Raw genomic sequence first — 72089 nt, forward strand, 5'->3', positions numbered from 1 at the left:
CAATTCTGTTTCTATGAAAATGTGAAATGAAAACTTTTATAAAGAAGAAAACTGTCAAATAAAAAAAATTATAAAGGATATTTTTCATTTCAAATTTTCATAGAAGAAGAATCCAGCCCCAGCTTTACTGGCATGAAAAATCGAGTGCCAGTGGTGTCGACAATTCAAAAAATATAATTGGTGTAGTAAAAAATTGTGTATGTATTGAATTTTTCGAACTGTCACTGGTATGTGTAAACGCTGGGTAAAACGCAAAATTTTAAATGAAAAGTTAAAATAAAAGGTGACAACCATGGTGCAAGAAAGAAGGTGGTACAATAATAATGCCAACTGATGTCTTCATTTGCTGTCAAAACAAATGTAGTAATCTTTGCAAATAAAAATCAAATGTCGTTCGTTGGTAATGGTATCAGTTGAGAACAGCTGGACCGATTTGGATAATTCTTTTTGTGAAATGTTCGCCATAGCCCGAATTAGGTTTCTATGCAAAATCGCCTTGGGTAGAACTTTACGATTACTTTTTATTCGCCGCTGACTTACAGAAAAACATTGTTAATTACCGAAATTTTATTTTACCGTTTTATGTCGATAATCGCACTACTATCTCTAACTCATTTTTTGAGTAACCGACAAATGTCGGTAAAACAAGTAAAAAGTCGTTAAGTTCGGCCGGGCCGAACTTTTTATACCCTCCACCATAAAATAGTCTTAATTAAAATGGAATAATTAGGGTCCTTTTACAATTTTAGGTGGAACAACTTTTCGACACTGGTTAGACTCCTGCTGCCTCCCACTATTGCTTAAATTACACTGTGAACACAAATGTTGGGGCAGAGATAATTCCTTTTGGAGATGAAAGCCCTATGTGTGTGTATATTAAAAACCCCGAAGGACAGATGCGCCGTGAGTCGAACTTCCGCGTTATGGCGTGATGAAGTTTTTGCAAGAGACCCTGTAAGCCATCATGAATTAGCATTATATCTTTGTTTGTTGTTTTTGTAGAGCACTTAAGCAACAGTGAACAAAGATAAAACGCTAATTCCTGATGGCCCACAGGGTCTATAACAAAAAATTCATCACGCCATAACGCGGAAGTTCTACTCACGGCGGATCTGTCCTTCGGGGTTCATAATATACTCACCAAGGCCTTTCTTCTCCAAGAGGAATTTTCCGTGCCCCAGACTTTCACCTCCATTTTGTTGAACAGTGTTATCTAATCTAATCTAAAAAAATGTGTTCAGCTAGGTGAAAGGTACCACCTACAGGGCTATATCAAAGAGTCAACATATCTTTAAATTTTTTGGCGGAAAAGTTTTATAGCTGCAGGTAACTAAAGATTCAAATTTAGGGTAGTTTCATCAAAACAATGTACACCCTCAAAAATGGACCCATGTTGACGAATTTTAGTGAAGAAATTTCGTGACCACTGAAAATTCCCGAAAATCGGGAGGTACTGTTATATGGCGGGATATACCAAAACATGGACCTATATTGACGATTATTTTTGAATAGACAAAATTGTAGCTAAAATTCTCAAAATACCGATCATTACTGTTAGTTCGGTTAAAAATTGCAGCTAAAATTCTCAAAATACCGAAAATCGGGACATACCGTTATATGGGGGCTATACCAAAACATGGAACTATGTTGACGATGTTTCGTTGGAGATGATTTATGACCACTGAAAACTTTAAATGTCAAATTACAGCTATTTCGGTTAAAAACTGTAGCTAAAATTCTCAAAATACCGAAATTTGGGAGGTACCGTTATATGGGGGCTATACCAAAACATGGACCTATGTTGACGATGTTTGGTGGGGATGTTTCATGACCACTGAGAACCTCAAATGGCAAATTACAGCTAGTTCGGTTAAAAATTGTAACTAAAATGCTCAAAATACCGAAAATCGGGAGGTACCATTACATGGGGGCTACACCAAAGCATGGACCTATGTTGACGATGTTTGGTGGAGATATTTCATGACCACTGAGAACCTCAAATGTCAAATTACAGCTAGTTCGGTTAAAAATTGTAGCTAAAATTCTCAAAATACCGAACATCGGGAGGTACCGTTATATGGGGGCTATACCAAAACATGGACCTATGTTGACGATGTTTCGTGGAGTTGTTTCATTACCACTGAGAACCTCAAATGTCAAATTGCAGATAGTTCGGTTAAAAATTGTGGCTAAAATTCTCAAAATTCCGAAAATCGGGAAGTACCGTTATATGGGGACTATACCAAAACATGGACCTATGCCCATATTCTTTGGGATATAAGTTTGTTGATCACTAGGAACCCTAAGTGCCAAATCATAGCTAATTCGGTCTGCAAATGTGGCGAAGAACGTCAAAATACCTCAAATCCGGAGGTACCGTTATATGGGGGCTATACTAAAAAGTGGACCGATATAGCCCATCTTCGAACTTGACCTGCCTATGGAAAAAAGACGCTCTGGTGCAAAATTTCAGCACTCTATCTCAATTATTGCGGACGCTAGAGTGATTACAACAGACGGACAGACAGGCGGACAGACGGACAGACGGACATGGCTAGATCGTCTTAGAATTTTATCCTGATCAAGAATATATATACTTTATAGGGTCGCAAATGATTAGTTCGATGTGTTACAAACAGAATGACAAACTTAATATACCCTCCATACTATGGTGGAGGGTATAATAAAAATGCTTATAATCTCGGTAATTAACGATGTTTTTCGGTAAATTAGCGATGAATAAAAACCAGTCGTAATAATTGGTATGTTCCACTACAAGAATTTTTACTATTTTCTCCGATAACATAAAGGAAAAAATGTTATCGTAGTAAAAAATAGTAGCTTCTTGCAGGTTCTGGAACAGAGCAAATATATTACATGCTACCTGTAACTACGGCATTGACATGATAGGCAGGGAAGCCCATTTCCAGTGACAAAATCAGGCCATAGGCTATTTTGTGTGCCATTTTTGGGTGTAAAGTAACTACGATCAATGAGTAACTAGTTAAATAACTATGTCAAAGTAGACTATTGCTATTTATTGAACAACTGGGTACAAGTTCACACACACTACTTGGTCTGTTCCAGAACTTGAAGAATCTACTAATTTTTACTTTTTTTCCGATAACATAAAGCAAAAAATGTTATCGTAGTAAAAAATAGTAGCTTCTTACAGGTTCTGGAACAGAGCAACTATTACCAATATTGACAAACCAATTTGATAGTGAGTGTCCTGCTTAATGATCGCCACTCGAAACCTCGTTCAATTTTTTGTTAGCGCGAAACCTATAGCTCTGCGTGTTGCGTGTGCGTTCAAAAATACAAAAACAAAATACATGTATTTGTTGTTGTTTTCAATTTGAAATACATGTACTTTGTTTTTGTATTTTTGAACGCACACGCAACACGCAGAGCTATAGGTTTCGCCCATGGCACAATTACCCAGGTAGTGGTATCACACCAGCTGATCGAACATGAAAAGTCAAATCCCTTTATTAAAAAAAATTTTTGTTGTAATTTCCCCAACAACATAAAGAAAGTTTTGACATAACATATTCAAAATTTTACAATGCCACTACCTGGTTAATTGTGCCATGGTTTCGCCTTTAAAAAGATAAAATAAAATATTCACTTCAAAAATTATAAACGAGTATATCCCATTAAAGACAGAAATGTGTAATTTGTTTGGCCCCGCAATCCATCTCATTTATATCGCGTTGGCTTTATCAATAGCAACTCGTAAGATGTGCAACGTATCCTTTTGCAATCACGAAGGACAATGTTTCGAAGAGAACGGCAGAAAAACATGTCAATGTGTGGGTAACAAATATTTTCAAGGACTTCGCTGTACAGAAATGAGTAACAACTGCCTCGAAGAGCCATGTCAAAATAATGGCCAATGTCAAAATTTGGTTGGTCAATTCATATGCCAAAATTGTGATAATGGCTATGGCGGTCTGTGGTGCGACATCAAAATTTCAAATGTATTTCAAAATATGATTTTATATTTCAATCATTACGGATACTATTCCGAAGAACACAACTTTCTACTGATTATGGAACATCTTGGATATGTAAACTTCTCGGTGGAGTTGATGTCCAATAATTATGTAATCGATAGTTTTGAAACTACTTCGATGGACTCAACGCTAAAATGGAAATATTCGTCTAATTTGGAATCTATTATAAAACAGCATGCCATACGTTACTACAATGATCTGAAATTTCAGAAGGGTTACTATCGTCTAGCCAAAGAAGTCTTCTGGCATTTAGATAACCTGAAGTTGTCCTTGCGCTCTTATGATACCGAAACTGCCGGTAGTTTATTTTACTATAACGAATTTGATATATTAATATTAACACAGCAGAGTGTTCAATGTGTGCCCCAATTAATATTTTTGCATGGCATTGATCCCCTGGAACCATTGATGTTGGACATTGCTCGTTTCAATACTTTTGAAGCAGTGATACAACGACGATGTCTTTCAGATTCAAACCTTGTCTTTAATTGGCGTATTTTTAATACTATTGGCGACAAAATGTTGCATGAATTTGGAAATACCGTTGTGCCTATGTTAAAAGTCCCGCCATATAAATTGTGGTTCAGCTATCACGGTGAAGTTATGTCGTCATATTCATTGGTCATTAGAATGGTCGAAAGAGGAAACAAGAATATTGAAAGTATCACTGAGGCTAGGGTACGTAATTATTTCAATAAGGCTGTCTAAATAAGAACGTGTTTCTAATTAGACGTTGTTTTAAGTGTTTCCTTCTATTGTTACCCAAACCTGTAAAAGCTACAATAGTTGGAGGTCTTTGGCGACAAATTGGTATAACGCAAAATCTGTTATTAGATGGATCGAGAAGTCGTGACTTTGCCTTGGCTCCAGATTCTCTACAAGACTTAGTCTACAACTGGGACTGCGTTTCCATGAATAATCCGCACAAAGATGTCTGCAATCCAAAAATGGGTGCAGGTAAGTCCTAATGTGTTTTCTATTATCATAGGACCACTATAGTTGGTTTATTTTTGTTATTGGTTGGATGTCCTGATAATATTTTTAGCCTTTTGATTTTCATAAACTTAAAAGTTGAGAAAAATTTAATTAATCACATTTAGGCTTACCAATTGTTGTTGCCTTTTCAAATTGCTTGCAGGGAATAAATTGACTCTGGCGAAAGGCCACATCGAGGTAAATCACTCCTACACATTTACTCTAACGGTGTCATCGAAGGTAAATCTCTTCAGCCACGATAGAACACAACAAGAAGTCCACGTTGTATCTGATCCCCAACTACAAGTAGACATTAAATGTAGACGCAATTGTTTGCGCGATTATTATGCTGCAGGACACATAATTCATATTGAAGGTATTTGTTCGGAATGCTCTTCGAGTGCCCTATTTTATTGGTCAGTCAATGGCATCACTCAAAAAGAGAATCGTCATTTGATATTTTATCCGAAGCATGGAAAATCGATGCAATTAGTCAATCTGGAAGTTCATGACCGTGGAATAATGGGAGTCTCCACAATCGAACTAAAATTAAATACTCCTCCGACTGGAGGACATTGTTCGATAGAACCCACTACCGGAATAGCATTTGAAACGGAATTTTACATCGAATGTGAGAACTATCAAGATAAAGATATACCCTTACAATATCGGCATTTTTCCGACAACTTTCCCTTGAAGCAGATCAATGATCCGAATGTATATCTTAGATTGCCAAAAAGTAAACTCTTAACTGTTGTGATATGTGATCAATGGAATGCTTGCAATGAAACTACATTGAGCGTGGACATAACAACACATCCACAACCCAACAATTTGAAAGAGTTTCTTATGGCCAACGGAACAAATGTTGCAGTTCTAATTGAAAACTCTCAGCGACAGACGGCTATTATTCTCATTAAAACTCTTGTAGACTTCATAAAGGACAAAGATGGAGCCGATCTGCTAATGGGTAAACTGCATAATTTCAAGCTGCAAACGTTGCTGGAGGTTGAACAATGGCTAGCAATTTGCCATGATTTAATTGGGAATATTGAACCCTTAGATTTTCGTAAAGCTGGGTCCATCACTCAATATATTCGTAAATTAACACAGGGACTTCAACTCACTCTCAGAGATAAAGAAATTGAAACCTTCGATATCGCCTCATATAAAATAGCATTACGTCAATTGGTTGATATAATAAAAGAGCTAGGAAAACGCTGGGAACACTTTATGGATGTACAGACCACCGCATTTCCTGAAATGATAATGGCAAATGATCCATTAGCCGAACACTACGCGGAGTTATCCGATTTCGATATTGTAATCACAGAGAAGCTAACTAATTGGCTGGAAACTTCTAGGGAATTGGACAAAAGTTTAAATTCATTGAGTTTTCAGGCGATCAATATCTATCTACCGGGGGAACCCAACTTTCACATTGAGGATGATCTTACCGAAATGCGTATGTTAGCAGTTGATAATGACGAAAATCAAATCTTTTTCATGAAAAATTTTTCCATTGAGTTGAATCTGGCCAGTCAGACAGTTCGAGATGTACAGAGACAACGGGGGAGTAATGAAATTGTTCTTCAAATGGGTTCCATCGAACGTAATAGATTTTGGTGGTATCCAAATGAGCAATCAGTATCTTCAAATTTGTTATATTTGTCCATACCGGATCTCCAGTCACCTTTACCGCTCCGACATCCCATTTATGTAAAATATCAGCTGAAGACATCTTCCATGGATCACGAATTTGAGGTACAAATCAAGGGTCACCGACATATGCCACTTTTCATTGTAGAGATGCCTCCAAATTCATTACTGGTTTTGAAAGTACAAAACCACAGTTATAGCATTTTACTGAATATTGGATTGACAGGAAAACCAAGCGGCTTTCAAATGTTATTTAAAGGCGAACGGCATTTAAATCAAACGAGTTTGGCCTTTAATAACAACAACAAATCCATCAATGCATTCATAGCTTTTCTCGCAGCCAAAGAAGTGAACATGTTTCCCTTTTCCTTCAAATATTCCCTAGATATTTATCAATGTCTTTACTGGGAATGGAATGTGGAAGACCCTCAATGGACGACCAGCGGTTGCAAACCCAAATACGAGTCAACCAATTCGCAACAAATTGAATGCGAATGCCAGCACTTTTCTAATTTTGCAACAAGGACATACAAACCTACAGTGAAAGAAGAACTCAAGGAACACTGGTTACTGGACCAACTCTCAATCAATTGGCATGTTGTGACATTTTATATTATCTTCCTGTTGTTGGCATGCCTAGCAACACTGCTCATTAACTTCCATCGAATTAAGAATAACATTCCTATTCTTATCTCGGATGCCGTGGAACGCTCTGATATAGAAATTCTTGTTTATACGGGCTCACATTGGAACTCATCATCAACAGCGAACATTAAATTTATTTTTGTTTCGGAAAACGGGCCCTACTCTGTCAGGGTTTTTCAAAATCCCTCGAAACCACAACTTTTGAGAAATTCCATTTCTAAATTTCTACTTGATAGTCAAAATGTAAAAATACCCTCAAAATTAATCATTTCTAACGATCAATCTGGACGTTATCCTTCCTGGTATTGCCACAAAATTGTTATTACCAATATTACCACCAAAGAAAGACAAATTGTTGTAGTTAACAATTGGATATCTAAACATGCCTTGGAATTCATGCCATCTTTCAAAGAAGAAACACCCAAAGAATGTTTCTACAAACACCTCCTGAATTTCTACAATAATTGGTTTCAATTTCAACCCCTATGGGGTCCAACAAAATTTGCCGATTTTTGTTCTTTTCAACGTTCGTGTATTTGGGCATCACAAACAATTGTCTCCATTTGTATTGTCTTCTGTTATTATGGTCCTACTTCTATGGATTCCTACGAAAAAGAAAGGGAGATTTACTTCTATTTAAAATTTAATACCGCTGAATTATTTCTAATTTCGTTAATTTGTTTTCTTTCCAGTGTTTTGATTAAAATGCTCTTTAAAATAATAAATAAGTCGTAGAAATAAGTAAAAAAGTATCAGCCGGCTTTGCCGACAGAGATATACCCTCAACCTATGTGAATTGAAAGTTTCATCTATGGACAATTTAGAATCGAATACCTGCTACGTCTTCAAAATCCCTTTCCCCAATAACCATGTATTTATATGGATTTTAGATTTTGTGGCCCTTTTTAGACGTATGAACTTGCCGACAAAAAATATATATTTGGACTAAAGCTCAAAGAAGGAGGTACTTGAAAGAATGAATGCATCTACATAGTCCATTTTGAAAATGGATCTTATTTTGGGAGTCAGTTCTTTTTGATACATTGCGCGCCATTCAGTCATTTCAGTTCGTCACCGTATAACTTAGAGGTTTTTTTACCACTATGGCAGGAAGTATGGACGTGACCACGAAAGAGAAAAAAGTACAATTTTCCAAAGGATCTTCGAACAGATCCTAAACTGCATTAAACAAACATTTTGAACTTTTGTGGGTAAGGTACTCGAGACCGAGATGAAGACGGGAATAAACGCAATAAACTTTTGTCTTATTTGCAAAACATCAATACGAAAAACAACATAAACTCATTCTGACCAAAATCAGGCAACATAAAAACACGACAACAATGTTTATCAACAGTTACATATCGAATCGCAAACATAAAGAAATAAGGTCGAAAAAGGTACATAACAGAAACATCGAGAAACCCCACCAATAATATTTTTCGCCACTATCGTAAAAACTATCGTCAATTAATTTGGTAATAATATTATCGAAATCGAAGGACGAATGAATCGTTTTCAATTTATTATCGTGCGTGGTTCTCGAATAGAATATCCGCAAAACGATCGTATGGAGGGAAAGTGTTTCTGTCTTTCACGTGTGTAGAACTTTTAAATTCCTTCATATATTTTCTATGCGTACACAAAAGTAGACCAAATGTTTGCCTACAAACTTAATTTACAGATCAAACTACTTACCCATTATTATGGCACAAAATTCCTTTGCCAAATAATGGGTTGATATCCTGATCTAATTTCAGATCATCTAGAAAGCCCAGCTGAATACTTCCTTAGGTGTCAAATCAAAGGGATATTTTTGAATTTGTAACAAAAACGACCGATGTTTTATTTTTGTAATTAATTTTGACAATTAAGGAAATAAGTGAAGGTATTTCTGGCATTTTACGAAGGGCCACACATGATGTAATAACAAGGTGACGCTGTAAGTCCAGCTGAAGTCTTCTCTTGCTGTCAAAATACATTATTCAATTGTTGTCTTATTTGGACGAAGGTCATTTATTTGTGAGAGTTTTTATTTAAATGAGTTTGAAAAAGTGATATCTAGCGAAGTCCACACACATCCAACCAATATGCTACGATCTTCACTGGATAAGAAGGGATTTAAGACATTTGCACGAAAGATCAAAAGGGTCTTTTCTCATATAAGACAAAGCTTTCTTCTTATAGATGACAAACCTATTTTCTTTTTTCATAAAAGATCAGTAGTGCGATTCTCTAACACATTTTTTGAGTTACCGACAAATATCGGTAACTTTAAAACTCAAAATTATGAATGAAACGTTCAAATAAAAGTTGAGAACACTGTTGCTATCGGTAGAACTTTACGACTACTTATTATTGGTCGTTAATTTACCGAATAATATCGTTAATTACCGAAATTAAAACCATTTTAGTTTTAACGATTTTTGTCGGTAACTCCAAAAATGTATTAGAGAATCGCACTACAGGTGGTCTTTTCATAGAAGATTAAGTAATATTTTCTAGGAGATCATTTGGTGGGCCCAAGGATTCTATGAAGACCACACACACTAGGCTGACTTGATAGTAAAAAGGCTTCAACAATACTTCACAACTGCAAATTTGCAATAAGTTTAGTATATATACATACAAGTTTTCAAACTCAGCCTTTGTTTAGCACCACATCTAAATATGCCTGATGAGCTGAACTAAACCACCAGCGAAACGATCGTAGCACATTGGTTGGATTGTGTGGACTTCGCTAGATATCACTTTTTCAATACAAAGCTCCTTAGGTCATGAAAGCTCAATTAATTCAATTAAATAAAATACATTTTTGTTTTAAAAAATAACAAATATTTCAGTCTAACCAAAAGTATACTTCTACAACTTCTTTATCTGAATTGTTCGTAGTTATTTCGTAGTTTTATTCGTTTTTGTGCATTCCTCGCTACAAAACTATTGACATCAAGAGAACACTAAAGGGAAGTACACACCATCATTCAAAACTGACAGTCAAACTACTTTTAAGAAATTTTTCTGGCAAATAAAAACTTTTGTTTAGCTAAAAATGTTTGAAATACAATATGTAAAGTAACATTTAGACAGTGTTTGAATTTGCTGCTAGTTTTTCACAGCACAGCACAAGGTCTATGCTGGCGCTGTGAAAGTGACGCAGCATAGCACATAGTCACAGCATCAAAAATAAAGACGAGTGCTATTACTATGCTGTGCTGTTTTCAAAAACAAAATCGAAAACTGTTGCTGTGCTATGCTGCGAACATAAACGTAGCATAGCACAAGGTCTATGCTGTGCTTCTGAAATCTTCACAGCTCATAGCATAGCATAGTCATCAAAATCAAAAACGAATGCTGTTGCTATGCTGTGCTGCGAACATAAAAGTAGCATAGCACATGGTCTATGCTGTGCTTCTGAAATCTTCACAGCACATAGCATAGCATAGTCATCAAAATCAAAAACGAATGCTATTGCTATGCTGTGCTGTTTTTAAAAACAAAAACGAAAACTGTTGCTGTGCTATGCTACGAACATAAAAGTAGCATAGCACATAGCATAGTCATGAAATCGAAAAACGATTGCTGTGCTCTGCTGTGCTGTAAACATTTCTACATAGCATAGCATAATTAATGTTAACCCAGCAAACTCACTAACCCCCATTATTATAAATAAGCTTTCTTTTGTTATAGTTTGGATTTTTCGATCAGATTTTTTAGCGTTCCGGTTAAAATAATATTAAAATGTGAAAATTATATTTTTAATGTCTTCAAATTCGTTTATTTTGCGTTTTCAAATACATCCAATAGTAAAAGAAAACTTATAATAATGGTCCTATGAGTTGTTCAGTGCTGTTTATTGCTTACAAGGTACATACATGGTACTTTTTTGATCGATTGGATAATAAATGTGGTCTATAGAGTGATTTTCTGAAAATTCGCCTTTGGCCCTATAAAATGGGGACCAATTTTAATTTTAATTTGTATTGGCGAATTTTCACTTTACAGATCACATTTATTGTCCAATCGATGAAAACAGTTTACAAGTTGCTAAACAAGTAATCCCACAAAAATTTTTGAAAATCGGGTCAGATTTTAATTTTGGCTATATAAAGGGCCCATGGAAACTTTGAGGCACCAGTGGCACGTGTTAACATACTCCGATTGAGCTCAAACTCTGTCAATCTTAATTTTTAACAAAACTAAACGTTTTAGGAGGGTGCCGCATAAAAATTGGACATCGATTTTTAAAACCACTCTAGTACATATATTAAAACAGGTACAAGTGGCAATAACATGCATTTAGAAACTCGAAGTTCGCTTCCATAAGCCATAGACGCCAATAGCGAGAATTTTATTAAATTTCATTAAATTAGGCGTTCTTAGATCGAATTCTCCACTACATCAATTTCAGGATTTTACTCTACTGTTAAACTTGATCTAGAAACACAAAATGTTATTAAGTTGTTTAATGAAATTCATGCTAGTGTGGTTACCGACTAAATAAATTAGTTTCAAGAAACTATTGTTACTATATTTATACCCCCAGCGTTTAGGCTAAAGAGGGTATTTACACTTTGATACGACCAAAATGTGCCTCATCGAAATAATGGTTTTAGACCCCAAGTACGTTTCAGACAATTTTGAGTAGATCTAGCAATGTCCGTCCGTCTGTCTGTCTGTCTGTCGGTCTGTCTGGCTGGCTGGTGCGCACGATAAGTCTCGAACGGATCAATCGATTCGGTTTAAATTTTGGGTATCGAAATATTTTGTCCAGATTTGATTTAAGTTCGAAGATGAGCCATATAGGTCCACTCCTTCAGGTACCTCCCCCACAAATGTTCAAAAATTGTCGCAAAATTTGTGCGCACGATAACTCTCGAAGGGAGTAACCGAATTGAACCAAATTTTGCATATGGTAATACTACCTCTAGGCATACATCAGGTTCGAATATGGATTATATCGGGCCACTCCTTCAGGTACCTCCCACAGAAAAATTTGAAATAAGTGCAGTTTAGTGACACCTCACGAATCGTTATGAAATTTTTTGTAACAGGATGTTCGTGCGGCCTCTTTTACGTCATTGTAATTTTTTTCGAGGGCAAGTCCATAGTTCCCGAGATAATGGCGCATAACCTCAAAAAACGCTGCACTATGTCGCGAGTTCGAATAAACGGTGGCCAAATATAAAAGGAGTTGGCGTTGTCAGATGAATTTTGGCATAAATACTTATAGTTCACTGACAATGTTGAGACTCAATCGGTCCACTCCTTCGGGTACTTCCCACACAAAATTTCGGTAAAGTTCAGTTTAGGGCCTGTTCAAGAATCGCTTTGATTTTTGTTGTAGCAACTTGCATCCACTGCCCCTCATATAACGGTATAATCTTCATCAGGGCCAAGTCCATACTTCCTGAGAAAAGTCCACAATTTGGTCTTTGTAATATTTTGTGCAAACTTAGTTTAAGTTCGAAGATAAGTCATATCGTTTCACTCCTTCATGTACCTCCCCCACAAAATTTAAAAAAATGTTCGGAAAAATTGTGCACACGATAACTCTTGATGGGAGTGACCGATTTGGTTCATACTTTACACATCCTAAAATATCTACCAGATATAGATCAGGTTCGAATATGTACTATATTTGTCCACCCATTCGTGTACCTCCCACACAAAATTTTGGATAAATTCACTTTAAGACCTGCTCTCGAATCACTTTGATTTTTAATTAAAAGACAATAAAAAGACAATAATAAATAAACACCTTGATTTTTGTTGAAACAACTTGCATTAGCTGTTTCAATAACGACAGTAAAAGTTTTTTCAGGGGCAAGTCCATACTTCTTGAGAAAAGAGCCCGTAAGTTGTAAAAAACCTCTATGCCACCATATGTAGTGCCTGGAAGGCTCGAACCGAATATATTACCGAATATAGCTATATTATGTTTTTCGCAGGCTAGTGTGATAATCCTATCCATACTTTTGTCGGTGCATACGGCCATAAGTTTTTTTTTTTTTTGGGGGGGGAAAAAAAGTATTTCTATCCATACAGGATGAGGGTATATCTCTGTCGGCAAGGCCGACTGATACTTTTTTACTTGTTTTATAATATTTTGTGTCAAATTTGTTATATTTTAGCGGTCTATCGAAATGTTTTTATATTTGTCCTAAGAATAGTTTTAGAACGATCAATTATTCAATATTTTCTTTGAAATTTTGTTATCTATAACAACAATTATTTAGTTGCAGAACATACAGGAATGTTTGGGCTTTTTACAGTAGACCAATAATAATAATCAGCAAATAGTCATGGGGTTTCTTTCCTTATTTCTCAAATTTTTCATTCAGGTAAAGAGATTCGTAACAATTTGACATAAGAGATTTTTTGGTACTTTAAAAAATTATATATTACTGTTTTGTCAATTAACAGACATAGTAGTGTGTTAAAAATATCGAAATATGCATTTAGTCATGGTTTCACAGGTCAATAGCAAATTCTGTTACATTTAAAATACATACATACTTATTTGCCATCAAACATTTTTCTGGGTTATGTTTGATGCTATGCTGTTGACTTTGTTCATAGCACCGTACAGCAATAGTTCTCGTTTTTGTTTTCTTGACTGCGGCTGTTTACTATGCTGTTAAAATGTCTGCAGCACAGCATAGCAACAGCATTCGTTTTTGATTTTGATGACTATGCTATGCTATGTGCTGTGAAGATTTCAGAAGCACAGCATAGACCATGTGCTGTGCTACTTTTATGTTCGCAGCGCAGCATAGCAACAGCATTCGTTTTTGATTTTGATGACTATGCTATGCTATGTGCTGTGAAAATTTCAGAAGCACAGCATAGACCATGTGCTGTGCTACTTTTATGTTCGCAGCGCAGCATAGCAACAGCATTCGTTTTTGATTTTGATGACTATGATATGCTATGTGCTGTGAAGATTTCAGAAGCGCAGCATAGACCATGTGCTGTGCTACTTTTATGTTCGCAGCATAGCACAGCAACAGTTTTCGATTTTGTTTTTGAAAACAGCACAGCATAACAATAGCATATTTTTAGTGATTTCAGTGCTGTGCTGGTAGCAAATTCAAACACTGCATTTAGAGATTAGAACAAGTAAGAAAAGCGTTAAGTTCGGTCGGGCCGAACTTTTTATACCCTCCACCACAAATTTCAGCCATTTCGGTGGATTAATGTGGCCACAACATTCAAAATACCGAAATTCGGAAGGTACCGTTCTATGGGGGCTATATGATGGCGTGGACCTATACCTACAAATTTCTGGGGGAAAGTTTTATACGCCTAAAGAAGACTAAATACCAAATTTCAGCCATCTCGGTGTGATAATGAGGCTAAAACGTTCAAAATATCGAAAATCGGGAGATATTGTATTATGGGGGCTATATCAACACGTGGACCTATATAAACATTTTATGGTAGAAATGTTTCTTAGCCTCTAGAAACACAAAATACAAAGTTACAACCGATTCTTTGGTTAAGTGGGTCTAATACATTCAAAATATATTAAAATGACGCGTACTTTATAAGGGGCCTTATGTGGGGGCTATACCAAAACGTAGACCTATATAACCCACCTATGGTAGGAATGTTTTCTGGCCTCTGAAGATACAAAATACCAAATTACAACCAATTCGGTGGTAAAATGGGCCAAATATCTTAAAAATTCCTTAAAACGACGACGCGTCACGCGTCATTTTGTATGGGGGCTATACGAAAGCGTGGACCTACATAGCCCACTTTCAATACCAAAAGTCCTACGTAAATATAACATATTTTCCCAAAATTTCATCAACCTACGTCAATCCGTTCGGACGCTAGAGTGATTTCCACAGACGGACAGACGGACAGACGGACAGACGGACAGACGGACGGACATGGCTATATCGATGTAGAATTGCACGCTGATCAAGAATATATATACTTTGTGGGGTCTACAATGATTATTTCGAGTAGTTACAAACGTAGTGACAAACTTAATATACCCCCATCCTATGGTGGAGGGTATAAAAATAGTTATTCAGCTAGACTTTGATATTAACGAAATAGACCTCGATGACAGTCAGTTTTGTTGGTCAGTGTGTACTATGCTTAAGGCCTGAATTTGCTTTCTGGATAACCTTACTAAATGAAACTTGCGCGGGCCCATGGATAAAAAATAGCCAAAAAATATATACATTAGGGTTACGACTTTTTACAACCTTACATCCCTGTATCATATTTTGATGAGCTTTTACCAAAGAATAGATGAAATCTTAATAATAAGGCTATTCGATAAAAAGAAACCTTTCACACAAAATCATTTAATTTTTTTTATTTATGAGCAATTTTGAAAATAATTGAAAACAAGCTTTATAGTACGTTTATATATAACCGGATTTAACAAACCCACCGGGTTTCAAATGTCAATTCCTTTGCGTATACGTCAAATAAATCCTTATTAAGAAGGTTAACCCTGCAAAAGGCTATAATATAAACGTGGCTTTAGAGCAGGGACGCGCATCTTTGCAAAGACAGTATAGTGAGGGCGCCCACTGAGTTGTTTTTGCATTTGCTTGTCTGTCTCACGCACAGTGTACGTGTACATAAAAAAACGATGAACATCATGTGGTTGTTGTTTTTTTCACCCATGCGTACACATACGCTTTACTATTGATGGGCGACGCTGCCTTAGAGCCACACGACATTGTCAAAATTACATAACCTTTTGTTTCTGACTAATTTTATCAGCATATTATTTCATATATGTCATTTTATATCATATAACATTATTGCATATATCATATGAATTAAAAGTGTTTAGTTCGTGACCTTTTTCAATATTTAAATGGAAAAAAAGTTACTTTAGTCTTTAATAGGCAAAAGGTTGTTAATTCGTGCAGCTGGATTTTTTTATACCCTCCACCATAGTATGGAGGGTATATTAAGTTTGTTTTTCTGCTTGTAACACATCGAACTAATTATTTGCAGTCATATGAAGTATATATATTCTTGTCCGTATGTTGTAATCACTCTAGCGTTCGCAATAATTGAGCTAGAGCGCTATATTTTTGCACCCAAGTTTCCTTTTTCATAGGCAGGTCAAGTTCGAAGATGGGCTATATCGCCCTACTTTTTGATATAGCCCCTTATAACGGTACCTCCCGATTTTCGGTATTTTGAGGATATTAGCTACATTTTTGACCGAGGATCCCAGAGGTCACAAAACATCTCCGCCGAAAACTGTCAACATAGGTTCACGTTTTGGTACAGCCCCCATATAACGGTACCTCCCCATTTTAGCTACAATTTTTGATCCAAGTATCTGCAATTCGACATTTGAGTTTGCCAGTGGTCACAAAACTTCTCCACCAACATAGGTCCATACTTTAGTTTTAGCCCCATATAAGGTTTCCGACCGATTGAATACATTTTTTATGATTTTTTACCTTATTTAGGTATAAGGGGTCACGGAATATCTCCTCCTAAAATTGAGGACAGGAAAGAAAATAATTATTCCGTTTTACTACAGAATATTTTATGGTGGAGGGTATAAAAAGTTCGGCCCGGCCGAACTTAACACGTTTTACTTGGTATTTATTTACGCGGTCATAACTTCCGCCAAATTAACTTTCTTAGTCACATTTTTGAGCTGTCATGGCATTCTGCAATATTTTGCGTATTATAATAGTGCAAACCTTGGCTTCATCAATATTTAATTTGTTTGACCTTTCGTCATATATCGTTGTGAAAATCACACCACTCACGTACAATCATGTAGTCTGTTTTATTCCGTTAAAATCTATAGGCGTTGGTATTGATCTAATTATGCTGGTTTACATCCATAACACCACTTTACGTTTAAGACCTCAACAGATCCTAAACATTTGGCTACATGTGCAGTGTGTAACTGTTGCGTTATGAGGTCTATCTTCCATGTTATGTTTCAATGGCAGTTTTGATTCTAGGTAAACGCCTAAGTACTTGGCGTGGTCTGATAGGGGTATTTCTTGACCTCCTAATCGTTGTAGATTAGGGGTTGCATATTTAGTTTTTTTGTGAATAGAACCCTCTCAGTTTCCCTAAATTCAACACTAGACCATTGTTTGTGGCCTAAGTATCCAATGATTTCAATCTCCGTTCATAATGTCACTCAGCACGGACAGAAACAAACTAGAGACAAGTATGATGTATCACCACATTGTTCCTCCATGTGGTCATGTTTGCTTAAGTTTTCGTTAAACTCATTCAATTGATTTATTCAAAAATGAAAATAAGCACTTTATTGAACTCATCGTCTTTATTGAAATAAAAATTATTTAAAATATATATTTTGGCACATATTTGAGAAGTAATAAAGATAAAAATGATAAAGATAGTTTCGTTCACACACATCAACTATTTATGCAAACAGAAGTATTCGCTGAAATATTTGAACGGCGTGAACAAAGTATAAGACTTGCATTTTTCACCAGACGTTCCACGTGTGGCATATATTCGGAAATATGACTTAGTTTAGCACAATGCCACCAATTATGTAATCCATGGAAAATGCAAGCGAAAACGCTTACAATAATTGGTTTCAAACGAACGAACGGTTAAAATCAATTATTCCAAACATATTCGATCGGATAGCTTAGAAAAGTATAAAAATTGAATGTAGTAAAAGTAAGATACATACAGACATATCTAAAACCATAATACAATAAATGCTCTGTTCCAGAACCTGCAAGAAACTACAACTTTTTACTACGATAACCATTTTTCTTTTTTGTTATCGAAACAAATAGTAAAAATTTGTAGGTTCTTGCAGGTCTGGAACACACCAAAAAGGAGCAACATCAAGTAAAGGTACGGTCACATTGGGCAAATATTTGTCAAAAAAAGTCAAATATTTCTTTGTCACAAAGTGTGCTGGTCACCTTGTATTATTCAAAGCGAAGAAGAAAACGGCAGATTTTGGGAAAACAAAAATATATGCTCTGTTCCAGAACCTGAAAGAAGCTACAATTTTTTTTACTACTATAACATTTTTTCCTTCATGCTATCGAGAAAAAAATAGTAGATTCTTACAGTATTGGAACAGACCAATATGCAAACATTTGGCCAATGTGCATTCACCATGAATTTAATGTGAACACAAAATCAACTCTGAATGAAATTCACACTTGTTTGGGCAAATATGGGAAAACAAATTTGCATCAAATATTTGCCAAATGTGACCTTGCCTTAAAAAATTAATCTCATTAATTTTCGCAAAACTATTTCTAAATAAAAAGTCGCATGTTTGTTCAAAATGTCTTCGAAATCTAAAAGTTCTAATCAATATAGGGGTTTTTGAATTTCAAATGCCAATTATTCGGCCACTAATCTGTCACCACTTTCTCAACATTTCTCTTGTATTATGGTTTAAAACTACAGTCGAAAAGAAGAAAAAAAATAAGGTAAAGTTAAAAATATCAGGGATTATGACCAAAATATTGGTTTTTCATCCTCAGCATCAAACCCATCACAGAGTCCTAAATCGTTCGGCCTTAATTCGTTGGGCATCGGTCTTTATCGGTTATTTGTTCTCGTTTAGTTTGTTGATTTAATTCAAAGGACACACATCCTTCCATATCTCACCATAGATGAGATTCGATGTTATTCTTACTGGACGCTTATTCACGTGTACGTTGCGTATGCAACCCTTGAATGTCTTACGGGTCTTCAAGCCTGGAGCCTTGTTGAAGGCTTGATGGCCACCCATAAACAGAGGACGATTCGTTTTGGTCATTGTAGAGCCCTCTTGACCTACACCAGGCTTAGCAGATATCCAATCCACCGATATGGTTATGACGAATTTCGATTTCACAGCCTGCACATTACGCCACTTTCCATCACAGAAACTGCCATCATCGGGCAGGGTGTAGCTGGTAGTGACGATATTCTTCGCATCAGATTTCACCGTAAACCACAAGGTATTGTCTACTAATTCCAAAATCAAATACGAGCTCTTGCCGTGTACGGAGAACAACAAACCGTCTGGTTCGCGGGGACGGAAATCGAAACTCAAGCTAAAGTCAGTTCCGACAGTGAAACGTTCAAAGAGTTTAACAAAACCTGTCGGTTTGTTAAAGAATAGACCCTCTTCCACTTTGTCCGAACAGGGCACCACCAAGACGGGTTGCGGCTCCTGTTCCAATGGCATGCCATTAAATTTGAGATCCCTTAGGCAACCGTTGAAGAATTTAGGCACATCAGCATAGTCGGTGTTATTGTGGACCATTTCTTCGATATGTTTGGGTACACCACCCACGTACAGAGGGAAGACGATATTGATGACATGTATGTTGCGTTCTTCCAAATCGAAAGAGGGCAACTGCTCTTCGTCGTCAACCAATAAGCTGACACGGCGCTGTGTGCGAATAAACTGCACGGTGTGCCATTCGCCGTCATTGTATTCGGCTGTGCTATTGACAATGATCTTCTCCGTTCCCAAACGTACCGCGTGGAAAACTCTGCCTTCATTTAGGTAAACGGCAACAAAATCACTTTGATGTTTATCAGCAGCATAGAACAGAATACCGTAGTTCTCTACTGTACGGAAGGTCAATGTAATGTCGTAGTGTTTGCGCAACTTTGTATTTAGGCTGGGAATTTCTAAGCGCTGTTCTCGCAATGAGAAGAAGCGATAACCGGCTTCTGAGAAATCGACATCGTAGTTGGGATTTGTGGGCAATTTGCATCGTGGATCTTCCGGTTGATTGAGGGGACGTACAATATCCGGTTTGCGTACCAGAGGTGTATCATCCTCATCAATATCAGATCCGGAGAATATGTCCGGTTGAATAATCGGTTTTTCTGTCGTTGTTGTAGTAGTGGTAGTTGTCGATGTTGTTGTTGTTGTCGTCGTTGTAGTGGTACTGGTTGTAGTTGACGGTGTTGTGGTAGTTATTAATCTCGTAGTTGTAGTAGTTTCTGGAGCCATTGTAGGTGGTGGTAGTGTTGTCAGTACAGTTGGCACATCTATCGTTGCAGGCGGTTTATTCAATTCATTGGCAGCATTAGGATAATATATCGGTACTTCACTTATGTCATAAGCTGCAAATAAAAATAATCTTAGTAAGGAATTCTGGGCTGCCTATATTAAGTTAACATACCCAGGATATCGCTTGGACAGCCATTTATGTTGCCATTCTTCTTCTCCACACTGTCGGCAAAGTTGATAATCTGGCCATTGACTGTAACGTCACTAATACATCCCACGAAGTAGGCTTGGTTCGAGAGACCATTGCGTACCGGCACATAGTCTTCTGGTAAACCTCCAAAGAAGATGGAACCCGCCATCATTTTCAAAGGTTGTGGTGCATAAGTTAAACTAAAAAAACAAACAACAGTAAATTGTTAACTTTCACCTTCCACTTACAGCAGACTTAGACTTACCGTTTGTCTTCCACGTCGTCTATGGACAACCTCAGCTGGCTGTCGTCGTGCAGTATAGTCACCACGTGCTCTTCTCCGTCGTTAAGACGGTGCATGTCCGAAACCAATTCACTACCCATGCTGCGCAGTACCAGGAAACCATCATCCACTGTCAGGCTAATTGTAGAGCTTTGATCGTGATTGGTACCGTACAGGAGGACGCCATCCTTCTGACGAGTTTTGAATTTTAGGTTTATATTCAAATTGTTTTCGGAGCTGATGTTGTTGGCCTTCAAATAACCATGCTCATGTGGAGAATAGGCCAATACAGTGGAGAATTTGTTAGGACATCCAGGCTTAACACCGACAGCGTTAATATGCTGACCCAAGTCCACTTTAATACCGGAAATCGTGACGTCATCTATGCAACCATCAAAGTTTTGTTCTACAATCAGAGTGTTGTTGCGTTTGCCGGGGAATCCACCGAAGAACATGCGTTTCAGCGGTGGCAAAGTATCGTCGATATGAGCCGGCACTTCTTCCTGGATCATAAGTTGGTCATCGACCTTAAGCAGACCGCGTCGCCCGTCTCTTTCTGCCACAACATGATGGAACTTATTGTCATTGTATTTGTCACTGCTGCCGGTTGATACGACATGGTCACCCAACTTATAGCGGAAGAATATGGCACCGTTAGACATCTCCACAGACATAAACTGATTGTTGCGTCCATAGAAGAACAATAGACCGTCCTTGGTATCCTTGGACGCCTTGAAATTGAATGTGATGCTGGATCGTTGCTTGAAATTAAACGGTGTAGCCTTTAGCGCAACATAGCCATTGCCGTTGAAGCGATATCCTGTTGGTGGCACTTCCTCGGTAATCAATTTGTCGCGTGGGAATGCTCCCTGGTTATTTGATTCGCCGTTGACAAAGTTCCACAGGCCCACGTGTTCATCACCGATACGCAAATCTTCCATGTCACCGACAAAGGAACTCGTGTGAATATCTTCAGGCGGTGTGAAATCGGCCGGGGGAGGTAAACCACCCACAAACAGGCGGCTATTGCGATCAACATTGAACACGTTGTTAGCTCCGAGTAGAACTTCCTGGGTTTCATGTTCCTTCACTTCCGTGTTGTTCAACTCCTCGCGTATGGTCAACTTGACATTGGGACCCGTACGATCGACAATCACTTGATACCATTCATTGTCAGCCACATATTTGGGACTGGTAATACGTTCCGGTCCATTGCCCAAATCAATAGTGAGTATGGGATAACCGTTGACTATTTCCAAGGCCATGAAGTCATTGTTCTTAGAGGCAGACGGAGCAGAGGTGGCAGTCTTGTTGTCATTGCCCAGGTACAGAAGGAAACCATTGTTGTTGTTGGTCTTGAAATATGTGGAGACTTTGGTGTGGGTAGCCAATAAGGGCAGAGTTTCGGGGGCCTTTAATTCCAACACGGTGCTGGGGCCAAACTTGACGCCGACCTTAATGTCATTGGCAATTTGACGGGCTGTTTCAATTTGACGCTTCAGGTTTTCGATTTCTTCTCCCACATTCTGGGCAGCTTTCTCAACTTCGGCCTGCTGTTGCTCAACTCCATCAGCCGAATCCAACAAAGAGGAAATCGATTCTTCCACTCCGTCCAATAGATTTTGGACATGGCTAATATCCTTGTTGGTCGAGTCGATATCTTTGGAAATGTTTCGGGCCTTCTCCAGCTCCTTCGGGGTCTGCTTAACAACAGGGTCCAAAATAGTCAACACTTCGGTCATGATTTCTAATGCATCGGTTGCATTCTGATTCGAGTTCTTCCACAAATCTCTTTGAGAATCAGCAGGCGAAGCTTTCATAAGGGTATTGATTTCGGCCAACCTCTTCTCGGTATTTTCATTCATCTTAGAAATGGCCTCTACCTTGGAGGCAGATGCATTGAGGCGTGGTTCCAACTCGCTCTGAACCTTGTGCAACGAATCTCTTGCCACCTGGAGTAGTTCGGCGGAATCTTTGTCAGCAAGTCCTGCACGACCCTCGATTCCCTCAGTCATTTCGGTGGCATTACCAGCAGCGTATTTGGCTTCCTTGGTGAATTGTTGGGCAGAAACAACAGCGTCAACTATTCCACTGTAGGCTGTGGCAGCCTTGATGGCAGGCTCCGAGGAGGCAGTAAGTTCGGCATACTGTTCCGAGAGATCTTGAGCTCTCTTTGACAATTCCAATGCTCTGAATTCAGCAGCAGCTGTCAAGTTGCTAGCCTCGAGGTGTTGTTCCTCTAGACTGGGCAAAGCGACATCGATTTGCTTATTTAGATCGCGCAGACTATTAAGTACGTATCCCAAGTCGCCAATTTTCTCTTCGATATTGGTTAAACCGAACATTCCGTTAATGCGAAGATCAGCCGCATCCTTAATATGTTTCTCGGCTTCCTTCTGTTGATCGCTAACAGCATCGAATTTAGAATTCTCAAACTGTTGCTTATTCAGATTGTTCAGAAGTTCTACCTCGGCAGCCTTATTTGATGCCTCTTCGCTCCAGTTGTACAGATCTTCCAGTTTGTCACTGAATTCACCGATGTCATTCTTCAGCGAAGTCAGTGATTTGTTCTGATTGTTTATTGGTGTAATGACCAAACTTATTTCCTTCAGCAATTCGGTGGCTCTCTTCAGAACCAAATCGTTACGTTCCAAATCAATAGAGGTTTCATTAATAGACTGCAGTAATCCTTGGGCATCCCTGAGAGCCGAATCAATTTTTGTGCTGGCTGCTGTTTCCAGGTTACGCGACAATGCATCAACGGCACCAATAGCGTCTGCAGCTTCATTGACGCTCGTCGACACCAAATCACTGATGCTGGTTACATTCTGCAAGAGTCCGCTAGCTCGTTTGCGGCTCTCTTCAGCGTTTTCCAAAGTCAAATTTACTTGTTTGGTATACTGCTTAGCTTCGTTTTCCACTTCCGAAACACTAATTCTTGACGGTTCCAGATTCACACTCTTTGGATCTAAGTTCTGCACTTCGGGGGCTATGGCATCTGTCAAATTTTCGAAGTAACTCAACTTCTGGCTGGTAAAGAAGGCTAAGGCAACCGATTGGAATTCATTAACCAAGGGATCGATTTGATAACGCATGCGATCGGTGACATCCAGTAGGGCGTGATGGCAATTGTCGCATTCGAAACAACCCTCGTCCTTCTTCAAGACCCACCTGTGTGGGCAATTATCGCAACGATCACCAATTACGCCAGGCAAACATTCGCATTGGCCTGTGAAGGGATTGCATCCAAAGCCTCGAGAATATCCCTGATTGCAGTTACAAGGGGTGCAGCCATCTTTGGAGTAATTCCAGTGGTCAGTAGCGCAGCGATCACACTGTCTACCAGTGACACCTGTTTTGCAAGCACATTTGCCTGTGTGTTCATCACACTGTGTAGAATTCGAGGCAATGCCACAGTCACACGACCGGCAACCCACGCCGGAGTCATAGCCGTAATGATCAGGTTTACACCTGTCACAGCGTTCGCCAATCACATTTTCGTGACATTTGCAGCTACCTTCGAAGGGATCACACTCCAAAGTACCCAACTCCTCACAGTCGCAGCTCTGACAATTCTTCAGCTTAATGGCATCACCATAGAAACCAGGAGCGCAGAGGTTACATGCCGCGCCAAAAGTATTATTCAAGCAACGTAAGCATTCGCCAGTAATTGTGTCGCAGGAACCAGGCTCGGAGAGATTAATATTTCCCGAACAGTCACAAGGTTTACAATAATCACCAGGAATCTGGGGATTGCCATAATAGCCATTGGAGCAGTACTCGCACTTGGCACCAGTGTAGCCAGGTTTGCACTCACAGTGTATTTTGTCTCCGAGATCTGAAATTTCGCAACTTGTAGCGAAGTTGTTACTGGGAATGGGAAGTGGGCACGCACAAATCATGCAATCATGTGGTGAGCCATATGTGGCGTTGCCATAGTAACCCTCAATGCACATCTCGCAGTGATCTCCGGTTGTAGAGTGTTGGCAATTTTGACAGATTCCAGTAGCACAGTCGCATGTTTCGGCATGGCCATTGCACTCGCAAGGGATACAATATCCACCGTAGGGACCCGAGTTATCCCTGTAATAACCAGGAGCACAGTCTTCACAAGACAGGCCACTGTAGCCAGGGGGACACTGACATTTCTCCACAGCCAAAAACGAATAACCATCCATGTTATCGTCCTCAGCCTCGTCGGCCAGTGTCAAATATACATCGGACAACTGTGACAGCAACGTCTGCTCCCAGTAGTTGGCCCGTATGTAGATCATGTGTAGATTCCTCAAGGTCATCATGAAGTCGGCACGGCTCACGGGTTTGCCATCCTGGGTCATAAAGTTATCCTCCACCATTTCCACGCGATTTTTGAACATCTGATTACTTGAAGGCTGCTCATAGCTCTGATGTACCAAGACGTGGTCTTTGCTGAACAATATGACATCGGGCGCTGTTATTGGTTTGCCGGACAGGCCAGTGGTATAGTACAATGAGTATCCCAATTCCCCACCGTAAGCTGAGATGTGACTATTTTGGTTCATCAAGTAGTCCAAAACTCCGAAGTAAACAGTGGAGTCGTCATCGATTTCGTTAAGAGAGAAATCGGCCTGTAGCATTGTTTCGTTGATCAGCAAATCTTCGGGTGGAATTTCCCAAATAGCAAAGTCAATGGAGTTGGGTGTAAACTGGGCTGTGTTGAGCGAGACCTTCTTCAATAGACTGACATTGTAAACCTTAAGGTATGCACTTTCGCAGCGTGATGTTTTGCCGAAACAGAAACATGGCGTGCAACCATCTGGATTAGATTCACGCAGGTTGTATGTACCTTCGACACACTGATCGCAGTCCCGACCGACAGCATTCTTCTTGCAGAAGCAAGTGCCATCGACCTTATCGCAAATCTCCAACTCAGTTCCTGCAACATTGCACGAACACTGTTCACACTGGGGGAAATCAAAGAATCCATTTTTGCATTCGTCGCAGGCTCGTCCCTCGATATTTTCACGACACTCACAGCTGCCGTTGAAGGCATCGCACTGAGTTTTGCCATCGGCAATACCCAAGTAATTGCATTCGCAAGGCTCGCAACCGATAATTTGATGGAAACCATAGGTGTTGGGAGCACACTTATCGCACAGCTCACCGATAACATTTGGTGGACAGACGCATTCTCCTGTATGTGGTTCACACATGGCAGTGCTGGGACAATCGCAAGGTTTGCAGTCGGGGAAGCCGTAAAAGCCGGTCTTACAGGCACCACATTGGCGCTCAATAATGTTCGGTTTACATTCGCACTGGCCACCAAATGGTCGACACTCAAAACTGGTAGAACCGGCATAATTACAGTTACAAGGCAAGGCTCCACTGTTGTAGTCTGCAGTCAACGAGAATACAGCCTTCTTGCAGAAGTCCGAAGCATTGTGGGTAATATAGAAATGATCTTGTCCACACTCTTTGATGAATTCCTTTGTTTGATCGAAAGTTTCCTCCTCCAGCAAGTCATCGTTGTACTGATCCACTGGCACCACAACCAAATAGTCCAACCATACGCCCTGGGGCCTGTTGTTTGTAATGGTGAATTTGAACTCATCTTCAATATCAAACCACTCGTCGCCATTGGGACGTATGACACCTCGGCAACCTGAACTCGACGGGCAATGATTAATGTGGAATTTGCCATCGTACTGATTCTTTCCAGATGTCAGGGTGTACATAACCTTGAATTTCGGATGATCTGGTTGGTAGTACTTTACTAAGACCACATAACGACCAGGTTCCGACACCTTGGACTCAATAGTAATAGAGGATTCTTCTTCCTTATTGTCCAAATGCACCAGCTTGACCTTATCGTCCAGCACAGCATATGGTGGCTTATTCCAGGAAATTCTATCCTCATGGTCACTTTCGAATTCGATTTTCTTCGAATCGGGAACTGATCTGAATTTAGGTGCAGCACATTGGTTCTTATTCATCACGCACACTGGACTAGGTGTAATGTAGTCCGTGGACCATTCTTCAGCCGGTATGGCCGTCACCGAAATGATGGCAATCTTTTCGTTTTCTTCAAAATCGGCATAAACGATAACCGGTTTGTCTTCTTCCTTGTCAATGTAGAATACCTTTTCGCGAATTTGGTCGTCAATTATGGGGGTACGACAAGCCATCGAGTAAAGGCATGGGTAAACCGTGGTGGAACCATAATCATCCAAGTCATCACCAATGCGCAGCTTTATGAACCCGGGTTCTGCATAGCTGCGTTCGCTCACGTAATCGATAACGAATATATATTTGCCACTACGTGGTACCTCCACCAGGTAGTAAAGTTCCAGCTGATCGGAAGTCAGCATGGGTATATCACCGACATGGTTGATGATAGTTAAGTGGTCTGGATCATTGTAGAAGTCAAGAGGATTTGTGGGCTTGCCCTTAGGATTGAGGACGTAGGGTTGAACAGCTGGCTTGAAACTGCAAATAAATTCTGTTAGATGTCTTCATAATTGGAAATCCCGTCTAACTACAACTTACTTTTCCACCGAAGCATATTTATAGTGTCTGCACAAGTCCATGTTTCCAAGTTCGCAGGGATTTAGAATTTTTCGGGTCAAAATCGAAGCCTCGTAGTAAGCAGCCGGCAAAAGAACAAAGTAATCCAACATCACGTTCTTGTTACATTTTGTGGTAAAAATGTATTTGCCAGGATCCAGGACAACAGCTGAGGGTTTTTTACCCTTCTCACCGGCAACGGTTACAAACTGCGGAGAAGTTGTGGGACGCAACAACACCTTGACACTAAATGAAGAAAAAAAAAACAATTTCACACTTTGCCTATCCTCGCTCTCTCACTCTCTACACCCAAACTTACTTTTGATCCACTTCCAAGGGGTTTTCCGATTGTACCAATATACTGGCGGTTACATTGAAGTCATTCAAGTTGACATAACGAATGACAATTCGGTATACGGAAGACTTGAACACGTTCAACTCATAGCGCACTTCATTCTGGATATCGTTGAAGACGGCGTAACCCTTACTGCTATAGCCGGGGAACACTTCATCGTCATATTGGTAACGCACCTTGGCACCCGATGGTTGAGAACCATCCTCGTATTCGTATTGGAACTGATGCAAAGTGGGGAAGTAATGGGTAGTCAATGGCTGGGTACAATCACGGCCGGTAACACGAGGGTGGCATTTACACTGGCCAGTAGTTTTGTCACACTCACTCTTCCACGAACCACCAACATCACAATTACAATCCTTGCAACCGAACAAAGAAGATCCGTCCAAGTCATATGTGCCATCTTTACATTCTTTGCAAGTACGGCCATCGGTATGAGGCTTGCACGTGCACTGACCCGTCTTCGAATCACATGTGTCCAAAGTGCCAATGGTACCGTCCGACCAGCAATCGCAAACTTCACAACCATCTGGATTTGAGATATTCAAATTCCAGAATAGAGGCATACATTCGTTACAAATGCGGCCGGTAACACGCTCCTTGCATTGACACAGTTCTCCAACTGGCACCGAACCGCAGCCTGCAAATTTATCAATAACACCGGCCGGGTCACAGTTACAGTCCTCGCAACTGGGGAAATTGTAGAAACCTTCTCTACACGTGTCGCAAAGTTTTCCGTCGAAGTTAGGATGACACAAACACTGGCCATCAGCGTTACAAGTAACACCAACCGAACCATGGACATCACAATTACAAGCTGTGAAAAGAACAAATAACGAAATCGCTTACTAACGGCACGTTTCGGCCGAAATTTCAACATTTTCAACTTACGCAAACATTCCGGGTAATTAAAGTATCCAGCACTGCAAAGCGTACACTGTTTTCCGGCAAAATTCGGGAGACAATTACACTTGCCAGAGTTGTCACAAGTAATGGCTGTACTACCGGTCGCCGAGCAGTTGCAGGGTTTACAATCGGGATAATTGTAGTAGCCAGGCAAACACTGGTCACAACGGGGACCACCGAACCCTTCACGACAAATACATTGTCCGTTCTCTTTGTTACACACCTCCTCTTCGGTACCCTGGACATCACAGTCGCAATCTATGGCGAATTCAAGAATAACACTTATAATTTACAGCACTTACTTCCGACTCAAACAAAAAACTCACATTGACACTTGGGATAGTTGAAATAGCCATGCTTACAACGCTCGCAGCGTTCTCCTCCAAAACTGCTTAAACATTTACATTGACCCGTTACCAGGTCACAGTCATTGCTAATGGAACCGACCTTGTTGCACTCACAAGCTACGAGAATTAAAACAGATTTGAGTTAATATTACTTGGCCGTATTCCATACTATTCTTTGGATCAAACGTACCTTTACATTCAGGGAAGGCATAGTAACCATCGGCACATTGTTTGCAATAGTGACCGGCAAAGTTAATTTTACAAGGACATTCTCCATTGACTGCCTCGCAATGGTAACCATCAGTGCCGTTGAGATTACACTCGCATTCACGGCAATTGGGGTAGCCATAGTAGCCGTAAGCACAGGACTTGCAATCTGGAGGTTGGAATGCTTTGCGACATTCACATCGGCCAGTCTCCTCTTCACAATGGCCAGTGGAGTAGAAAAAGTCGCACTGACAAGCTATTGGATGACATGGTGGTATTAGAGACACTACACTTCATGAATCTTACGAATACTTACGTTGGCACACGTCAGTTTCATTCCAAAATTTGCCAGCTGGTCTGTAGAATTTAGCCTTGCACTTGTTACAGTTTATGCCCTCGGTATTATGCTGACAGTTCAAGCAACGTCCACCACCCTCGTAGCGACCATGGATATCCAATGACAAACTCTTGCGATCAATGTCCTCATCGTAGACACATTCATTGGTGTGTCCATGACAATTGCAGGCTGAGAAATATCAGGAGATTACATATATCAATGACAATGTGAATGGGAAGGATCGGGTACTTACGTTCACACTCAAATGGTCGAGCATTCGTGTTTTGTCTCCATTTCTTTTGTTCGAAACCGGGACAACATTCGTTGCACTGAATACCACAGGTGTGGTGTTGACAGCGACACGCCAAGATACGTACAGGACTCTTTGGATCCTTGACGTCACAAGTATCGGCATGACCGTTGCACATGCACCGACCACCAATTGATATGTCCTTAATCGAATAGAAGTAACGGCGGGTCACAGTAGGATCCTGTCGAGCCACCGACATAAGATGGCCCAACAAGTTTTTCGTACGCAACAGACGTATGCGCACATTTGTGGCACGAGTCCACTCTTGCAGCACCGTCGAGTTGAAATAGTTAGTGGCCGATGGGCGATCATTCAAAAGCATAACGGGAATTTCACCATTCTCCAATGGTACAATTTTCGAATATTCTGTAGTACAAATGACATCATCATCGCGGGTAATTGGCTTGTAGGTGTCCTTGCCAAAATAGGTTTCACAATCGGCAGGTGTATCGGAGAAATGTTGCCATGGTGTCCATGTTTTGCCGTAATCGCTTGATTTCTCCAAAGTCCATAGACCAGGACGTGGTGAATTACCCATACGAATGAATAGGTAAGCGACATGAAATTCCTGCGAATCAAAAAAAAAACAATACATTGAATTACTTAGAAATGCTGTATCCATTGCGAGTAGAATGTTGTTTTTCTTTTTTGTTTTTAACTGAAATTGGCGAGTTATTTTCAAATGCGGAAGCAGTTTTCCCCATAAGCACTGTTTTTAAGATACACGATTACGATAAAGAAAATGGTATCTCACATTGTATGTCAAAATGCGTGTGATACCTGCGTCTATCGTCCATCGTGAAAATAAAGTCGTCAAGCGGGTCGTAATTACAGATTCTTAATTTTGTTGTTTTGCAGATTTTTCAATTTTCGATAATGGTAAACTAAAAGGAGATGGGGAGGAAATATTGTAAGTAAATGTTATAGAAAACTAATGATATTTTCTTTTATTGGAATCCATATATTGGATAATATTGTCTCAATGATAAAGTTTAAGACAAAGTCTTCCATGTATTCATTAACGAAGGTACAGTGTCCATTATATCGTCGTTTAAGACAACTTCGCTTTCTTTGTCTCCCAACTAGTCGCGCGCGTTTTTCGACATTTGTGTGAAATTGTCGCCCATGAACCTAAAGGACTGTCTGCAAGACGTCCTCAATGGATTGGGAACAACTTTAAAGACACTTTGCAGACAAATTTTGGGATAGGGAAGACGATCAGAAGTACACGTACAATATATGCAACCTCGTATGCTTTCGTATGGTTGAGGAATTTGTTGTTGTTTAACACAATACAAGCACAATGTTTATTTAGTCTTTACTTAGATACCAATAATTCAATTCACGAACCCCGCCTTTTACCTATTAGATGGTGCCCGATAACTGATGTAAATAGAAGATTCGTATTCCAAATTCAGTTTGAATACTATTCAACAGATTCAAATTCGATTTTAGACACTTTATATAAAGTATTGCATACTTTTAGTCGTTTTTTAATATTCCTTAATGTTGGACGATATATCGACTATGCTTACTTCTTTAGTCGGTGTTTAGACGTTCAAAGTTAATGGGAAAGGAAATTGAGTTTATGGGAAAGGGAGTAGAGAGAAATGAGAGGGGGTACACACACCCCTGTGCTCGCAAATTCTGTTTTGTTTCTTTATTCTTTGCAGATTTTTTCTGCATTTTCTTTCATTTATTTTTTCCGCCGGCAAATAAACCACAACGCATATATGTACATATTTGAATTAAAAACTTTTGTGATGAAATATAAATTGAACAAGAAATGATCAGTAAAAATTAATAGTAAACATATGCATATGTATTTATTTAATTTTTAATTAAATGTAATTTAATTTCTATAAAAAATATGGAGTTAGTATTGCCTTTGAATGGTCAAATAAGAAAATGAGTGTAAAGAAGAATCAGAAAATGTACAAAAACATTATTTGCGTGTCTAAACTGCAAGGAAATTTTAACAGAAATTGAGAAGAAAATTTGCCTTTCCAGTCTGAACGTATATACACGGACTTATTAGGGCGCCATTAAGAAAGAAAACACGGCAACATATTACATTATTATAGCTGGTTTACATTCGACCATCTTTCGCTATTTCGTTGCCTTTTCAGCCGAAATCCAGCAATATTTAAAAAAGGATATCATGTGATTTCGGCGAAATCATTCAAGAAATCACAGTATTCAAGATATACAACACTGTTTCAATCGACATGTGACACTCTTTGAGTAAATGAGCGATATGTGGTTTCCGGTAGAAATAAAATATTCTTTCTAAAATTATTATCACTTTTTGGTGTAGCCCAGAATTTCAGTTATTTTGAAGATATTAGTTTCTGTACTTGTATAAACCAAACTTTCCTGACCTGACCTTTAGCATCTTTATAAGGATGCTCTCAATTTTAAGAAATTCCTATTCCACTTTTCTTATAAATTCCATAATCTTTAAGAAACAAATTAGTAAAGTCACAGCTGATTAAAAATATTTATTCATTGTTGTTATTGTTGTTTCCATTTTAAATCTTTCTTATCTGGCACAAGCGGAAGTATGTACACTAGGGTTATGACATTTTTTCTCATTCCTTTAGCGGGAATGAATGAACTTTTGACTATTAATGACTAAACTAAGTTTACCCTATTTAGGTATTAAAAAAGGTTAGGCATAACACTTTGAAAAAAATGTGAAAAAAAGACTATAAAATGAATAAAAATCTTTAGGTTATGTTAGCTCGAATAATTCGATTAACTAAAAATTTTCATAAATAATGACCTTCGTTTTAATAAGACAACAATAAATAAAAATTCACAGCAGAGCCAAGCAGCCCCGGCTGAGGTTTTAATCTTGGTCCTCTCCAAAAAATCGACAATGTTGTCGTGGTCTTAGCTTTCTAAGCAACTGCCAATCTATCATATCAATTTTCTGAAATGGAACATATCACAATTCATGAAGGAAAATACCCATTCGAGTTGTACATACTTCATATCTGCAATTTTGAATAACGTTGAAAAATGTCCCGCACAAACAACTTTTAATTGATATGATATATGAAATAAAATTACATATGATATAAAATGATATACATATACGTACTGATATGAAGATACATTTAGTGAGGAACATATAGTTAAGCTATTTTGGTTATGTCATATGGCTCCAAAGCTAATTTTCATTTATATATCTACTTTGGTGACTTCAAAAGTTTGTCGAAAAAGGCCATATAGATAAATTTTCAAATGACTTTGTGCTTGAGCTATTTTTTTGTCGAATCGCCTTATAATTAAGATTTTATTTAATCTTGGGTAAAAACTCATGAAGATATGATACAGGGATATGAGGTTGTAAAAAAGTCATAACCCTAATGTATACATATGTGTATGCACATAATAATGAGACCCTTTGTGATGTGAAATATGCTAAAAGTATATGATTTATCGTCAATTTTTTAAATTATTTCATTAAAATTATAACGAAAACTTCTGAAAATTTAAAGGAAATATGCATTGGTGCTTCGAGAACAAAAGAAAATGTTCTCTCACATGTGGAGAATATTTAAAATTATCTTAAAATGATGTAATTCATTGCAGTTGTATTAAAAATGTTTCCACATCGCTTTAAATTTCTCATACAATAATTGTGTGGTATTCAATATTTTTCTCTTGAAATGTTCATCAGATGTGTCATTAGAGGCTTCGTTTATTTGCAGACACTATTTGTTCCATTGAAATTGATGTGATTCTTCTTTAGATCAGATGGCGTTGTTAGTTGATACCGAGATTATTTTATTGCTGCCATAAAATTTCTGCACTTCTTTGCACATTTGTCGGTTGAAAAGAACGAAGGAGAAAAAAGCTGACTTTTTTAATAACAGATGCGTTGATGTATTGCTGTGTCATTGAGATAATCTGTCGGAAACTATGAAATATTTGACAAGCATTATCATACAAACTCGTATATTATCATAGTCAACAATGTATGTGTAATGGAATTCTGTAACCGTTCTTTAGTTAACAAAACAAATCGGTAGAAATAACACCAAAAATGTCCAGTAAAGAGTTATTCGTTTTAAACTTATTGCCAAAAAAACGCGGTGGAACATTTTTAAGGTAATCACCAATAATTCTGGCATAAATCTTCTGCAGCAAACTTGCAGATAATAGCATTAACATTTCTGGTTTGGAAAAAAAATGGATTTAAGTCCTCAAAATATATAACCATTGTTGTAAAATGAATGCATCTATTACATTATTCCTTGTACATATCGACACCTCCAAATAATAGTATGCTAAGTCTAAAAAGTGAGTTTTGCAGGAGAATCTCTCAAAGTGTGGAAATTTTTTTGAACTTCAGTACTATGCTAAGTCAATATTTGTTTATAACTTCTGTTCGGATTGACCGATCATTACCAAAATTTGACAGAATTTAAGTTAAAGGACGTTTGACACCTCCAAATAATAGTTTGCTAATTCTGAACAGTGAGTTTTGCAGGACAAGCTCTAAAAGTTTGGAAATTTCTTTGACCTTCAGTACTATGCTAAGTAAATATTTGTTTATAACTTCTGTTCGGATTGTCAGATTATTACCAAAATTTAACAGAATTTAAGTTAAAGGACGTTAAATATAAAAATGTAAAGAACTTGAAAACATGCTAAGTTGACTTAGCATACTATTGTTTGGAGGCGCCGATATATTCTTTAACGACAATTTCAAAAATACATCAACAATGTAGTGAAGTCGCTATATGAGGATAAACTGCGCGTGTGAACAGTGTTGTAAAAACATTCTGTAGAAGGTGTGATATTAAATAACACCGAAAGAACGTGAAATAAGTATTTTAGAATTTCACAATCGTCTGTTCTTATTTGGAAGATTTTTGCAAACGGGATACTTGGTTCAATTCCCAACAGTTTAACTGCTACTGACCAGAATTCTAGAAATTATGTACAATTTTTCAGTTTTTTCTTAGTTCATCTGTTTGAAACTTAAGTTCTACTAATGTAGGGCTACAGTATTGCTGTAGACTGGAAAATTCCAATTAACACGGAAATCACCCTAAACATATCATTGCAATTCGAATGCTGTAGCGTAAAGTTACTTTTAATACATCCACTCTGTTACTTTACATCTATTCGGCAGTCACAAAGTTCCTTAACAGATCATCACTGGTTTATAGTTTTCGTCGTCTACCAGACAACATCTTCATCTAATGCCTTGCACTTACACACATTTTTACGTAGTTGCATTTTAATTGTTGAAACGATGATACTTAGAAATTTTAAGCAAATAAAACAAACGTGTATGAGTTCATATCCGTTGCATTGGGGCAATATGACTTTGGCGGTGCAGAATGCTGGAAAGTGTATTATGTTTTTTGTCTGCTTCATTTGTGTTTATGTTTGCAAAAATATTGCATTATATTTGTGTTTGTTTTTAAATTCCAGACTAACTGCAGAATATGATCTCATCAAAAGTATAGCAATTTGACGCCTAACATTCGGCCAGTACAGTGTAGAAAAAACATTTTATGAGAATGCAGAGTTTGTTTAATAAATCATCTTTGCATAGCAAATTATCTTTATATTTTTGCCTTCCACAGTTGCTAATATATTTGACTATTTGCATAGTAACTGTTTATTGGAAAATTAATTTTGCATATTTAGCAACAATAAAGTCATGAGACATTAACAATTAAAATGTTTGCAAAATTTACATCGTTTGTTTACTGTGCAAATATGTGGTTTACACTGAAAAGAACATAAGTCGAAAGATGATAACAATATAAAACAATTTTCATTAATTTTTTAAAAAAATTAAGAAATGGATATGTGAATTTAAAAATGAAAATTAGTTGCTTTTATTTGTAAGTTAAAACTGTATGTATATTTGGAATATTAGGGCGCCACCGTCGTGCAATAAATAGTAAGCACACCCGCCTTGCACGGCAACATCAAATTTTCAACGACGAGAGAAGTCACTCTTGTCCCGTCTGGAATGTTTGTGGAACAATTGTATTATTTGAAATGTTAAATATCAACAAAATTATATAGAATTGGTTTTGTCCCCAGAAGAGTCATTCTATGAGAAGTACATATGTTAACCCATATCGTTTTATATTAGTTTAAATATTAAATTGTTTTGTCATGTAAAGCTTTCAATATTGACAAAAGTCGACCTATGCTGTTTTAAAAAAGGAACCACACAAATATATGTATCAAAAGTCAAAATGTCATCCTATTTATACTTAAAGTTCTTTAACCTCTTTTATAAAATGTAAAAACTAAACCTATTCAGATTTTCCATTTAATGGAATATCTGAAGAGACATATTTTTTTACAGGAGACTATCTGCTGTAGAAAATATTGTTAGGAAATATTAAATTGTAAGTTATAATTTCGGGATATTGTTTTTTGTGATTATAATGTATAAAAAATAAGTGCTTTTTAAATCGATTAAAAAAAATAACAGCAAATTTGATGTTGTTTGCATGTTTCATTTCCAAGTCTTTCTGTCCTACACGCATATTTATGCCTTTCAATGGATATTTTGTTAGAAGCATGTTTATTTACACATATTTACGCACACATATTTACGTCTTTATGGTGGATCACATCACTGAAATGTAAGAACGAATGTACAGAAATATCCAATATGAGATCATTATTTCATTTGTCGCTAAATTAACATCCAAACTGAAATCTACTCGTATATACAAACGCCAAACGCTCACTTTGTTGATCCCAACCAAGCAAAACTAAAAAAAAAAAACTAACAAAACCAACAGCATTTGTTTAGTTTAATTGTATTTTGTTTATTTATCCAATTTCAATAATGTCTGCAAAGTAAGTTTTTAAATGAATTTGCAGTCAATGTGTTGCTCTTTTGCGGTCAAATCAGATTTTTTGTTCAGGATGTAGAGATGCCAAATTTTATCTGAACTTTTCTAAAATCTGAAATAAAATTTAATGTGTATTTTATTTAAAACATCACAACCCCTCTGTTTAATTTATTTTCGGGACATTTTCTTGCCAAAAAAATCTGATTATGGAATTACAGTGACTCTATGATTAAAATATATACATATGGTGATGTATGTACTCATGGACGTACGAAGGGGGACCGGCTAAGCTTGAAAACTAGCATTTATACGTAAATCATTTGAAAATTGTATATACGAATTAATGTCAGTTATTTAATTCCAAACTTTTCCAATAGTTCGACTTGGCTGGATACCCTATCTTTCAATGCTTTATTACAAATACTATGGCAGTGTTGTCCTTCTGTATTATAAGATTTGATCATCAATATTTGTCATCGGAAGCTTTGGCAAGTTGATAGTGGCTGAGAAAGCTGAGACGCCGGCAACCGGCCGGTTGTCGGAGACTCAGGTTCGAATCACAGCCTGGCTTATGGTGAAATTATTTTATTTTGCCTTATTAAGGCGAATTTGAAGGAAGGGGTTTCATGCGATGACCTGATTTCATGGCATCTTTTGCATTGGTTCAAACGAAGTCGTGAAAGATCCGATCTTCTTATCAGCATTTGAACCCATTCCATCGAACCAATAGAGATGAATTTTGTGTTTTTATTTATACACATTTTTCTAAATATATAAGATTAATTATTTACAATAGGCTTGATGTTGTCGGAGACTCGAAATCACAGCCAACGTTGTTAAAACTCTCTCCGTATGATAATGACATACCAAAGCATTGATGAAAATGACATGCCAAAGCATTGGTGTAAATGACATGCTTTTGATCCAAAAATGAATAGCATCTTTTGGGGTCCACGCTCATACAAAATTCATCGATGAAGATGCTAAAAAGATGACATGCCAGATCAGTTGCACCCATGATTGAATGGCATCTTTGGCATCTAATACATATTTTGCTGGGGATATTTTCAATAATTTTTTTCAAATTTCCTTTCTGTTACGAAAATACCAATGTCCACAATTTTACGTGGGAAAGTTTTCGGTGGTACCGTTACATGGGGGATATACCGAAACGAGGACCGATACAGCCCATCTTCAAACTGCAAACAAAAAGAGCAAAATTTCGGAGTCCTTTCTCAATTTTTGTGGATGCTAGAGTGATTACCACAGACGGAGGGACGCACGGACATGCATGGATCGACTCAGAATTTTGTCCTGATCAAGAATATATATACTTTATATTGTCGCAAATGTTTATTTCAATGCATTACAAACGGAAGAACAAACATACCCAGAAAAATTTGAAGGAAGGGGTTCCATGCGATGACGTGATTTCATGGCATCTTTTGCATTGGTTCAAACGAAGTCGTGAAAGATCCGATCTTTTCATTAGCCTTTGAACCAATGCAAAGGAAGTCGTGAAAGATCCGATCTTTTCATCAGCATTTGAACCTATGCAAAGGAAGCCGATCTTTTCATAAGCATTTGAACCATTGCATCGATCCAATAGAGACGAATTTTGTGTTTTTATTTATACACATTTTTCTAAATATATAAGATTAATTATTTACAATAGGTTTAATGTTGTCGGAGACTCGAAATCACAAACAACTTTGTTAAAACTCTCGTCGTAATGATAATGTCATTGCAAAGGGTTGGTGAAAATGACATGCCAAAGCATTGGTGGAAATGACATGCCAAAGCATTGGTGAAAATGACATGTCAAAGCATTGGTGTAAATGACACGCTTTGGGTCCAAAAATGAATAGCATCTTTTGAGGTCCACACTCATATAAAATTCATCGATGAAGATGCTAAAAAGATAACATGCCAGATCACTTGCACCCATGATTGAATGGCATCTTTGGCATCGAACATTTTGCTGGTTAATTTACCATCCATACTGTGGTGGAGGGTATAAAAATGTGTGAATTCTTTTTGCAATAAATAGCAAAAACGGTGTCCAGCTAAGTTTTTAATGTCATCGAATCCAAAAACTCGTACAATTAAGAAAATAACAAAGCTTCTTCTTAACTTGCAGTATTTTGTCGGGACTTAGAAAAAAGTATTTGAATGTTGGTTTCTGACTTATTTTCTGAGATATTTCTACATAGTAAAATAACAATGCTTTTATACTGTGACGACATAAAAGAGTATTATTTGCATATGTTTCAGACACAAAAGCTGGATTGGAAATGTTCGATACAAGTCCAATCTGCATTCGCGGATTCGAATTCGAATTCGAATGAAGTCGTTTAGGTTGCACTCAGGAATTAACGAAAACCATGCAGAGTCTATTCAGTTAAATATTATAAAAATAGTAAGATGGTAATATAGGTTAAATGTCATAGATGTGTTAAATTAAAAACATTTTTGAAATATGGGACTGAAGTTTGAGTGTGATAACTGGGTATGAACTTTAAAGAAGAAAAACAAACGTATGTTCGGACCGAACTTTTTATAAAATAGGCTAAGATCTTCGAAATACTCATAATCTTGCGATATCGAAAACAATGACAGTTCTCTGAGGGAATTAGAACATAAATGCCTATAAGCAGCGAATGTGATCAACAATTTTTGGGATATTACCAAACCGAGAACATATATGGTTAAGAGTTTCAAAACAAAAACCAAATTTCCTTTACAATTCCATTTGAAACAAAATAAAAAACCCCAAAATTTCGGCTTCAAAATTTCAGCATCAATTTTGGGTGGATGCAGTGGATATATCAAAAAAACATATACTAGTTGTATGTGATTCTTTCTTTGGGCATGCAAGATTAAACCAGAAAACGGAAGGAAATATAAAAAACTTGTTGGCTTCAACCCATTTTTACCCATTTTCTACACTGATGCCAACAAAGCTTCTACGAATATTAATTTTGATGGTCGACTTTATGGAATCCCTCCTACAACACTTAATTTTAAAGAATTTCAGTAATACTTTATAGAAGTTGTCAACAGTGAATGGGTGAAACTCGAATTCATCGATTGTAACACATTTTTGGTTTTTACCATATATATATGGTAATATTCAAAAATGTTTTACAATCGTTGAAGTTGAGGTTCACCATTTAATAAGTCGCGAACTGTCAATATATTTTATATAATATGAATATATTTATATTAATTGAAGGAGTGGACCTATATGGCCCATCTTCGAACTTAAATCGAATCTGGACAAAATAATTCGATACCCAAAATTTGAACCGAATCGATTGATCCGTTCGAGAGTTATCGTGCGCACCAGCCAGCCAGACAGACAGACAGACGGACAGACAGACAGACGGACGGACATTGCTAGATCTACTCAAAATTGTCTGAAACGGATATCGTACAAACATACTTGGGGTCTAAAACCATTATTTCGATGAGGCACATTTTTGGTCGTATCAAAGTGTAAATACCCTCTTTAGCCTAAAGGCTGAGGGTATAAAAATGGGTAAAAATGTGTTGAAGTTTACAAGTTTTTTTGTGTTCTTTCTTGATTTCTGGTCAAACCACGGAAAATTCAAACCTGAGCTCAAAGAAAGAATTGAAGAGTACCCCTTGGGCAACATGGTTCAAATGTATGACTTTTCGATATATACACTGCATCCCCCTAAAATCGATGCTGACATTTTGAAGTTTTGAAATCTGGGTTTTTTGAATTTTTCTTATAATTGAAGGGCGCAACCAGATAATTTCCCAAACTATTTATTGGATTGTAGAACTCGTGATTCCACGTCGTTTGATGTATATCTCATGAGTGTGCTTCATACAGCTCCCTAGTAATAAGAGTCCAAAGTCGAAATTTTGGTGCGTAAATTTTCTATAAAAACCTGTTTTTTGGCTTCAAAATTTACAACTGTGGCTCAGGTACCCTAGAACCCCGCGTGATTTTAGTTTTTTTACGCGCCGGATCTAATGAACCCTTCCGCGTTCAAATCCATCCACTAAAACGGCGGTTATAGATACCTTGAAAGTAGGAAATTCTGCAAAATTATATTTTGATGATTCGCGCATTGCACCGCGATTTTCTTTGGTTATTTTTACATAAATGGAATCCTTCATACGCGATTATATTATTTTCTAAAACCGTGTGGCATAAATTACCGAGATTCTGGTGTAATATTCGTATTTCGTATAAAATAGAATTTGGTAGCACATCCGCGGTTCTTGACGAATTTGTTTAAAATTTGTTATAATGACGTATTTTTTATAGGCGGTCACTGAAATCGGATGCGCCTTATAATCTTATGTACATCGCGCTATTTTTACCCACATAAAGGTTTTTTGAACAGTAAGATGCAGCTGACGGCACACTTTGGCCGCTGAATGAAAAGTGGAAAAATCGCTACATATTAGCTCTGTTCCTTTACGTGCAAGAGTCTTCAAGTTTTACCAATTTTTACTCGAAAAGCGTTCCTTTACTTCAGACACCATACAATTCATATGGTGGCAGTTTACAACTTTTGCTACTTTTGCCGGTTTAACCACTTTCAAAAGTAAAGGAACAGACCAATTGATAGAGATGCGCTCGCTGTATCTGAAAAGCGCATGCGCCTTAACTGATTTTAACGAATTCGCGAATTATACGTTTTTTAACTTTTATGTTTTTTCTTTGGTTGCAATTTCAATATTACTTTCTATTTCATAATCCTATTGTTTATCAAAGTAAGCAAATACACTTTCCTGTTTGTCATCGCATTTTTCTTGAAGAAGTTTCAGGGAAGTCCGTCAGTCCTTGCATCGAAATTTAGCGAAATAGTAGAATAACTCCCAAAAATGTTTTTTCTATTTTTCGTATTAAACAAAAAAATATATTTTTGAAATAATATTCCAACATTAAGTTTTCGTCTTTTGTTGTTGCTGTAATATGGCAGTTATAAATCATCATTAAAATTTTGGTCTCATATTTTTCTACGCGTTGTCTAGAATCTGTACGTATTTTTAATTTATTTTTTCGAGTTTTATTTGGACTCTAAATTAGAATAAATTAAATTTACTCCAAGATTTTTCCAGTATTTCTTGATTTTCCGCGAAACTAGAAATACATTTAGTAAATATTTAGGCATCTACGGATAGATATTAAATGCTGTTAACGCTTTATATATACATTTTCTTATTACAGCAAAAATGGAATTTTTAAATGTTTGTTCTTTAAAAGGGAATAAAACCCCCCATAACTTTGGAGCGCAGCATCCAATTTTGTGAACGCGAACAGATTTGAAACCACGACTGTTTTCTTAATCTATGTTCCAAAAATTGCGGATGTGCTCGCAAAAAATTTTTTAACATTTCTTCCAATGGAATTGCAAAAGAAATTTGAAATTTACCATATGCGTTCTAATATACTGGAAAACAATTGGCACAACCTAATTTATGTATATTATTTCAACATTGTTTGTTTTTGAAAACATGCAATTTATGCAAATATATACATATACAATCTACTACATCTGTTTGGAATACATATTGGAGTCATGAATTTGAGTAATGAATAAACCAAAGAACGAATGGATAACTGAATGTATGAAAGAATGCGTATATTACAAGGATATTATAGGGATTTAAATAGCTAATGTGGGTCATCCCTTTTTGGAAGTTTGTAGAAATTCTTTTTTATTTTCTTTTTCTCCGATATACTAATAAAATGTACTATTTGTATATATTAGGACAACGCTGATATTATTATGACCATAATAGTTTCCACCACGCCATTCTCCCAAAAACTATATGGTATTGTAATGCTTCCCGATAGTTTTGCTCAGAGACTGGTCTGTTGGGTTATAATAATATACATATGTATTTATTTATACCACATACTTGTACTTATCTTTTAAATACAAATTTAAAATGGTGATAACTCTTAAATCCGAAATAGTTTGCAATTAAATATAAAAAACACATATGACCCCAAAAACACAAAACTTCAATACAAACATGTGTACATATTTTCTTTTCATTCTTAAAAATCATGGTTTAAGGAACGAGATAAGCCATAGTTTGTGTTCTTAATATTTTTTTTTTTCATTTTTTCTTATCAGGCAATTTCCTGCAACGCTTTAGAGACCCACACAACCACCATCCAGACTACATCATAATTCATAGTTGAATATAAGGCACGCATTGTCCGAGAGAATTTGAATGGCTGATAAACCGGCATATGTTTCTTTTTTTTTTTGCCCCACAAGTTGCCACTTGGGTTGGAGAAGGCATGTTGTGGTAAAAGTATGTTCATATTTCATTTTAGAAGAAAGAAAGGCCGGAGCCATCAACACTTGTGAGGTTTCTGATTTCCTTTGCGTTGTTCAGAAGAAAGCAAGATATGAAATGCCTACCCCCTTCAACTTTAAGTGAAATATGCTGCTCCTAAAGAGTGGGAAATGAATAGATACACACGCTTGTACAAATACAGCGATTGAACGAATTTTCCGATAACCCTTAGCCTAGTCATAAAACTGAAGATATGAGAAAAATGTTTCTTGTATTCTTCTTATATTAAGGCATACACATACATATGTATGTATTTAAAGTTTCTCCTCCTTTAGGAGTCGTAAATTTTTAACATCCAGTTTTATGGCAGACATGTTTCTGTCAAGAGTCTGTCAAGTTTTTAGGGATTTTTTTCTTTTTTCGTGAAACAAGCATAAAATGCACTGAAAATATTTTTGAAGATCAAATACATAAATACGATTAATTATTTTATTTAGTGTTTCTCATTAAGAGATGAATTTGTTGAAATTTAAAATGTATGAAAATACCAAAACATAAAAAAAACTGCAAACTAATTACTGGCGTAACATAATCAAATCTCCTCAAAACTAAGCCTATACCCACTGCCACATTCTTTCTCTGTGTACCACCTATGGATTCAATATTTTCTTTCTCCAAACAGGTTGTATATTCTTCCTTTCTGTCATTTAATTTGACCGTTTTTATGTTTCTTTTGTTTTTAAAGACAGTAAAGTCGCAAATAGGAAAGCATCACCTTTTTGTGTCCCAAGAAATTTTAGTGTTTCATTCCATTGAAAGGTTTATTATTTCGTCGTTTTCTTTAGCTTTGTTCATTCATTCTTGCTTACCTGGCCAAAATCGATGGTTAAATTGACTTCATTAAATTTCATGCCACGAGATAGCGGAGGACTTTGCCACCATTGTTCAGTGCCGTCGATGGCATGTTCAGGCGAGTGATTCTTTTCGGGTATGGTGGGATCACAGTAATCACAGACCTAAAAATGAGAATGAAAAAATAAAAATCAAAGATTAACGAAGAGATTCATGGGATGTTTCATTTTAAAACTCCAGTTTTTAATACTGACAGGGGTTGCCCCCAATAATTGCCCATTAGACAGTTCAAAATGCACACGGTCATATTCAAACAAAGTGCATTCACATGTTATATACCATAGGTGTCAAGAAAATGTCTAAATGATTTTACATGTGAAGGACCGAGACACAGTATAATCTCGATAATCCGGACAACACATTTTTCGGTGGTGTCCAAATTACCAAATAATAAATTAATTTCTATGATTAAGTCACTCGTGGTAGACATTTAACAACACTTTTTTATTTGTAATTGCTATAACCGAACGCTTAAAATAAATATAGAAGTAAACAATGTTTCAAGTGTACAAAAATAGTGATGATCGGATTATCGCGTTGTCCGGATTATCGAGACTACACAGTATTTTTGTTTTCATTAGTGAACATTTACATTGTAAATTATACTGCACTACAACATTATGTTTTATATTCTTAAAACATTATTTTGTTAAAGTTTTGTATTTAAATGTGAATCTTCAAATATGTGTATTACATTTTTTGACACCAACTGTATGTTAAAATCCAAACACATGTGCAGGTATTACGTTATGGTCTTAGCCGATTTATTTTTTTAGAATGAAATCTGTTCATAACTACACCGCACACACACACACACAAAACACTTCAAACAACAGGCCATTCATCACATCTCGGCTAAAACTCATTCAAATATTTACTTGACAAAACAAATATTTTATTTTTTGATAAATTTCAATGCACAACGAATAGATGCACCCCCCGTAGGGCAGTATTCAGCGTTTGGGATAACAGATTCTTACCTGACCCTGAATAACCGAATAATCGAAGGGATCGTTCTCTGTATTGGCACCAACTAATTTACAATATAACTCGGGTCCATCAGTATCACTGCCACATGTGGCCGTGGCATAAATTTTGCGTCCGGTGGCTAAATTAAAATATGGTGGCGTTAGCTCAGCATTTGTTTTTGTTGGAACAACAGCCAACGTTATAAACACTACCGCTAGCCACACCAGCATTGGGGCATTGCGGTTACACCCCATCGTGGCTTTGTATTTGATTTGTATTAATTATCACACAAAAACAATTTAATCCTGAGTAGTCCTTTTTTGTATTGAAATTGTCACTTTAGTTTTTTATTTGTTTTTTTTTTTTTTCTTTTCACTTTTCGTCTTGTATTCTATTCAGGAGACCATCCCAACCGCACTGGATGGCTCTTCGTAAGCAACTGATGTGAAATGTGTAAAATACTTTTCCTTAACGCCTGTCTGTGGCTTGTTGAGCGTTTGGGTCATTTCTTATCAAAATTCATTCATTCACACATGAAGTTGCTTCGCTGTTGGCGTCTCTGTTGCCGCTCAGTTAGCAGAGTCTGGAGAATATTGCTCTCTTCAAGATCAATATTTTTTCTCACAAAGAGAATTTCGTTTCGTTTTAATGAGAAAGTAAACAAAACATCTCTGGTCAAAACAAAGAATAACTATAACAAAAACAAACAAAAGCCGGCACATTGAAGGTAAGATTAACATATTGAAACATTGGAGTGATCCGAGTATTGTATGTATATTTACATAAGAGTGACATAAAAAACAATGTTTTTTTTTTTTTTTTGATCCAAAAACCTTATTTATGAAATTTTATGGCGATCGGTTAACGTTAACCCGTGCCATCCTAGCGATCTTTGTTTCCATTCTCTAAATGCCGTAATTATATTCCAATCAGCTCGGATTATATTAATATTATTATAGGGTCCAAATCACATATAAATGGTCATACATATGCGAATTGGAGCAAAAACGATATTCAAACATTTTTGTAGGATTAGTTTTTTAGCAACAACAACAATGAACTGGTAATTTTTTCTTCGATTCCCCTTAGAAAATCGAGTCTTCGAAGACATATTCGTGCACGATTCGTTAACGAAATTTCCGAAATTGTCATGAACGACAAGTTGAATGACAATGTCTTGCAGTGTGTCTTGGCAAAGAACCCAAGAAATTTTTCAAAAAAGCCACTTTTAAATTTATTACCACTTTTATGACGAATAGGTGACAATTTGCAAGACATTGTCTTGCAATGTGTCGTGTAAAACAAAAAAAACGATACCAATTCAAAACTGTATGAAAGCAGCAAGCTATGCAATATTAATATAAAATTAAAACTATTTTTTGTTTTGTTATTTTCAATTCGGTTCTTGCCTTCAAATAAGCTATTGAATATAAATATTAAACATATTAAACGTGTGTTTATATAAATAAAAGTGAATAAATATACAGATTATAAAAGAACGTAAGTAAAACTAAATAATATTTACAACATTTCATTATGTCATCTAAAAGATCTTTGCGGCGAGAAATTTCTCGAAAAAGTCTGGATTATTTGAAAAGACTTCGAGGAAAACAATTTAATCAAAAAGACTTCTATCAGGCAGAGGACAATAATAATGTTGAAGTTTTGCCAGTTTACAACGAAAATTCCTAGTTTGAACCATTCCTTGAAGATTTGCCTGTTTGTGACGAAAGTTCCCAATTCCAGCCAACACTGCGTGATAAATTGAGGGATGTTTTTTTGAAGCACAACGTATCTAGAAGTTTGGGAGATGATATATTGGCAATTCTGAGGGAAGAAAACTTTAATGTTCCCAGCACTTCCATCCAACTTTTAAATTACGATAAACAGAAAACAAAAATTGAAAAATATTTCCAATTTTATAATTATTACTATTTGTTTTAAGTTTTATTATAACTATGTTATCATTTTAATTATTTATAATTATATACTCTTTGAAAAATACAATGTTTGAATTTACTTTATTTACTTTAATTATATATGCATTATTATATATTCAAAAAAATTGTTTCTTTTCTTTTTAAATGGGGTTATTGGAGGAACTGCGGTTATTTATCACTGAAGAGAAAATAGATGGCATTGTAAGGCATTATGTCGTCAACGACTCATTGCATGACAGTGTCTTTAAAACTGTCGTCAACGACTTATTGCAAGACAGTGTCTGTAAAGTTGTCATCAACGACTATCTGCAAGACAGTGTCTTTAAAACTGTCGACTATCTGCAAGACAGTGTCATGTACATTGTCACCGACGACAACTTCGCTTACCCTGTCGCCCAAGTTGTCGTGCATGAATAGGCGGACACTTGTGTGAAAATGTCGTCAACAATCCCAAAGGGCTGTCTGCAAAGTGTCGTGAACGAATTGGGTATGTCGTGCACGATTCATCAATGTTGTCTCGAAGACACTTTCTATTGGGTAATTGTGGACTGTAGAATAGGCCTGCTCACACACATTAATATACATTTTGTTATTGTGTTGGTTTTGAAATACACAAATTTCAATGTTTTCATTTTGCCTCTGTAGATTGTGAGAAATATTGTACAAGTTTTCTTTTTATTTTATGTTTCAAAATTTAATAGAAGAATTTTTTATTTTGACCAAATATGACTGTTGATGTTTTAATTTGTTGCGCCAAAGTGCGCTGACAAACCAAACACTCTAATTTGCCGTAATAATTTTCGGCAAATAAAAATTCGTATTCAGTATCTTCATTCATTTTTTCAGTGTACGCATATAAATTCATAGACAAATTCGAAAACAGAACCTTCCTCATTGAATGTTCAATAGAGACTGATTGTTAATTTTGAAAATATTCAAAGCAAAAACAAAAGCTCTCTTTTTAAATTGTGTGTGTGAACAAATTGACACACACCCAGCTAGCATTTGGAAGACTGTTTTTTCAAAAATCACATTGAGGAGTCTTTTTAGAGTCCTCTTGGTGATCAAAAACTGATTAAGTCGCTTGTATGATCAGAAAGGGACTCGAAAGTGACTCCCTGTAGTGATTAAAAAGAGTTTAATTAAAAATACAACAATAAATGTGTAGCAATCACAAATTAGTCATTGAAGTGTTTAAAATGTGACCATTTTTTGTTATTTATTGTCACATTTTGATCATCTGGAAGATTGAAAAGTGCTTAATCAAAAAAGGGTCATGCAGGTGTTTGAAAAGTGATTATAATTATGTACCTTCTGATCATATTTTGAACAGTTAGGTGATTAAAAACTGATTGCTTTGTTTTATTTTTATTTGGTTGTAAATAAAAAAATAAAATTCTCATATACACTTTCTACAAAATTTTGATATAAATGTAACGTGAAATGAAGAAGCAGTATACTAACCACCAAGCAACATAAAGGATAATTAAAAGACATAACAAAGCAGAAAAGACTATAAAACAAAGGAAAGAAACAAAGAAGAATAAAAAGAAAATTTTTTTAATTTATTTCGTCTAACAAAAAGACTCATAAATGACTCCCTAAAGACTCATAAATGATTATAAACATGACTCTAAAAAGACTCGAAAAAGGGTCCCAAATTAATCAACAAAACACAAATAAATGATTGAAATACGACTCGAAAAAGACTCATTTGTGATTTGTTTAGAAGAGTCGCCTGAGGTTATGTTTTCCTACCGACAAAGGAGTCATTTATGATCAGAAAATGAGCTCATATTCTAGCTTTTTAAGCGTGCAGTCGGATCAAAAAAGACTCGAATTTGATTAAAATTTTCAAAAAATGCTGACTGGGCACCGACAGCCCAGGTGCGCACTTTGAACAGGCCTACTGTAGAACGAACGATTTCTTGATAATTCGCCTTTGGTCCCATACAAATACTATGGAAATAAAGATCGGTAAAAAGGCACGAGTTATCGTTAACGGATCATCACACATTTTTGTAGAAATCGTTTTTTCATCGACTGGACCATAAATGCGGCTTTTAGACAATTTTCGTGAAAATTTAAATTTGTTCCAATACAAATTACTATGGAAACATAGATCGGTAGGACGACATTTTTAGATCAAATGAAAAAAATATAGAGTTAAAAAAAAAGGAAATTTTGTTTTCTGAGTCGCTCTAATGTGCATGGATGCTTGCAAACAAATACAACCGTACTAGGGCTGTTTGAAAAGAAAATAATTCGGAAGATCTGAAAATATAATAATGACACGAAATAAAAGATTGTCTCCCAAAGATGAAATTATTATTATTTTTTTAATGTTATGAAATTTATTGTCCCATCAAATTCAGCATCGGTATGATTTTTAATACTGATCTATATTGAATTTATGATAACAAAAGGTATCGAGCCTCCATCCACTTCTGTGAAATGTTTTTGGAACAGTTTTGGTAAGCGACATTATCTCTGTTCGATAACTTCGCAAGTAAAAAAATACTTGCAAAAACTTTTTCTCTCAAGTCGCTCTCTTGTACTGAACAAGTTTGTTATCAAACAACATTTTGTAAAAGTGTGTACAAATATATGAGTTATGGTACAAACAGACCTATTATGTCTGTAACTACAAATCAAGACCATATACATAAGTCCCAACCTACATTAGACAAGTTTGCTTGCGGCAAGTCTCAGTTTGTAGGAGAGACACGTAAGCGGAATGGAAGTGGAAAAAATTGCTCATGTGGCAATTTTCAGGCAATTCCGGGCAAGACTTGCCCAAACCGAATTGCTTATGTAGACGTAGGAGGCAATTTTAAAAGGGAACGAGAAAAATTGCCGCAAGGAAAATGTAAATGGGTACTAACGATAAAAACACAAGTTCATTTAGTTACAAATGTTTATTATTTTATTGAAGTTTAAGTTTATTCCTCTGTTAATTAAAAAAACCAAACCTCCAACTGACTTCCAGCTTCTAGGGAAGTAGGGCACACACATCGGAATCATTGGGTCTATTTTCCTTAGGTCTAATTTAAAATCTGTTAATCTCTCACAGTATTCGCCCCAAAAATAATATCCCGAAACGCCATGACCTAATTCGATGAAATATTATACGTCTCAAAATAGGCCGTAAGCTATTTTAAAAAATGTTAGAAGTATTGTTTTGAACTGTAACATCGATAAGGTTTCTGGTTTCTCCGATAAGAAATACAGATGTAGCCATCATTTGGCTATAAATAGTGCGCAAGAGATACAGATATGATTCATTTAGGAAAGCTTAGAATGAGGATTGTTTCAATTATAACATTATAACATTAGTGCGCCGAGCAATGCGATTTATTGGTAAGAATGAATACAGCTACAAATCACATAATATGAACATCTTCAAGGAGACAAAACTATGAAAAATTCGTTAAAAACATTTATTATTTATTAATTTAATATGGTAATTTTAAAAATAAAGCCAAGGGTGTTTTTTTTTTAATTTCTATATAAATTAAATTTATATTCGGAACAGATAATTTGTTGTAGTAACATCTCATATCAGATCTTTTTATTTATAATCTGTCATATTACTTCATAAAAATGCAAATATTAAAGCATACTCTTGGGCTGAGTTTGATAAATACGCTAAAACTTCAACTAACTTTCAAAAAACATGAAAGATTTAAGACACAAACCACCAGCCGCATAAGCGTATTTTTCTCGCCATTATTGTTGTTCTGCATTTTTACATTCCAGATATTAAACATAAACTTGATACGTTCACATAAAAATCGAAGGTGAATAGCATTAAATGGAAATAGTTTTTGGGCCATGTCTTATAGCCACCAAGACAAGAATAACCAAGTCAACGGAAAAAACCACAAAGTTAAGTTTATTGCAACTATTATAACTATTATACAAGATATAACAAGATATACAAGATATTTCTCCATTCCTTTCAACATTAATGAAGGTATGAAAGAGTTGAAAAAGAAGAAATTTAAAAAACGTTTGTTTCACACCCTGAAGTAATCTTTACAACTACAACAGATAATTCAAAAGTTTGAACTTTCGGATAGGATTCTTTAAAAATTATAACAGAAAATTATAGTTTTTTGAACCCAAACTAATGCACATACTGTTCAGATATGTTGCAAATTGTATACATGCAACATTGAATATGTGGCACTGGCTCTGGCTGCCACATTGTATGGTGTTTTTTTTTTTGTTCGACGGTAACAAACGTGTTGTAATAAACTTTACATTGCCTGTTTTACAATGGCTGAGTGGAATGAATTCATGATCAATACTAGGCTTCTTAGACAGACAATGGCGATTAATTTTCATTGTTGGCGAAATAAAATTCAAAGGCATCTCGAAAGCTTTTGAAATTCAATTAAAGTGAACTTGCTTTAGATGTGCGTGTATTAGTGTAAAATTGTAATATGTATGTACATATACATGCATACATATGTACATGCAATATTTTATTCTAAATTTAGACATTTTGGATTTGTGCATTCATTTTGTGGATTTAAACAATTTATCCATTATTTAATGAAATTGGTCATGTTCGAATGTTACATAGTAATGGCTTTCGATTCGTTCGAACTGCTAAAATATTGAATATTTGTATTTTATATGCAGAAATATGACACAAACAAAAATTGATAGAGACAATAATAATTCTAAAAATCAAAGACATAAATACAACTAAGACTACGATACTTTGTATAGAAACATTACCCTTAACAGGTTGCAGTTAATTCAAAATCGCAACCAAGGGGGAACATTTCATGTAATGGTATCAGAAACGAAATTTATGAATTCAAGGATCTATTCAAGAATAATTCTATGTCAATTGGATCGGTAAATTCGGTTAAATACGTAAAAATGTATAAAAGAAAAAATGTTATATCACCATATCGTAATATAACATTATGTTAAATTCAAAAGCCATTCACTGAAGAATGATAGCAAAAAAATGTCTTATCTTGTTGTATTTATGTCTTTGTAAAAATGAAAGAAAACTTTTTACGCGATATTGATTTTCTTAGATTTTTAACTATATAATTAAAAGCAGCACTTTAACAGCGCACGTCAAGATGTCCAAATCTTTCCCGCTCCCAGGATCTGAAAATAATGAACTGACTGAATTACTTATCGATTTCAAAGTGTATAGGAACAGTCCGAAAAAACAATATTTTTTAACAGAATTCAACTATATTTTTACCCAAGGCGAATTTAACAAGGTGCTCCAAAAGGCGAATTAAGGCGAATTCAGACCGTAGTCTTCATTTGCTGTCAAAATTGTTTGAGCGAACTATCCACAAAAGGTAGAATAAAACGGTAAAATATTCTTCGCTTAAATAAAGATGTTGTACACAGATATTCCTTAGTCCATATTTATATTAGGCAATTTTCCTTGCGGCAATTGTCAGTTTGATAGAGAGGTGAGCCATATGCTTTGCCTCTCAACACCCTCTCTCACCGACAAACTGACAATTGCCGCAAGGGATATTGCCTAATGTACATGTGGACTTATAGAAAAAAATAGTTATTATTTATTTTTGATTTAAAAAACATTTTGACAGCAAATGAAGACATCAGTTGGTATTATTGTATCACCTTCATTCTTGCACCATGATTTTTAACAAAAATATTTTTTTAATAGTTTTATGGCATTTGACGCATTTCTTTGAGGGCACATATTTGCTTGTCAAATCATAACAGTAAAAATTTTCAAAATTACTAATAAGTTTGCCTTAAAATAATTATTTTAATTTGTTTAACATTAACAAACAGCTTAAAATGTTATATATATGCGCTGAATTTAATTTGCCGCAATTCTCTCTCATATTTTTGTCGTCCTATTTACAAATTTTGACAGTTTATATTATGTCAAAAGTTGCATCTGTAGTTATTCGCTGTTGCAAGTACAATCTTGTATATGTGACCCAATGCGAATTTAGGAAGGTGATTCAAGCCTTTATTAACTGTCAAAACATATTTTTTAATCAAAAATCAAAGATTTAAATACATAATTGGGATTGGGAAACTCAATTGTTAACATTTGTCAATAGATGGAGTTAAGCTCTGTTGTTACGATATCATAACAACATTCTGTTAAGTAGTTAACAATTTCAGGCGTTTTTTACCGCCAAGTTCATATTCAATGAACTGGAAACTGCTATGGAATATAATCCTCAGTCCAACTTTTTGCTTTCCTACAATTTGTATAAGCCGAATTTCGCTTTAATAGGGTTTTTATCATTAACATATCCCTGTTGTTGGTAAAATGTTTATATATTTTGTTTCATAAACATTTCTGCATTATGCATCTTTTCCAGTCTTTACAGTTCTATGTCTTTGCAAAAATATTTAACAAATATTTTACTTATATCACGAATATACATATTTGTACAATATCTTTATTAAAGCTTCGCGAAGAATATTTTATGGTTTCCTTCTTTCTTTGATGGATTCTTCTCACAAAAACTTTTAACAGCAAATGAACCTTGATGTGACCCAAGGCATAACAAATCCCATGTAGCAATTTGTTAAATTAATTGTCTGTTCCAGAACCTGCAATAATCTACAAAATTTTACTACGGTAACAATTTTTCCTTGATGATATCCATCAAGGCGAATTTAGGAAGGTGATACAAAAAGGCGAATTCAGGCCGTAGTCTTCATTTGCTATGCATTTACCCGGTTTTTGTTCAAAAAAATACTATACTTTGTTTTTTATATATTCGTTATTTATTGGTTGTTCGAATATACAGAATATACAAAAACACAAACAATAGTTTTTTTCTGAGCCAAAACAGAGTAAATGTCAAAAATGACCATGAAAACGCGACAAATCAATTAGTTATCAATGAGAGTTGTCTGAGCGACATTTTTGCAGAACATTTCAAAGCTGAAAAACGTCATCTTGTAATACTTTTATACCGGTTCTTAAAATAAAGGACGAAAAGGACATTAAAGGAAGCGAGTTAGAAGGTCGAAATGCTCTACGAAAATAATCCTCATTCGATTTGACTGAAGACATGTCATCCCATAAATAAGCTAAAACAACAGTTAACAAAGATATAACGCTAATTTAAGATGCCTTACAGGGTCTTCAGCATTTCTGCTTTCTTCATCACGCCATAATTCGGAAGTTCGACTCACGGCGGATCTGCCCTTCGGGATTCTTAATATACTCACCAAGAGCTTTCATCCCCAAAAGGAATTATCTCTGAATTATCTGGATTTTTTCTTATATATTTTAGAATTACTTTACCCATTACTAAGTATTGGGTACAATGCACAGAGCGTGTGTGTCCGACTACAAATCCGAGGGTTATGTTTATGTCTTCAGCGCTCTCCGCCGGCAAACAATTGTTTGTAAGCAAAATTACGAAGAGTTGGTGGTGCATGACTTTTCGACGGATGAATGAACTTTTGCTTACCCAGCAAGCATTTTCAATCGCACATTACCCAAAGCAGTCACTCCTAGGCGATAGAAACACACACCCGGGATCTCGCATTCTAATCGATGAAGGCTAAAAAAAAATTATTTTTCTTTTTCTTTTAATTTTTATTTTTGTATTATTCAAATTATTTATCCAAAGTACATACGTTTCTAAAGAACTATTATTAGTTGAAAAGTTTATTTCTTATTATATATCTTCTTACAGTGACTTCACAAAATTGCCAATAATTCTGATAAATTCAAATTTTAAAATCATTTTGTGCGTGAGGTTTTTTTACCGAATCACCTTGTAACAAAGATTTTATGAAATCGTATGTAGAAACTCATCACTCTATGATACAGGATTGTGAGGTTGTAAAAAAATCATAACCATAGTGCACATGTAAGCGCATAAACAACCCTTAATGTTTGCACACGTGGCACAGTGTGTAGAGTTGGCTTGTTCAAATCCAGAAAAAGTAAAATAAAAATGTAGAGTGTGTTGAAATTGAACACAAATTCTCCTCAACTGTTCTAAAATAGAACATACATATGTTTACTGTTTATTTTTCAATTTCTATTAGTCATAGAATTACTAAATATTCAATGTGGCATGGCTTTGTTAAAACGATGGGTTAGTAAGGTGAATTGTTGTTGGAGGTTGTTCTCGGGGTAAACACTTACGATGGTAAACGCTTTTTAAGGGGCAAATTCATACTTCCTGTAAAAAAAACCCCTACGGCCACGGTGTGTGGTGACTGCTGCGCATGACAATTTTCGAACCGGATACTGCGTTTGCCCAAATTTTGCATATGGTAATATTTCTGCGAATCATAGATAAATTTCGAAGATGGCTGTAATCGGTCCAGGTCTTCCGGTACCTCCCCCACAAAAGCTCAAATATGTTTTGCTAGCAAAATATTGTTATATTTTGTCCAATAATTTTGGTTCGAAAATAGGCCCTGCGTCATACTTTTAAAATTTCATCGAAATTGGACATATGCATCAAATGCTTAAAATCGACAGAAAATATATCGACACCTCCAAACAATAGTATGCTAAGTCGACTTAGCATGTTTTCAAGTTCTTTACATTTTTATATTTAACGTCCTTTAACTTTAATTCTGTCAAATTTTGGTAATGATCGGACAATCCGAACGGAAGTTATAAACAAATATTTACTTAGCATAGTACTGAAGGTCAAAGAAATTTCCAAACTTTTAGAGCTTGTCCTGCAAAACTCGCTTTTCAGAATTAGCAAACTATTATTTGGAGGTGTCGAACGTCCTTTAACTTAAATTCTGTCTAATTTTGGTAATGATCGGTCAATCCGAACAGAAGTTATAAACAAATATTGACTTAGCATAGTACTGAAGTTCAAAAAAATTTCCAAACTTTGAGAGCTTCTCCTGCAAAACTCACTTTTTAGACTTAGCATACTATTATTTGGAGGTGTCGATATATGGGACCTATATCCAAATCTAAACCGATTCGCGCCAAAAGCAATATCATTTGTCCTTTCATTAACCCCTAACAAAAGTTCAACATTTTCTTTGCGGTCTCTTCGGGGATCCTTTGGAAATTTTAACGAAGCTTTTAACAGAGATATTATGATTTTCGTAAAGCAGTCCATGCTTCCTGACCAACTGATATCTATCGTAAGCAATGACCCCCAAAATAAGATCCACTTTCAGGTACATCCTCCGCTTGAATCCAAACCCATATTTTTGTCGGAAAGTTCACAAAATTCTGAAAATCTCCTAAATACACAATTTTTGGGTAATAGACTTTTGGTTGTGTAGCCGATATTCGATCTGCCCGTAGATGAAAGTTTCAATTTACACAGTCTGAGGGATATCTCTATCGGCAAAGCCGACTGATATTTTTTTACAGTCCGCTCATCTCTATTCTTGGGTTTCTTATTGTATTAAAATTGGCTCTCCTCATTATCCACAGCAGAAATGTACCAAAAAACATCAGTCTTTTTCACCATGTATTGCCAATCCATTGTCATTTTCTCCTACTTATTTAGTTTTGGATTGGCTTGCGGCTGATGAAAAAACATTGATTTGAATTTTGTTCATTTGCTGAAGTTATTATCTATAAAAGTTAGTATCTATCAAATTGTTGTAATCTCTTTCTGGAATTATCGGTAGAGCTCCAAGCGACACACGGATAGTGAAGAACTGGTTTGATATGACCGATACACGATATTTCAGGTGGACTCCTGTTTTTTCTTTATGACAGATGAATTCTACAATCAGGGTAGTTTTAAAGCTTATTGCCTTAGGGGTAGTTTACACTATATGTAAATGTCATATGACATGAAATTTTCCATCGTTATATAGTCGCTAATATGTGCAACATTGGGGATTTTCCTTACGCCATTTACTTCGTGCGTCCACACCAGCAAAACTGTAATAAAATTACGTCTCCACATTGTCTGCGTGGGCAGATATGGAATGTTTTTATATCGTGTCATATGACATTGATAGATAGTGTAAACTACCTCTTAGCAGTAGTGTAAATGACATTTCACGACGCGTTTTCATAACGCGTTTTCATAACAAGCAGAAATATTTTCCAACATCAGCTTAGTTGTCGTAAAGCATTTTGCACCCATTGGCCATAATAAACTGGATTGAATGCTGCAATACTAACACCGGTACTAGTTCTTTCAAATAAAACTGAATGTTGCATTTCTGTCAAATGTTCTTTTGCAGATTGCCCAATCACAAGTCTAGAAAAGTCCAAGATTACGGAGCAAGCCTATTCATTATTGCTCACAACTCTTTAGCGCATTCGAATAAATGAATGGTCATGTATAGAGGCAAACCAAGAGATGGTTTTTTGTGACTGTGTTAATAGCAAATAGACAAATTTATACATATTTTGGCTGTTTGCCAAATTCAAAACTAGAATTCATACCAAACAACAACACTCGTTCACCCCAAACATACACACACACTTACACTATTAACACTTTAAAGAACCGGCACCAGAGCCACCGATAGAACAACCATTGTAACGACCGTTCAAGTGACTACCAACCACTTCAATTGCATTTCATAATTCTTCTTTTTGGCCAATTTAACCGTTGCATTTAGATGTTTTGCCTCCATATCCGTTCTAAGTTTCGACGTGTACGCAACTCAGTGCACAAAGCCGCACTTTGTAAGAACGCTAAATTAATTTGGCCAAACAAAAGACAACATCAAAATGGTGATTTTACGTGTACTTAGGTATTTAGTCGGTTAGTGTTTGGATAGGAATTTGACGAAAATTAAAAACCAGATAACAAAATCATATTATGTTTACTTTATTATTTTTTTCCGCCATTGAAAATTAGGATGTGTGTGGCGTATATGTTGGCAACTCCATGAATTCAATAAACACGTGTGGTCCTTCAAGGCCATCAATCAACAATTGCTGGACAATACGACGTGACATCGGAGTTAAGTTATTATCCTGCCGTTCAAATACATACAATACATAATTTTAAATGTCACTTTAGTTGTTGTCCGAGGCAACATTCATGAATGGCATTAACATCTCTGTTTTAATGTAACATATATAGTATATATAGTGTTGTAATTTGTATGCAATAATAAAAAAATAATATATAAACACACAAACAAATATCTGATACTAACGTACATATGAATGTAACACCATAAAACGTATATCAAAATAAAGGAAAAACTGTTTAGAAACCCAGAAAATGAATATTTTTATTTTCACATTTAAAAATGTTTACCTTTTTACATTTAAGAAATAAATGTTAACGCTTTGTTCTTGTCGATTTGAAAAAATAATGCCAAATAGCTTTAAAACTCGTACGGTGTTACGATATGCGACCAACCTTGAAGTGTACAACGGTAATTTATTTATTGTCAGTTCTTAGACTTTGTGTAGATTTAAGTAAACAAGTAAAAAAGTATCAGTCGGCTTTGCCGATAGAGATATACCCTCAGCCTTTGTGAATTGAAACTTTCATCTATTTACAATATCGAATCTAATACCGGCTACACAGATTTTGTGGACTAGAAACAAGTCCTTAGAGCAAAAGACAGCCCTTGCTGCTCACTGCATACAAGAAGGACACACACCCAATTTTGACGATGTAGACATTCTAGCACAAGAAAATAATTACAGACGTAGATATATGCTACATATTGTAAATGTCCCAACCAGCCATCGAATGAATTATAAGACAGACACCGAGCACTGTGCTCAAATATACAGAAACGTCATTGAAAAGCACAAGAAAAGTTAGTTGGAAAATTCTTGTCAACGGAAGAGGATGGAAGAAGGTGTTAGAATCATAAAATAAGAAACAGCAATCTAAATATTATTTCTAACAATTGTTTTATATTTTTATAAAAATAATTATGTGTTTTTAAAGATATTTCCCTGATGATGACTATCGAAGATAGTCGAAAAAAAAAATTCTTATATTAAAAATTTTATGACGATCGCCCATGAGTTGGATTGCAATTTATAATGGATAGACGGACGGGCACATCTTGCTATATCTCCTTTTCTAGGATGGCTGTAACCACAATGCTTCGGGAGTATGTTGAGTAGGTCGATCTTAGTTTGAACCTATTTTTATTCCCTCGCATTCAGTAATTTTTCTCTGCATGTAAATGTCCACTAGAGTCATGCAGAGAAAGCGTTTTGCAGTTCTCAGTCCGTCGTTTTGACAGGTATTGACGCTGCAAAGGTTACCACAGCGTTATAAGAGGTCAACAAGGTTTCTTTATTAGCGTCTCTACTTCTCAGATTATCGCTTATAGTTATGTGATGCGCGGAAAACATTAACATGCGATTGAATGTATCTTGGAGTAGTCAGTGGTGAACGTCGACCTTTAGGGAAATTTTGCATATACATACCTCGCGTATAAACAGATAGTAAGATCTGTAAAATCTCCATTATATCCCATTGAAACAGAGTCGAATATAGGAAAACTATTTTTCAAAAAAAGCTACATGGATTTTACTTATTTTCCCGGAAACCCAAGTACGACTCTATCCAAACATATAATTGTAATATCCAACGTTTCACTTTAGGCTGGAGTGTGGGTTGCTCGATGTCCAAAATCAGATTGCAGAATCCATGATGATCCCCAAGTGTCTCTCCCACTGGCAACAAAACTGAACTTAGTTTGATTCACATTTTTGACATCCTTGCCACATGCTGTCTTTTCAGACTTAGGAAACAACTTTGGTTGTACCTCCTCAACCGGCGCAAGGAAAATTGCCGAATGCAAATTGGGACTAAGTTAAACCGCTCAGGAAGAAATAAAATGAATCAATCACTTCGACAATTTTATGTTAAACCTTATCTCCTTCAAGCAATTTCATCGCCTGGACTTTTTGGATATTTTCCCGCAGGGATGTTATATATAAACAAACAATGATATACAAACAAACAATTATTTCGCATTTACATCAAAAGAGTTTCAGTTGAACGCTTTTCAGTTCAGTTTTTAATTATTAGGAATATCCAAGGCAAATTTATATAAGGTATATGCATGAATTACAACAACTAACAAATTTACAAAAACAACATTGTTGTTATTGAAAATTAATTGTCAAAGAAAATATTGAATAATAAGATCGTTCCAAATTTGAATCAAAATGTAAATATAACGCATTCAAAACTCTCGTAGGTAATTTTTATTACACGTTTAGGATGAAATGCAGTATTTTATGGTAGCAAATTTCGAAGTTTCAAATTTCATGAGTAGACCCTATTAGGGACGTACGCAGGATTTCATTTCGGGGGGGCCCAAATTGACCAAAAATTATGAAAGTTAAAAATGTTGTGTAGCGTAACGTACAGCTATTTTAAGGGTTTTTAGTTGATTTTATATGCAACATTGACACAAAGTATTTAAATCCAATAGAAAGAGATCACAATATTTTATATAGAAGCTTGAAATTTGGAACAGAATATAATATAACAGTGCTTGGATGTTTATGTCTTGTTCAGACTGACGGTAATTCTCTCTCTATTCGTTGTTCGACCCCAAAATACGATGTAATTACTTCATTTCCCATATAAAATTTTAAGAACGAACAACAATTTGTGTACATTGTTCATTTTAAACTACTCTCAGAACGACGATGAAATATGTCCCATCTCTAACAAATGAGAGAATTTATCGAAATAAATTAATTATGACAGGAAAAAACAAAATTTAAAAATTTATTAAAAACCCAAACATTTTTAGAACGACGTTATTCAAATGCTTAAATTAAAATTATTATTCGGTATAGTCCCCATACAAAAGTTCCGTCCGGTATTTTGAAGTTTTTAACCAAATTCTCTAACAGAATTGACGCAATAATCAAAACATCTTTCAAATTAATATTACCCTTATACATAGGTTTACATTTTGGTGCATCCCAGAATTTTCAACCACATTAACTCTTATTTGGCATTTTGGGTTCTGATTCCTGCGGAGAATTGTTAATATGGTTCCACAGAGAACCTCTTTGCAGAAAGTGGGATTTCATTCGCGAATATGTCGAATAGAGACATTCAGTGTTTTAATGTGTTAGAGGATATAAACAGTTCGGCCCGAACATATCGGCCTTTCTTCCTTTTAAAGTACATATCCAGATATCACACACTAACTTCAGTTCCATTAAAAAAGTTTATTTTTTGCCCCTCCTGCGTACGTCCCTGGACCCTATTACATTTTGAAAACTAAATTTACAAAAAAAGTAACAATACAGCTGATTGTTACTTCTACCTTATATAAATATGCCTTGGGAGTATCTGTCAAATACAAGAATGACGTATTTAAAGGAAAATATCGTGTTTTAGATTTTGTTTTATTTTTATATATTTGATTCGTGATATTGGTCCCACAATAATAATAAGAATAAAGATACAATACGTAATACTTTGCAATAAAAGTCTCGTGCAATTATTTCCGTAAATATTTATAGTAATTCAAACGATTGATATACATACACACACTTAATTATTTACGTACATACATGTAACTTCTACTCTACCCAGAATTATTATTCCATTTCTTCGTTATAGCAGAACGTGACATTATATCTTCTTGTTTGAAATCCGTACTGTTGAAATGAAATAACTATCTCAGCCGTCACGTATCTAAACATATTGAACATTTTTATAAATATCTTAAGATATTAAGTTATGGATCAGTTCAGTTGTCATTCGTCAGATCAAAGGTACAACTCTTATTTCTTTAACGAAGATGATTTATACCAGAGTTAAATTTACAACGTGTTTTCTTGTAGTGGGTGAGTGCAGTGCCTATGGATTTTAATATTGTTTCTTTTTTATTGAGTATCTTGATATTATTGTGGATTATCTCCAGTATCCCTTCGCTAATATATGTACGGTAAATTTGTTTTATTTGTAGTGATCTCAGCGCTAGCATTAGCAGAGCCCAGCATAAGTTTGAGAGAGAAATTAGCAAAACTTTTAATGGATCCGGAATTCGATAATTTAGATAATGAAATTTCACGAGAAGATAGTCGTATGTTGCCAAAAACACCATTCGTTCGTCAGGGCATGCTGCTTAAAAACCCAGCGCCCGAAATAATATCACGTTTCAAAAATCGTAAGAATTCATTTTCCCTCTTCGATATGACAAAAAGTGGCAATTCGGAAAGCTACGAGAGTGAGGAAAACACAAAGACGGAGACAAAAATTACTACGACAACAACCGAAGCACCAGATGCGGGCCGAAATGTTGTACTAGTTGGTATGGCTCCCTTGAAAGCGTTAATGAATCGCCTTATGGAAATGTGGAGTGGCTAAGTGTTCGATTCCATTCAAACAGACGTCAAACATACCAAATTGTATTTTATGCTATAGTTCGTATTTATTTTATTTATTACATTAAAAGAAACATCAATTGTTTTGTGAAACAAATTTATTCATCTCTTCATTAGCCCCGATTTACATTAAACGATTTTCCTTGCCACAATTTTTCTCGTTTTCTTTTAAACTTGCCTCTTGCGTTTATACATGCAATTCTGTTTCGGCAAGTTTTGTTTTCAAAACATTGGAAAAAATTTAAAAAGAATTGCCTGAAAATTGCCGGTATGAGATGAAATTTCAGATGAGATTACATTTGACGTATACACAAAGGAATTGACAGTTGAAATCCACTCGATTTCGTAAATGTAAACTTACTATAAATGTCGATATCAGGATGTTATCTTTCGTATTTAAGATGTTATCAACAAAAAAATCTTTGTAGCTTCCTGCAAAATGTTCGACGACAAATCGAGAATTAAATGATGAGTGCATTTAATTTGCCATGGCATCATTTTACCACCAATAATTAGTACTAGGAAGTCCCACACACTTGTCATGGTATTTTGCACCAATTTATAGTAGAGCTGGATGTCAAATCAAATCAAATATATAGTTCAATTTATTTTAACAGTTCAATTTATTTTATATAAAAAGTTTGTAGTAAAACGTATAAGTAAATCTTATATTTAGCAGTTAAAGTAAATCCCCGCAGTCAAAATTAAATATTACACTTGGTGATCTTTGGATCTAATTAGATACATAAATATTTAAATTTATTTTAACAGTAAACTTATATAAAAACAAGTAAAAAAGTATCAGTCGGCTTTGCCGACAGAGATGTACCCTCAGCCTGTGCAAATTGAAACACTTTTTTCACAAAAAACTTATGTATTTAGGGGGTTTCAAAAAAACAAAATCGACAAAAATGTTGATTAGGATTAAAGTTCAAAAATTTTGCGGAAAAGGTACTTAAAGGAATGGACCGACATAGACCATGGGGGTGCCATAGGGGGTTTTTACACCCATCGGGCTGTTTTCTCAAGAAGTATGGACTTGCCCCTGAAACAACTTTTACCATCGTAATTGAGGCAGCGAATGTAAGTTGCTTCAGGTACTCGAAAGAGTTTACCGATTGAGTCCATATTGGAACCTGATCTAAGTCTGGTAGAAATTTCATAATGTGCAAAGTATGGACCAAATCGGTTACACCCTTCAAGAGTTATCGTACGCACAAATTTTCCGAACATTTTCGAACTTTTGTGGGGGAGGTACCGGAAGGAGTGGACCGATATAATCCATCTTTGGACTTAAATCGAATCTGGACAAAATATTTCGATACCCAAAATTTGAACCGAATCGATTGATCCGTTCGAGAGTAATCGTGCGCACCAGCCTGCCAGACAGACAGACGGACGGATATTGCTAGATCAACTCAAAATTGTCTGAAACGGATTCGTACAAACATACTTGGGGTCTAAAACCATTATTTCGATGAGGCACATTTTTGGTCGTATCAAAGTGTAAATACCCTCTTTAGCCTAAAGGCTGAGGGTATAATAAAACTTAGATAAAAATTAGGCAAAATAAGTACATTAATGAAGTAAAATCAAATAATAACACTGTGCTACAGTGAAAATTTGCAGGGGTTCTAATGCATAAATTCGGTTTTGTGGGAGTCCACAGAAGACGAAAATACCTTTGGTTTCTTTGGGTCACTTCGGTTTTTCATTTTATAGCGGTAAATGTAGTGAAAAATGGGCTTTGTTGGATTTTCAACTTTAAACGGACATTACTACTTTTTTCCACAACCGATTTGCACGCACTGTTTTTCGCTATAAAGGGGAGTGTAATATCTTTCGAATAAGCCATAGATTTTTAAAATCGGTTAACAAATAGCTAAGTAATAGTGGTTTAAGTGTGACAAAAACACATTAAAAAACAGTAAAATGTTTTTCCTTGTGCTCTAGGATGCGTAAACGACACCTAACAGTACAATTATTTACAGTTAGCAAGTAGGAAATTTAGTTGGCGTTCCAAAATGGGAAAAACCAAGAAAATCCGTTGAAAAATGAATGCGTTATGGCATTTTTTGTGTTTCAACTTTTTGGTTTTTTTCATAGTTCAAAATTGCGTAAAAAATCAGAAACAAAAAGGAAACAAATAACTAAAAGTCTGTATACACAAACATTGTTTTGACATGTATCTCTCTCTTTAATTTTGATAATGGAAACATATATAAAAATATATTGAAAATACAAAATTATTCAGAATTTATGGAAAATATGAATGAAAAGTGTGTAGTTAAATATAGAAGATACATTTGAAGGAAAGTCTATTGCTTTTCCTGTTCATTTAATGCCTGTTCCAGAACCTGCAAGAAGCTACTATTTTTTAATACAATAACAATTTTTCTTTTTTGATATCGACAAAAATCATGGTAGAACAAGAAAAGGTAACAGCAATACTCAGCAGGCTGAACAGGGGTGGTGGTGTTTTGTCAAAATGTTCTTTATTTTAATTTTTAGGTTTTTGCCTTTTTAGGGGCGAAGGCCATTATTTGTGAGATTTAATTAATTAAATTAATCGAGCTTTTTATGACCTAAGGAGATTACATTGAAAAATTGATATCTAGCGAAGTCCTACACGCACACATCAACCACTATGCGACGATCGTTTCGTTAGCTGGTTAGGCTAACATCATCAGGCATATTAGATGTTGTTGTTGTTGCTAGACAATTTTCGCCATTTGGAGCTCCTATTTATACATCCAAGATTGCAATTTTGCATTTGTGAAATTCAAATTGAAGCTTTTTATTTCCAAAGACGACTCATTTGTCCCCCTTCTATTCCAGAAATCAATTTTTTCTTCATTTTATTTTTGCCTTGTTAAGGTGAAGGTCATGTATAGTGAATTTTTTATTTAATTAATTAATTCTCTTTCGAGTTGAGCTTTCATGACCTAAGAGATACATTGAAAAATTAGGAGTCTAGCGAAGTCCCACGCATCCAACCATTACGCTACGTTTCACGGGTGGTTAAGCCGATCTTCAGGCGTATTAGGATGTTGTTATTGTGGCAGACGAAGGCAAAGCTTGGTAACTAGTATATATATCGCACTTCATTAGATAAATGCATATCCGAAATTATGTCAGTTAATTGAAACTCAAAACTTTTCCTATATTCCTGCTTGGTAATCCCATTTTTCAATGTTCACAAATACTATGGTAAGTTTTATTCCTACGTCATTAGTAATTGCTCTTCTATATCAGAGGATTTTTGATCATCAATTATTGTCTACTAGAGTTTTGACAAGTTGATGGTGGCTCAGAACGCTAAGACGCCGGCAACCGAACTTCAAATTCAAATTCCATACGACATTTTTTATATTTATTTCTATGTTCGATGTATATTAGGTATATATTTTTTGAAGAAAAAATCCCTTTGAAGATAAAAAGAATTTATTTAAAAATTTTTCTGTAAAAAATGAATGAGACCTACTACTGGTGGCAACATTGTAAGTTACTGTACTGAAATAAACTCCTTAGTATTAGACATAAAAGTCATAAATTATTATTATTTTTTTTTAATTTGTCTAACCGCTATATACTATGCGATCATAATCCAAAATTGTATGTATTTTCCTAGACCTAATCTTATTCAAAGTTTCGGATTTATCTCAATGTAATTACCACGTATAGAATGACTGGAAAATATTATAAAAGTAAGGACTATTATTTTACATGATTTTTGGAAAAAAATTAACTCTCTCCACATTGTGGTATGGAGAATAATGAGTCCGCACAATTTTTCGGTTAATCGCACAGATTTCTAAAGTCTGTGACGTTTTGGATACAAAAATACAGTAAAAATGTCCGATTTGTTTTCAGTTATGCGGAATTTCAACTATCCGGCTAACATAATACGATTTAATGGTAACGGAGTTTAGTATCTGCTATCCGACATTTATCTTTCCAGCGGTGTTAAGTAAACGAAAGTCCTTTATATATAACGTTATTTTTCTTTATAATTTTAAAAAGTGTTACGCGTTTTTGTATGCTTTAAAACAAACAATATTCACATCAAAATAAAAATAGTAATACTGATATGGAATACTTTAACTACAATCGATTTTCAATACTACTTTTACTGAAGTCGCTATTTCTCATGTCCAAAAAATATGGTCCAACGTTCATATTCTCCTTCGCATAAATATGTGTCCATCATACAGTACAAATTACTATAGTCTGTAAAATCTAAAGAAAAATATAAATATTTCATTAAATAAATCTTAATGAAATAATGTTTACGCCTTACTTTTCCCTTGTACGCAGGCATCTATATCCAAGTGGCATTTACTGGCATACTGGCGTATGCAACCGTTCTGCTCATCCAACATACATAGAGGTTCTGCAGAGGAACTATTCACGCAACTTGATGTCAGAGCACATTTGGTGGGTACTGTCAATACCTGAGAATAAAAAAATGCTTCCAGTTTGGATTATTAATTCAGATTCGCCCTCAAAGGCCACTGCCGGCAATTGTTTGTTTAGCCTTACATATTAGGATTAGAAGCAGAAGCCAAGTCAGGTTATATTTAAACATTTTTGCAGAGCGTTTTTAAGTGAAAAGTTTTTGTTAAATGCCGATGCGTCACTGAATTAAATAATTAAAAAAAGTATTCATACGACTCGTTACAAAAATATCTTATCAGAACAAATATTTATCTTATATACACTGTAAATAAATACATATCTAACACACGGTCTGTCCCAAAAGTTAGTATGCAACATTGAAACCACAATGTATTAGGTATAAAAAACACTGTAACATATTGAAAACAACAAACAAATAGATTTATTTCATAGTGGTAGTCTTCGGTGATAGCAATGAAAAGTGTTTAATATTTGCATACATAAGAAAATGTACGGTTCGAATCTCAAAAAGCCCAAAATGTTATCGCAAAAGTAAAGGCCTCCTCACATAAGAGATGCGGCAACTCTACGCGGCTAAATGTGTATTGAAACACGATTTTAGTATGTTTTGACTTTTGACTTAAAGAACATGCAATTTAATGAATTAAGCCAGAAATCGTCTTATGTGAAGAGGCCCTAAGTATGCATCGGAGAACGCTTACGGAACTGTGTAAAAAATTCTTGATATTTTTTAACAAAACAAGTTTTATCAAGCAGGACATGTTGAAAATCGATGAAGATTACCTCATATTAAAACTTTAGAGCATTTTATAGCGTCAGAATTAACAAACAGGTCATAACACCCGTATTTTCTCGCTGCAGTGGTTGTATTTATAGATGAGCAATTATTCTGGGTTTTACGATTCAGTGTACTGTGGATTTGTCACTATAAGTACTGTAACTGTCATTAAAACTAATTAATATCTTCCTGATCTTTAAGTTTATGTTTATATTTATTGAGTCTTTTTTGAAAAAACAATGAAATGTATGAGCTAGATACACACTATGAGGAACTTATGACTATAATGTATTATCGTATTTACATGACAGAAATTGCAGCACAAAGCTTTTACATAAAACGAGATATGAAATGTGGATATACACCATTTTAAGTTGCATACGTCCTGACCTTTAATACAGATTTAGTTACGTTTTGTTCAAAAATATCAGGAATTTTTACACAGTTCCACAAGCGTACTACGGTGCATACTTACTTTGGCGATATAAATTTTGAGTTTTTGTGATTCTTATGTATGCAAACACACTTTTCATTGCTATCACCGAAGACTACCATCGTGTCTATGAAATAATTCTTTTTTTTCAATAAGGTTTTCAATCGTGCATACTAACATTTGCCACAGACTGTAAAATTATTTAGAAAATTGCTATAATGTAATTGCAGCAAAATAATTCGTTCGGACTATTATTTAATATTTTTGTTATAAATTCTATTTGTTGGAATCCACGAATTTTGCAGAAATGTTCATTATAAATAAAACGTTATAACTTCATTTAATGAACTACGCGATACTATTTTTCCAAGTGCAGCACGTATAGATACGTACTTTCAATGCGGATCTTATCAAATTTGATAAATAAAAGTGTCTTTCTTTATCTTGTCGTTATATTTAACAACCAAATGCCCGATGCTTCGTTAACGGATATTTTATAGGGTTTAAAATTTAGGTTTATATTTTATGATTTTCATTTACATGTTAATACCCTACACCACACTGTGGTAATGGGTATTATATCTTTGTGCATTTGTATGTAATATACAAAAGGAAACGAGATAGATCCATAGTTCCTTTTAGGGATGATGCTATGTATCATCACTTTCTGTGTCGATTTATGCATATCCGTCCGTCTGTCCATGTATTTTTGTAATCAGGATTATTTTCGTAGAGCATTTCGACCTTCTAACTCGCTTCCTTCAATGTCCTTTTCCTCCTTTATTTTAAAACCGCTATAAAAGTACCACAAGATGACGTTTTTCAGCTTCGAAATGTTCTGCAAAAATGTCGCTCAGAAAATTTTAGGTACGACTCTTATTGACAAATAATCGATTTTGTCGCGTTTTCATGGTCATTTTTCACATTTCCCCTGTTTTTGCTCAGAAAAAAATATGTTTTGTGTTTTTGTATATTCTGTACAGTCAGAGTCAAAAGAATGTTTACACCTCACAAAAAGTTTTTAATATCATAATTACACCGGTATAATGATATAATAAATATAAAACACAACCACAATTTGTTTAAGAGTTTAGTGGAGAATTAAAATCCAGAAAATAATAGGCCTTGTATAAGCTTAATTATGAAATAAGTGGAGATTGATAAAATAACCCAACATTTTAAGAGTCAAAAGAAAGTTTACACTCTTGCCAAAAGTAAGAAAGTTGTTTTAATTCTTTAGATTGAAATGCCTTTATTTTGGCTTTTTAGCATATTTTATTCCTATTCTAGTGTCTAAATAATAAATCCACCTGTATTTTGGTGAAATCCAGTGATAATCCCCCATTGGACCCGTAGTATAGCATTCGGGCTATTTTCGAACAAAATAGGCCTTATTTAACTTTTTTCGAATTTTTGCGGTAAGTACTCAATGGATTTGAGGTCTAGAGACTACAATGGGTGATCCTTGATGCATGGTAGTACAATATAGCAAAATTTTATTCATAAATATGATCGAAGCCTTCATATCCTTGCCCAAATATCCGATCCCCTTTGATATTAGCCCCATTTCATTTCACTAGAATCTGTAATCTCGTGTCAATATGAGTATATGATGTTGTTCTTGTATCCTTGAACCCATACAAACTGTTTCTTTGAACCCCGCTTGCGTCAGGCACCCGATGAACATATATAGGACACTCCATCAAGATTGATTCTGTATACAACATTTTCACCGTTAAAGGCTTCGTTCATATTTCCCTTGAATGGAAATTACTTTTCACAGATGCCTCAAAAGATCAGGCCAACACGGCGTATGCCGTATGCTGTTGTCGACAACACAGGCAGAGATGGTCTGTCTGCAATTATGACGTATCTGACATACATTTCAGACGTATATTACATACGTCGGAAACGTCGTAAACCTAAACATACTAAGGATAAAACGATTATATTCTCCGATAGCCTATCAGTGCTAAAAGCAGTTTCAAATATATCAAATACAAAATGGAAATGCATTAACAAAATACGAGACAGTTTGATACCTCATCAGAAATTCATTAAACTATTCTGGCTTCCTGGTCATGTAGGAATAAAAGGAAATACTTGTGCAGACTCAGCTGCCAAAAATGCTTGTACGGCCCCACTAGTACGAGTAGATGATCCCTTAATCGAAAAAATTGATCTAAAAATTTCGTTTCTACTAAACTTGTCCACTACTTCGATACTAACAAAAGTACTTTTCACCACTACCACTACAGTCAAGTAAATCCCACATACCACCCGTATATCCCACTAAAAAAACAAATTCGTATATTCTCCCGTCTTCGAAAGGGGCATACAATTGCCACACACCAACATCTTTTTACCAAAAAATACAGACAACATATCGTCGGTGTCATGCTTAAGTGTTCCATACGCCATTTGCCTGATTCGAGAAAAACTCAAGTTAATGTTTAAGGCCATACAGAATAAAAATGGTGCAATAATCCAATACTTTAAGAGCTCAGTTCTACTTAACTAAACTCATAGAATATATTAGTAATTTATTTTAGTCAGATATCTGTGATAGTCTGCGACTGCCGAATCCATCCATACCGAAATCGATTTATCATCACAACACTTTAAATCAAAAGAATATTTGAATTTTATTGCAATGTTTGAATCGGATCCCGAAAAGTTTCCGGATACAACTATCTCCGACGGTTTCATTTACCAAAGAGTCAAATTCAGAAAGGGAGTGTTCGAGGATGAAGACTCACTGTGGAGATTATGGCTCCCTTTCGAGTTGAGAGCTGACATAGTGGAACGCACACATAATATCGTTTCATGTCATGGAGGTTTCAGTAAGACGTAGCAAAGGATTAGAGAAAAATATTTTTGGCCAAATATGGCAAAAGACATTAAGACTTTCATTTCAAACTGCGATATCTGCAAATCTGTCAAATCTGCAAATCAAATTTCAAGACCACCAATGGGTAAGCAATTGCTAACAGAACGTCCCTTCCAAAGAATATACATGGACTTATTAGGACCTTACCCAAGGACTAAAATGGGTAACTCCATGGTTTTCGTTGCAATTGATCATTTTACCAAATATATTTTCTTAAAGCCATTAAAAAAGGCTAATAGCTCATCAATTATAAAATACTTGGAAGAAAATATTTTTCACCAGTTCGGCGTACCACAATACATACACTCCGATAATGGTAGTCAATTTGTATCGGCCGAAATGTCAAATTTTCTGTAGGCATACGGGGTAAAACATATAAAGACTGCGTTGTATACCCCACAAGCAAATGCTTCTGAAAGAAGTAACCGTGAATTCATTATAAAATTAAGAATTTTGTTGAAAGATCATCAGGACAAGTGGGATATACACGTTTCAAAAATAGCTAGCATACTCCGTAGTGATTTTCATGAAGCAATAAAATGTTCACCCTACTTCGGAGTATTTGGTTATAGTATGGTTTTGCATGGATCATCATATGCTATTATGGAAAAATTGAGTTGTGTTACAGAAGGACAGTTCAACTGCAATACAAGTGATGCTAAACTGCAATTATTGCATGATAAAATCAAAGATAACCTTGTTGTGGCTCACGAAAAAGCAACACGAAGTTATAATACTCGTAGCAAAGATATTCAATATATAGTTGGACAAGAATTATATCGCAAAACGTTTCAACAGTCTGATTTCAAAAAGGGAATCAACTCCAAACTTTTACCACCGTATTCTAAATGCCGCATTAGAAAAAAAGTTGGTTCGTCATGTTATGAACTCGAAACATTAAATGGAAAATATATTGGTCTTTATCATGCCAAAGACCTTAAGCCTTTTTAAGTAATTGCCCAGCTAACTAATCTCAGGGTGTGGACGAGTCCCACGGATAAAATATTTTGTTAATCTGTTTTCCTTATTTTCGTCCTCATATTATTCGTACTGCAAAGAAGGTTTGTAGCAGATTACAAAAAAATCGTATGACAAGTTTGCTTTTGTTCGTTGGGTATGCTCAACTCTACACAAAATAATTTTTACTCTCTTCCTGCTCCAAAGTATTTCATTTTAACTCTTATAACTAAGAGTACATTTTAAATTATTGTATTCCACTTTGTATAGTGGAAGGTAACATGCCAAAAGTGTTATACTAATAATTCATACCTGACCACTCCCCCCAGCACACTGCTGTAATAGTGTTTATTGCGAACTACATTAAATTATATTGTTGTTGTTGTGCAGATCAATGCAGAAAGGGTATGATATGCAAATATTGTCTTAAAATTCGACAGCAGAAATAAAGCAAAGCAACAAGTTTAAAGAAAAGAAAATAAAAAGATTTTCTGTTGCTAAGGGGTAATGTTGTAAATGACAAACTCAGATCGATCTCTTTCTGTCTGACCACCAACTCATCAAGTACGAAGTCAAGAACACCGATCAATTGTTAAATTAAACAAAGT

General features: G+C 35.6%; 4 protein-coding genes across 4 annotated transcripts; 2 read left to right on the top strand and 2 right to left on the bottom strand.

Moving 5' to 3' along the window:
• Positions 1 to 3562: 3562 nt before the first annotated feature.
• On the top strand, positions 3563 to 8033 carry LOC141401732 (polycystin family receptor for egg jelly-like). The gene is made up of 3 exons (XM_073982131.1): positions 3563 to 4697; positions 4763 to 4976; positions 5158 to 8033. Exons 1-3 carry the CDS (start codon positions 3672 to 3674, stop codon positions 8031 to 8033), a joined length of 4116 nt encoding a protein of 1371 aa, XP_073838232.1. The 5' UTR covers positions 3563 to 3671.
• Positions 8034 to 17579: 9546 nt separating this feature from the next.
• On the bottom strand, positions 17580 to 45219 carry LanA (laminin subunit alpha). Its single transcript, XM_073987314.1, has 12 exons — positions 44784 to 45219; positions 43761 to 43907; positions 29690 to 30314; positions 29416 to 29625; positions 29083 to 29355; positions 28872 to 29009; positions 28531 to 28803; positions 27604 to 28456; positions 27267 to 27530; positions 20724 to 27206; positions 20441 to 20658; positions 17580 to 20381 (listed from the first exon to the last, which is right to left on the bottom strand). Exons 1-12 carry the CDS (start codon positions 45024 to 45026, stop codon positions 18889 to 18891), a joined length of 11220 nt encoding a protein of 3739 aa, XP_073843415.1. The 5' UTR covers positions 45027 to 45219; the 3' UTR covers positions 17580 to 18888.
• A 16040-nt stretch (positions 45220 to 61259) lies between these two features.
• LOC141404061 (uncharacterized) lies at positions 61260 to 62101 on the top strand. The gene is made up of 2 exons (XM_073987315.1): positions 61260 to 61464; positions 61587 to 62101. The coding sequence occupies exons 1-2, from the start codon at positions 61419 to 61421 to the stop codon at positions 61985 to 61987; spliced, it is 447 nt and encodes a 148-aa protein (XP_073843416.1). The 5' UTR covers positions 61260 to 61418; the 3' UTR covers positions 61988 to 62101.
• A 507-nt stretch (positions 62102 to 62608) lies between these two features.
• LOC141400766 (uncharacterized) lies at positions 62609 to 66686 on the bottom strand. Its single transcript, XM_073980253.1, has 3 exons — positions 66547 to 66686; positions 66305 to 66475; positions 62609 to 66243 (listed from the first exon to the last, which is right to left on the bottom strand). Exons 1-3 carry the CDS (start codon positions 66590 to 66592, stop codon positions 66146 to 66148), a joined length of 315 nt encoding a protein of 104 aa, XP_073836354.1. The 5' UTR covers positions 66593 to 66686; the 3' UTR covers positions 62609 to 66145.
• Between the last annotated feature and the right edge of the window lie 5403 nt (positions 66687 to 72089).

This window comes from Musca autumnalis, unplaced genomic scaffold (genome assembly GCF_047663935.1).
Source record: "Musca autumnalis isolate F117 unplaced genomic scaffold, ASM4766393v1 scaffold_4, whole genome shotgun sequence".
NCBI classification, from domain to species: domain Eukaryota; kingdom Metazoa; phylum Arthropoda; class Insecta; order Diptera; family Muscidae; genus Musca; species Musca autumnalis.

Coding starts and splice junctions, on each gene's coding strand:
- LOC141401732 (XM_073982131.1), top strand. CDS start 3,672: ATGTGTAATTTGTTTGGCCCCGCAATCCATCTCATTTATATCGCGTTG. Junction 4,698..4,762: donor AAAGTATCACTGAGGCTAGG/GTACGTAATTAT, acceptor CGTTGTTTTAAG/TGTTTCCTTCTATTGTTACC. Junction 4,977..5,157: donor CAATCCAAAAATGGGTGCAG/GTAAGTCCTAAT, acceptor AATTGCTTGCAG/GGAATAAATTGACTCTGGCG.
- LOC141404061 (XM_073987315.1), top strand. CDS start 61,419: ATGATTTATACCAGAGTTAAATTTACAACGTGTTTTCTTGTAGTGG. Junction 61,465..61,586: donor AACGTGTTTTCTTGTAGTGG/GTGAGTGCAGTG, acceptor TTTTATTTGTAG/TGATCTCAGCGCTAGCATTA.
- LOC141400766 (XM_073980253.1), bottom strand. CDS start 66,592: ATGTTTAAATATAACCTGACTTGGCTTCTGCTTCTAATCCTAATAT. Junction 66,476..66,546: donor TCTGCTTCTAATCCTAATAT/GTAAGGCTAAAC, acceptor CCAAACTGGAAG/CATTTTTTTATTCTCAGGTA. Junction 66,244..66,304: donor TGCCTGCGTACAAGGGAAAA/GTAAGGCGTAAA, acceptor ATTTTTCTTTAG/ATTTTACAGACTATAGTAAT.
- LanA (XM_073987314.1), bottom strand. CDS start 45,026: ATGGGGTGTAACCGCAATGCCCCAATGCTGGTGTGGCTAGCGGTAGTG. Junction 20,659..20,723: donor GACGACGTGGAAGACAAACG/GTAAGTCTAAGT, acceptor TTGTTTTTTTAG/TTTAACTTATGCACCACAAC. Junction 20,382..20,440: donor CTGTCCAAGCGATATCCTGG/GTATGTTAACTT, acceptor TTTTATTTGCAG/CTTATGACATAAGTGAAGTA.